The following is a 72,089-nucleotide window of genomic DNA, read 5'->3' on the forward strand; positions in this document are numbered from 1 at the left end:
TATACCATTTGAAAGAGTGCCTAATTAGACAGGTAGGCGTTTGGTTTTCTAATTTGAACACATGCTCATGTCCTGGTACCTGAGCAGTAATTTTTTCTTCCCTGTTCACATTTTGTATCCCTCATACAAGTCTAAATGACTACCTGTTTTGATACTAGGTTATTGATTCTACTCATGGCAGCTGGTTTTTGGGTTTGTGCAGAAACATTTTATAGCTTATTGGAAAACGCAAAGATTTAGGTCCGACTTAATCCGTAGCTAACACCTGCTAGTATTGCAGTGGGTGCCTGATTGAAGTTTTACTTTTCGATCAAAAATGCATAGGCATTTAATTTACAGCAGTGTCCAAAAAACCCTTCCAACCCAAGAAATTTATTCTGCGAACACATTATTTTATCAAGTAAGGGATTATCCAACCAATTTCCCGAAGGGTCAAAATCCCTATAGGAATTTGAAACACATTCAGTATCAGTTTGAACCACATTCGGATAACAATTGCGACATCTGTGGACTTAAAATGTCAAATGGAGAGATCAGTTTTTATGGGAGCTATATTAGGTTATAAATCGATTTAGACATACTAAGATGTGAGAAGTCATGAAAAAGCACTACATGCAAAATTTTAATGAAATCGGATAATAATAATAGGTGCCAACAAAGTCAAGTTGAAAGACTATATATATAAATCTGAATCGATATCGCCCATTTGTAATCTCTAACGAACGTGATTTCGACAGACGGACGGACGAACATGGCTAGATCAACTTAGAATGTCAAGACGATCAAGAATATATTCTTTATGGAGTCGCAGATCAATATTTTAAAGTGTTGCAAACGGTTGCAAAACTATTAAAGTATAAATCAGGAGATCGGTTTATATGGCAAATATATCGAAATGTGCGATAATCTGAAACATACTCAACACGCACAGTGTAAGGATTTTAATTTTTATACCCTCCACCATAAGATGGGGGGTATACTAATTTCGTCATTCTGTTTGTAACTACTCGAAATATTCGTCTGAGACCCCATAAAGTATATATATTCTTGATCGTCGTGACATTTTATGTCGATCTAGCCATGTCCGTCCGTCTGTCCGTCCGTCCGTCCGTCCGTCCGTCCGTCCGTCCGTCCGTCCGTCCGTCTGTCTGTCGAAAGCACGCTAACTTCCGAAGGAGTAAAGCTAGCCGCTTGAAATTTTGCACAAATACTTCTTACTAGTGTAGGTCGGTTGGTATTGTAAATGGGCCATATCGGTCCATGTTTTGATATAGCTGCCATATAAACCGATCTTGGGTCTTGACTTCTTGATCCTCTAGAGTGCGCAATTCTTATCCGATTGAAATGAAATTTTGCACGACGTGTTTTGTTATGATATCCAACAACTGCGTCAAGTATAGTTCAAATCGGTTCATAACCTGATATAGCTGCCATATAAACCGATCTTGGGTCTTGACTTCTTGAGCCTCTAGCGTGCGCAATTCTTATCCGATCAGAATGAAATTTCGCACGACGTGTTTTGTTATTATATCCACCAATTGTGCCAAGTATGGTTCAAATCGGTTTATAACCTGATATAGCTGCCATATAAACCGATCTTGGGTCTTGACTTCTTGAGCCTCTAGAGTGCGCAATTCTTATCCGATTGGAATGAAATTTTGCAAGACGTATTTTGTTATGATATCCAACAACTGCGCCAAGTATAGTTCAAATCGGTCCATAACCTGATATAGCTGCCATATAAACCGATCTTGGGTCTTGACTTCTTGAGCCTCTAGCGTGCGCAATTCTTATCCGATCAGAATGAAATTTTGCACGAAGTATTTTGTTATGATACCCAACAACTGTGCCAAGTATGGTTCAAATCGGTTCATAACCTGATATAGCTGCCATATAAACCGATCTTGGGTCTTGACTTCTTGAGCCTCTAGAGGGCACAATTCTTATCCGATTTGAATGAATTTTTGCACGAAGTATTTTGTTATGATATCCAACAACTGTGCCAAGTATGGTTGAAATCGGTCCATAACCTGATATAGCTGTCATATAAACAGATCTGGGGATTTGACTTCTTGAGCTTTTAGAGGGCGCAATTCCTATCCGATTTGGCTGAAATTTTGCATGACGTATTTTATTTTTACTTTCAACAACTGTGTCAAATAAAGTACAAGTCGGTTCATAACCTGATATGGCTGCCATATAAACCGATCTGGGATCTTGACTTCTTGACCCTTAGAGGTCGCAATTATTATCCGATATGCCTGAAATTTTGTACGACGGATCCTCTCATGACCATCAACAAACGTGTTTATTATGGTCTGAATCGGTCTATAGCCCGATACAGATCCCATATAAATTGTTCTCTCTATTTTACTTCGTGAGCCCCAATGGGCGCAATTCTTATACGAATTGGCCGAAATTTTACACAGGTCTCCATAATATAATTTAATTGTGGTCCGAACCGGACCATATCTTGATATCGTTTTAATAGTAGAGCAACTCTTTTCTTATATCCTTTTTTGCCTAAGAAGAGATGCCGGGAAAAGAACTCGACAAATGCGATCCACGGTGGAGGGTATATAAGATTCGGCCCGGCCGAACTTAGCACGCTTTTACTTGTTTTCACAAAAATCCATAACTTTGTTTCTAGATTGATTTTGTTAGTTCAGTAAATTTTGACTAGTAGTCAAACAAATCTTTCTTAGAGGTGCGGTGCGACAAAATCGCACAATGGGAACATTTTTAAAAAAGTACTTTAATCTTACAACTGCTGATATTTTGTAATTTCTCCGAATAATCATTTTTATACCCTCCACCATAAGATGGGGGGTATACTTATATCGTCATTCTGTTTGTAACTACTCGAAATATTCGTCTGAGACCCCATCAAGTATATATATTCTTGATCGTCGCGACGTCCGTCTGTCCGTCCGTCCGTCTGTCGAAAGCACGCTAACTTCCGAAGGAGTGAAGCTAGCCGCTTAAAATTTTGCACAAATACTTCTTATTAGTGTAGGTCGATTGGTATTGTAAATGGGCCATATCGGTCCATGTTTTGATATAGCTGCCATATAAACCGATCTTGGGTCTTGACTTCTTGAGCCTCTAGAGTGCGCAATTCTTATCCGATTCGAATGAAATTTCGCACGACGTGTTTTGTTTTGATATCCAACAACTTGGCTGAGTATGGTTCAAATCGGTCCTTAGCCTGATATAGCTGCCATATAAAACGATCTTGGGTCTTGACTTCTGGAGCCTCTAGAGGGCGCAATCCTTATCCGATTTGAATGAATTTTGACACGACGTGTTTTGTTATGATATCCAACAACTGTGCTAAGTATGGTTCAAATCGGTCCATAACCTGATATAGCTGCCATATAAACCGATCTTGGGTCTTGACTTCTTGAGCCTCCAGAGTACGAAATTCTTATCCGATTGGAATGAAATTTTGCACCACGTGTTTTGTTATGATATCCAACAACTGTGCCATCAAATCAGTCCGTAATCTGATATAGATGTCATATAAACCGATCTTGGGTCTTGACTTCTGGAGCCTCTAGAGGGCGCAATCCTTATCCGATTTGAATGAAATTTTGCACGACGTGTTTTGTTATTATATCCAACAACTGTACCAAGTATGGTTCAAATCGGCCCATAACCTGATATAGCTGCCATATAAACCGATCTTGGGTGTTGACATCTTGAGCCTCTAGAGGGCGCAATTCTTATCCGGTTTGAATGAATTTTGGCACGACGTGTTTTGTTATGATTTCCAACAACTGTGGCAAGTATGGTTCGCATCGGTTCATTACCTGATATAGCTGTCATATAAACCGATCTGGGATCTTGACTTCTTTAGCCTGTAGAGGTCGCAATTATTATCCGATTCGCCTGAAATTTTGTACGACGGACTCTCCTACGACCATCAACATACGTGTTTATTAAGGTCTGAATCGGTCTATAGCCCGATACAGCTCCCATACAAATCGATCTCTCTATTTTACTTCTTGAGCCCCCAAAGGGCCTAATTCTTATTGGAAGTCATAACAAAACACCTCATGCAAAATTTCAGTTAAATCGGATGAAAATTGCGTCTCCAGCGGCTCAAAAAATCAAGATCCAAGATCGGTTTATAGGCAGCTATACCAGATTATAAACCGATTTGAATCATACTGAACACAGTTGTTGGAAGTGATACCAGAATACTACGTGCAAAAATTCAGTCAAATCGGATGAGAATTGCGTAACTACAGGTTCAAGAAGTCAAGACCCAAAATCCGTTTATATGACAGCTATGTCAAAACAGGGACCGATTTGGCCCATCTAAAATCCCAACCGACCTACACTAATAAAAAGTATTTGTGGAAAATTTCAAGCGGCTAGCATTACTCCTTCGAAAGCTAGCGTGCTTTCGATAGATAGACTCAACAGACGGACGGACGGACCTAGATCGACTTAAAATGACATGAAGATCAACAATTTATATATACTTTATGGGGTCTCAGACGCATATTTCGAGGTGTTACAAACATAATGACGAAATTAGTATACCCCCATCCTATGATGGAGGGTAAGGGTATTTAAATCATCAAAAAGAAATTTTTGGGATTATGTCCTTTTCACAGTATTCTAACAAAAGAAATTGGGTACACAAAATTTTTTTGACAGAAGAAACATTGTAGTTTCAGGTCCCGTATTCATTTACCGCATGCTTTCTTGGCTCAATATTTGTGATTTTGTCTTAATTTATCTTTTATCTACAAGACGCAGTAAAAACGAGTAAGGAACTGCTAAAGTCGGGCGAAGCCCACCTTTTGATACCCTACACCACATTGGATATGCAGGCTAAGTCGTCGAATTAAAAATTTGATTAGATTTAATTTTTTGAGAATATCGATTGATAAAAGTGAAAATCGGGAGATGCATATATATGACAGCTATACCTTAAACTGAACAAATTTCAATAAAATTCATCAGTCATTAGAAGAGTTAAAGAGAAACCTTCGCGGCAAATATTGTGAAGATCGGTTAACAAATTTCTAAATTATTTCTATTAAATTCAAAAGAAATACCGGGAGTAATAGGGGAATCCCTTGTGACAAATTAGCAAATTATTGCAATGCTAGTCCTAATCGGACGAACATTTATATGGGAACTATATCTAAATCTAAACCGATTTCAACGAAATTCAATAATAATGTGCAACATATCGTGAGAATTGGTTTACAAATAACGATATAATTGCGATTTAAGTCAAAATCGGACGAACATATATATAGGAGCTATATCTAAATTTGAGGCTATTTCTATGAAATTCACCAATAATGTCGAGACTTACAAGAAAACCCTTTGTGGAAAATGTCGTGAGAATCGGTTTACAAATGACGATATAATTGCAATTTTAGTTTAAATCGGATGAACATATATATGGGAGCTATATCCAAATCTGAACCAATTCTTTCCAATTTCAACAGGCTTCGTCTCTAAGCTCAAAAAAATGCTTGTGCCAAATTTGAAGACGATCGGATGAAAATTGCGACCTGTACTTTGTACACAAATTAACATGGACATACGGACATAAAGGATACACAAACGCACAGACAGACAGACGAAGATGGCTAAATCGGATCAGAAAGTGATTCTGAGCCGATCGGTATATCTATAATGGGTCTATCTCTCTTCCTTTTGGATATTACAAAAAAATTCACTAAGTTATAATACCCTGTACCACAGTAGTGGTGTAAGGTATAACAAGTAAAAGCGTGCTAAGTTCAGCCGGGCCGAATCTTATATACCCTCCACCATGAATCGCATTTGTCGAGTTCTTTTCCCGGCATCTCTTCTTAGGCAAAAACGGATATAAGAAAAGATTTTCTCCGCTATTAGAGCGATATCAAGATATGGTCCGGTTTGGACCACAATTAAATTATATGTTGGAGACCTTTGTAAAATGTCAGCCAATTCGAAGAAGAATTGCACCCTTTGGGGTCTCAAGAAGTAAAATAGAGAGATCGATTTATATGGGAGCTATATCGGGCTATAGACCGATTCAGACCATAACAAACACGTTTGTTGATGGTCATGAGAGAAACCGTCGTACAAAATTTCAGGCAAATCGGATAATAATTGCGACCTCTAGAGGCTCAAGAAGTCAAGATACCAGATCGGTTTATATGGCAGCTTCGTTCTCAGTTTTAGAATGCTCTAGAGTGATTACAACAGACGGACGGATAGACAGACAGACACACGGACATCGTTAAATCATCTTAGAATTTTACGACGATCCGAAATATATCCACTTTATAGGGTCGGAAATTGATATTTCAATGTGATGCAAACGGGTTGACTAAATGAATATACCCCCTATCCTGCGGTGGTGGGTATAACAAGTGGGTTAAGGGATAAATCATTTCGTTGATGACAGTCTGTAGACAGTCTTGGAGGTTCAAGGTTTGAGGTGACAATTTGAGGAGTTTGTTCGAAATCGGTTCAGATTTAGGTATAGCTCTCATATATATGTTCGTCCGATTAAAAGAAATATTGCACAAATGTGCTCAATTCTGTCAAAATTTTGCAGGAAGAACTTGTTTACGACTCTCAATATTACTGGTGAATTTCATGGAAATCGGCCCAGATTTAGATGTATGCCTAAATTTTGCACAACGCTTTCCTCGACGACTACCACATTATCTGAGAGTTTGCACGAAAACGGTTCAGAGTTAGATATAGCTCCCATATATACAATAGATATAGTTCTATTTGTATCGTAAGTATGGAGATACAAAGACAATTTAAGTTTCATTTTTTTGCCAGTGTTTAATGTGAAAATTAAAGTGCCATGCGAGAAAATATATTTGAAAGCCCGTGAAACGCGGTTTATTGATCATTTTTACTTGTTTTCGATGGATGCACAGATCTCAAATTAATTGATATATACAAGGAGCGGATTAAAAACACGTCCGTATGCAAGTAAGACTCTTCAAATTTTGCACATACTTTTTTTAGAGTCCTGACAAAGGCTATTGAAATTGGAAAATATCGGTTCAGATTTGGATATAGCTCCTATATATATATGTTCGTCCGATTTTGAGAAATTTTGCAATAAGGTGCTCATTTGTTAACCGATTCTCTCGAAATTTGACAGGAAGGATTTTCTAATTACTCCTAATATCACTTGCGAATTTCATAGCAATCTGTCCAGGTTTAGATATAGCTGGTATGGTATTTTCTCTTATCCAGTCTATACCGACCGACTTTTGCCTTTCCTTACAACGATTTCCCCAATGACTTTCGATATAACTGCTAATTATAGTCTGAATCAGTTCACTGATATACAGTATATGATATACAGATATACAGTTCCTCATATAGCTCCCATATAAACCGATCGCCCAATTTTATTTCTTAAGTCCCTATGGGTCGCATTTCTTATCCGATTTAGCTATAATTTTGCGCAATGACATCTACTACGATCTCTCATATGCAAACTAAGTATGTCTCGAATCGGTCCATAATCAGATATAGCTCCAATAACATAACAATTCTTGTCCATTATTCTTGTTTTTGCCTATAAAGCAATACCGGGCAAGATTGATGACATTTAAGATTTTATGGAAATTGTGGCAGCAGATATACTTAGCACGTTGTTGTGATTTCGACAGACAGGCGGACAGAGCTAGATAGTCTTAAAATATCATGGCGTCCAAGAATATCATATATGTACTTTACGGGGTCTTACATCTATATATCGAGGAGTACTAGGAATTTTTCTTTAAAACTGGAATCGAAATTTACAATAGAATATAATTTGCTATGTCTGTGGTTAAGGTGGACATAAATAAATTTGTACTGATTTAAAATAAATGTATGTTTACGAAAATCTGGAAGAGGGACCCTAGCTACGGCAATTTTCATTGGTGTTCTCTATAAACGTACTAGCTGGGCAGGACACGCTCCGCTGCGCCTTCCCACTTTTATTTTATATGAGCCCCATACGGTCACGCCAGGAAATAAGTCCTTTTTGTAGGTGCTTGTACGGCATTCAAGATATTTCGCGCCAATGTGGATATTATATTGGTGATTTTCTCCAAAATAACTTTCATTGGAGCCTTACAATGCTATGATCGGTAAATATGTCCGGTATGGGGGGTGTTTTTCGGCGTAAAGCGAATCCCCATATATCAGATTCGTGCTCTGGTCTCAAATACCTTTCATTTGAGTCTCATATTGTGATTATTGTGACATTTGACTGGTGGCTTTGGAGGTGCGGCGGCCACCGAGATATCTTACCTTAAATAAGGATATAAATTTCTGTATTTAAGATATTATTATAGTTCTCCGAGATCTGGCGTTTTTGAAAATAAGGTAAGGGGAGGGTTCGCCCATTTAAGTTTGGATGTTAAATCTACTCCATTTTCTTGGATTTGGTGGTGGATTGGAGGAACCAAACTCTTTGCACGGAAAGTGTATATCAGATTCATACTCCACACCCAAAAACCACTTTGGAGTTACATATTGCTATATATGTGTGTGGTAAAAAAGGAGTTTATGAGGTGAAGCAAAACTTGGTCATGAAACAGATACAGATTTGTGCCCTTTTTTGCCATAATCCACTAATATGTCCAGTTTGACGGGTATGCAGGGTGGATATCAAATTCGTTTTCTACTATCAAATACCTATTACTTATCGCCATAATAGGCAACATGACCGGTTTGAAGGGAGTTTAGAGGCGGACCCTGAAGTAATATCAAAACATATTTTATAGCTACCCCTTTCGAAAGATCCGCAGGTCCTTCTCCAATGTAAGTGTAAAAAGTGTATTTTACCAAAGACCTTTTATTTCTGTCCTATTCTGTCCTATTCTATCCTGATCACCCTTCATATAATATTTTATATATTTTGTTGCTCAAAAAGTAATTGCGGATTTTTCATATAGTCGGCGTTGACCAATTTTTTCACAGCTTGTGACTCTGTAATTGCATTCTTTCTTCTGTCAGTTATCAGCTGTTACTCTTAGCTTGCTTTAGAAAAAAAGTGTAAAAAAAGTATATTTGATTAATGTTCATTCTAAGTTTTATTAAAAAAGGAATTAAAAATTCCTTTTTTTTTGTGGCAGTATAGGAGAAGGGGATTGCAACCTGGCATGTCCTTTCATTTGAGTACAATATATTCTCGGTCATCCTACATGTCAGTTTGGCTTTGCATTTATTGCGAGGAGACGCTAAGAACCAAACGACAATTTATTTGAGACTTATTGTCGCGATCTACTGTCCTGCGGAACGGTAGGACGTGACCCAAATACTTGAATCCTTATACCAACATTAGATTCGAAAGATACTGTCATGGACCTTTGTTTTAATTGACATATTATCCCAATCAAACTACACGTCCTATTGAAGGGTATTTAGTGGGTGGGCCGGTCCCAGACTCTGTCCCAATTGTGCATACCAGATTCGTTGTCAACTCTCAAAGACCTTTCATTCGATACACGTTTTGTGGCGTTGGACATTTATGCCCGCTTTGGGGGTTGGGGAAGCCTCGTTGACACCTTGAACCAAGTACTTATAACAGATGTATACTCAGCTTTAAAATATTTTTCGTTTGATACCCATATTATCCCAACCGGTAAATATGTCCTGTCGAGGGGTTTTGGGAAGTGGGGAGGCGCCTCAGACACCAAGGAATAAATGTTTATATCAGCATTGGACACTACCTTTAAATAGCTTCCATTTGATATTCATATTGTCCCAATCTGTACATTTGTCCTGCTGGGTGGTTTTGGGAGATGAAGAGGGCCCTCAGGCAAATTTTTGTTTCAGATTTTTATTCTATTTTTAAATACCTTTTATTTTATACACATATTGCTCAAAGCGTTTAAAGTGACTGTTGGGTGGTGTTCTTGGGGGTGAGGGGCCCCCCGACACTTAGGGTAACATTTTAATGCCAAGTTCGTACTCCTCACTTAAATATCTTTCATTTGATACCCATATTGCCCAAAGAAATGTCCTCTTGGGGCTTTTTTGGGGGTAGGGGATCCCCAAAAAATTAAGAGTAGTGCAAATTGTGCACCAAATTCGTACTCTACTCTTAAATACCTTTCATTTGATACCCATGTTGACCCAATCGGAACACATGTCCGTTCGGCTGGGTTTTGGGATGGGGCGTCCCCCCAAGTTATTTGAACCCAAATTTTTTTACCACTTTCGTGTTTTTAGAGTACCATAAAGTGACATAAAAAATTTCGCTTAAATCGGTCCAGGCATCTCCGAGATCTGGCGCTTTTGAAAATTGCGGTAAGGGGGAGGGTCCAAATATGGGAGGAGGGTCCGGTCGGATATCAAAAAATTTATTACCCTGTTCTCACCGGGGGCCTAAACTCTACCATCTGCGAAAATTTCAAGCAAATCGGTTCAGCGATTTTTGAGTCAATACGGAACAGACAAACAAAGCGCAACAATATCATTTTTATACCGTACACCATTACTGTTGTACAAGGTATTATAACTTAGTGAATTAGTTCAGTAACACACAAAAGCAAGAAAGATAATTTGTGTACAAACTATAGGTCGCAATTTTCATCCGATCGTCTTCAAATTTGGTATGGGCGGCCTAGAGACGAAGCCTATTGAAATTGGAAAAAATCGGTTCAGATTTGGATATAGCTCCCATATATATGTTCGTCCGATTTGCAGTAATAATGCAATAAAATGGTCATTTATTACCCGATTCTCTCGAAATTTGTCAGGAAGGATTTTCTAATGACTCTCGACACTACTGGTGAATTTAATGGAAATCAGTTCTGTATTAGTTATAGTTCCCATATATATGTTCGTCAGATTTTGTGTAATTTGCAAAAATTTTGTCATCTGTCAACCGTAGTTATTACAGTTTGAACATATTTTTGCTCGTCGAGGTCCATCAAAAATGGTTCAGAATTGGATATAGCTCCCACATTGTACTTATAGGCCAGGCCCTGATGATGTATCACCGGTTAAGTTACAAGTGTGTCTGATGGATTGGTTCCTTGGCTTAAGGAGATATACTCTGATTTTATCAGCACCTGAGGGACGGAAGGACACGAAGGTCATTTTCATTCCGAAAGCACCCAAACCTTACCACACGAAGGTGAAAGATTTTCGTCCTATTAGTCTGTCATCCTTTATGCTGAAAACTCTAGAGAGGTTGATAGAAACATATTTTAGGTCAAAGATCCCTGGAGATTACCTGCCGCGGCAGCAGCATGCATATAGTAAAGGCAAACCCACTGAAACATCGCTTCACGACCTAGTCGGCTGCATAATGGGTGCAAAACCGACGTCAATCATGAAGGAGTTGGATTTTCTAGCCATCAACTCTAATGTAAAAAAGTTTATTAATACCTTACTTACTAAAAGATGCACTACAGTAGGCTTGGGATCTGTGGATCTAAAAAGATGGGTCAGCAGAGAAAGACCTAAAGGAGATGTTCTGTGTCCTCTACTTTGGAACGTAGCAATTAACAATATATTATTCTCTCTGGAAGAAAGAGGTGTAAAAGGTTGTCGCGTATGCGGATGACGTGACAATTGCGGTTAGGGGAAAAATTCCCAGCTTTCTAAGAGATATACTTCAGGAAGCTCTACGTGCAACAGCAAAATAGACCACCGAAAGTGGTCTAACCATAAATCCGTGCTAGACAGAAGTAGTTCTTTTTAGCAGGAGAGACAAGTTGCCTACAGTGGCACTTGTCTCTTTGGGAGGAGAGAATGTTTCATTTACAGATAGCGCAAAATACCTGGGTGTTTTGCTGGATAGGAAATTGAACTTCAAATCCAACATTATGAAAAGGGCAAGAAAGGCAAATCTTGCCCTATACACCTGCGGGAGAGCCATTGGCAAAAGTTGGGGCTTAGACCGCGTGCCATGCATTGGGTATATATTGCAGTTGTCAGACCTATAATGCTTTAGGGTGTTGTGCTCTGGTGGACGGTGCTTCAAAAGTCAACCTATTTCTCAATACTCAACTGGATTCAAAAGATGGCATGCTTGTGCATCACAGCCACACTGATGACGACACCATTTGATATACTGAATTTAATGCTACATCGTATGCCTCTGGACATTGTGGCTAGACAAATTGCTGCGACCACTGCCGTGAGGCTAAGGGGAGCCTTCTATATGGTCATGTGGCGGCTGCGGACATTGTTTTAACCATGATACAATATCCGAAGTTCCAGGCAGTATGGATTACACCCTACCTGAGCCGCTTTTTGATAAAAAGTACTGTACCAATATTCCTGATAGAATCGATTGGACGGTGAACACCAGGTGGGCTTTGGGGTGTACTCTACAGATCTAGAACTGGTCATATCGAAAAGGTTACCCGACCACTGCAGTGTGCATCTAGCGGAGATCCTTACAATTAAAGAAGTGCTGGAATGGCTAAGACAGAATGTCATAACAACGATTGGCATAAATATCTTCTCAGTTAGCCAGGCAACCACTAAATCCTTGGAGAACGTATTTCAGAACACAAAAAACGCCTTCGACTGTCGCAGAAGTCTTAAAAAGATGACTGAACAGTTTAAAATTCACCTGTTCTGGGTGCCGGTTCACAAAGATATTCCAGGGATACTTGAATCTGTGCGTATGTCTCTAGCAACATGTAAGATAAATTTATAGGACCAGGCCCGAAGTACAACAAATGATAGATGGTCACAAAGCGGGGGCTGAGAGCATTAAAAAACTATGTGGCCTAATCCAGACTTGAATGGGTCTACGGATTTGTTGTCACTGGTTAGAACAGAAGTCTCAGTCATTGTGTCAGTCATGACAGGTCACTGTCTAATCGGAAAACATGCTAATAGACTGAAGGTTGCCAACAATGACTTATGAAGAAGCTGTGAGGACATCGAAGATGAAGAGACACACCTTATCTGTGTATTTCCCGCACTAGGAGCTCCATTTAAGATTCCCATTTCTTTGAAAACCTGTCTGATTTAGCGGATATGAACATTCGCAAGTTGTTGAGCTTTTTAATTCGATCTGAATGGTTCGACGGTAGGAACTAGAAGGCATCCTTCTTCTTCCTCTGTTCCTGTGGTACCACAATGGACTAAGACGTACATGTGCGTCTGATGGCAGACTGCCACTTAAACCTAACCTAAGCAGAACACTATTTGCAAAATTTTAGCTAAATCGGACAAAAATGTTGGCTTTAAGGGGCTCAAGAAGTCTAATTGGGAGATGGGTTTATATGGGAGCTATATCAAGTTATAGATTGATTGAACCGTTGTTGGCAGTCATAACAATACACTATCTGCAAATTTTAGCCTTATCGGACAAAAATCGCGACTTCCAGGGTCTCAAGAAGTCAAATAGGGAGATGGGTTTATATGGGAGCTATATCCAAATCTGAGCCGATATGACCCATTTGCAATACCCAACGATCTACAACAATAGTTAGTATCTGTGCAAAATTTCAAGCTGCTAATTTTACGCGTTTGACAGCTGTCATGATTTCAACAGACAAGCGGACGGACGGACAAGGCTAGATCCAATTATTGTCTCGATATTTCGAGGTGTTACAAACGGTGGTGGTATAAAAAGCTTTAAAAAAAACGAAAAATTTTATAACCAAAAAAAACATTTTTCCACTGAGTTACCTTGAAACCGATTTTAAATTAAATGAAGACTTTGATAACCCCATATCTAAGCATCTGCAAGGATTATCTTTCTCAAACATTCATAGGTTGAGCACTTAATCATCTATCCTATTCCGCTAAAATGATTCCATCATCGTATTCGGTGGCCCGGGAAAAGGCACAAAGCCATTCATTGGCGACTGTTTTTGCTGAACTCGTGAACGCTAAACCCAAATGATGTTGTATTTCAAGACTACTGAAGATAGAGTAAAAAAAACAAGTAAAAGCGTGCTAAGTTCGGCCGGGCCGAATCTTATATACCCTCCACCGTGGATCGCATTTGTCGAGTTCTTTTCCCGGCATCTCTTCTTAGGCAAAAAAGGATATAAGAAAAGAGTTGCTCTACTATTAAAACGATATCAAGATATGGTCCGGTTCGGACCACAATTAAATTATATGATGGAGACCTGTGTAAAATTTCGGCCAATTCGTATAAGAATTGCGCCCATTGGGGCTCACGAAGTAAAATAGAGAGAACAATTTATATGGGATCTGTATCGGGCTATAGACCGATTCAGACCATAATAAACACGTTTGTTGATGGTCATGAGAGGATCCGTCGTACAAAATTTCAGGCATATCGGATAATAATTGCGACCTCTAAGGGTCAAGAAGTCAAGATCCCAGATCGGTTTATATGGCAGCCATATCAGGTTATGAACCGACTTGTACTTTATTTGACACAGTTGTTGAAAGTAAAAATAAAATACTTCGTGCAAAATTTCATTCTGATCGGATAAGAATTGCGCACGCTAGAGGCTCAAGAAGTCAAGACCCAAGATCGGTTTATATGGCAGCTATATCAGGTTATGGACCGATTTGAACTATACTTGGCGCAGTTGTTGGATATCATAACAAAATACGTCTTGCAAAATTTCATTCCAATCGGATAAGAATTGCGCACTCTAGAGGCTCAAGAAGTCAAGACCCAAGATCGGTTTATATGGCAGCTATATCAGGTTATAAACCGATTTGAACCATACTTGGCACAATTGGTGGATATAATAACAAAACACGTCGTGCAAAATTTCATTCTGATCGGATAAGAATTGCGCACGCTAGAGGCTCAAGAAGTCAAGACCCAAGATCGGTTTATATGGCAGCTATATCAGGTTATGAACCGATTTGAACTATACTTGACGCAGTTGTTGGATATCATAACAAAACACGTCGTGCAAAATTTCATTTCAATCGGATAAGAATTGCGCACTCTAGAGGATCAAGAAGTCAAGACCCAAGATCGGTTTATATGGCAGCTATATCAAAACATGGACCGATATGGCCCATTTACAATACCAACCGACCTACACTAATAAGAAGTATTTGTGCAAAATTTCAAGCGGCTAGCTTTACTCCTTCGGAAGTTAGCGTGCTTTCGACAGACAGACGGACGGACGGACGGACGGACGGACGGACGGGCGGACGGACGGACGGACGGACGGACGGACGGACAGACGGACGGACATGGCTAGATCGACATAAAATGTCACGACGATCAAGAATATATATACTTTATGGGGTCTCAGACGAATATTTCGAGTAGTTACAAACAGAATGACGAAATTAGTATACCCCCCATCTTATGGTGGAGGGTATAAAAAAAATTTTTTCGAAATTTTTTGTTTTCTAATTTTTATACCCTCCACCATAGGATGGGGGTATACTAATTTCGTCATTCTGTTTGTAACACCTCGAAATATTCGACCCCATAAAGTATATATATTCTTGATCGTCGTGACATTTTATGTCGATCTAGCCATGTCCGTCCGTCTGTCTGTCGAAAGCACGCTAACTTCCGAAGGAGTAAAGCTAGCCGCTTGAAATTTTGCACAAATACTTCTTATTAGTGTAGGTCGGTTGGTATTGTAAATGGGCCATATCGGTCCATGTTTTGATATAGCTGCCATATAAACCGATCTTGGGTCTTGACTTCTTGAGTCTGTAGAGAGCGCAATTCTTATTCAATTGGAATGCAATTTTGCACGAGGTGTTTTGTTATGATATCCAACAACTGTGCCAAGTATGGTTCAAATCGGTCCATAACCTGATATAGCTGCCATATAAACCGATCTTGGGTCTTGACTTCTTGAGCTTCAAGAGTGCGCAATTCTTATCCGATTGGGATGAAATTTTGCACGGCGTGTTTTGTAATGATATCCAACAACTGTGCTAAGTATGATTCAAATCGGTCTATAACCTCATATGGCTGCCATATAAACCGATCTTGGGTCTTGACTTCTTGAGCTTCTTGGGGGTGAAATTCCTATCTGATTTGGCTGAAATTTTGCATGACGTTTTTTATTTTTTCTTTCAACAACTGTGTCAAATAAGGTTTAAATCGGTTCATAACCTGATATATTGTAGCTGCCATATAAACCGATCTGGCATCTTGACTTCTTGAGCCTCTAGAGGTCGCAATTATTAACCAATTTGCCTGAAATTTTGTACGACGGATCCTCTCATGACCATCAACATACGTGTTTATTATGGTCTGAATCGGTCTAAAGCCCGATACAGCTCCCATATAAATCGATCTCTCTATTTAACTTCATGAGCCCCCAAAAGGCGCAATTCTTATTCAAATTGGCTGACATTTTACACAAGTCTCCAAGATATAATTTAATAGTGGTCCAAACCGGACCCTATGTTGATATCGCTCTCATAGCAGAGCAAATCTTTTCTTATATCCTTGTTTGCCCAAGAAGAGATGCCGGGAAAAGAACTCGACAAATGCGATCCATGGTGGAGGGTATATAAGATTCGGCCCGGCCGAAGTTAACACGCTTTTACTTGTTTTCATTATTTTTGGTTAATTTGCTTATTTACCAACGTATTAACTTTATTTTAATGGTTTATACTATGAAAAAATCAAAACAAAAGAAGCCTTTTGTATAAAAAAAAAAAAATAAAAAGTCAACTTTGACTTTAAATTTCTCAATTTTTACTCATTGCACACATTCGTATCGATAATTGCTTAAAATATTAACATACAACTAATCTGCCCACTATTTCCGATGCTTTTGATGTATTAACAAAGATATTTCCTGCTGCATTCCCAATTTTCATAATTCTAAATCTTTGTTTTGGTTGCTCTATAATCAACTGAGCTTGCAAATTCCACCCTTTTCTTATATCAATGATGACATGATGTATTCATAGGAAGCATAAGCAATGGTGAAAAGGTCTAAAAAAATATGTTCAAAATTTTATAAATCTTGATATTTATTTGATAAAACACATAACTTACCTGTGAAAGAATATTCATATGATCAGCCAAAAATTAAAAAGTCTTCAACGTACAGGTACAAGAGTATATTTGGGATAAAAGGGCCTTTTTCCGATACCAACAATTTTTTGATCCAGACAAGTTATATTCCATTCAATTTTAATCTGATAAAAAATAGTAACTGAGTAAACAAGTAATAAAAACTTTCTGTAAACAGCACAGGATAAAGTATACAATTTCTTTAAAAATTACTCTCCGTTATTTCTTCCTGCACAAAAATTCAATAATTATAGTTATTTAAAATCACAAAAAATTTCTGTTTTCAACAGCACACTAAGCCTTAGGATAAATGTGCTTTCAGCACTGTTTTTTGCCCTCAGAAATAATGAAAAATAATCAAATAAAATATATCAAGTTTTACAAAAGATTCTCAACAATTTAATCAAGTGAATAATGTCCGCCGGACTCTCAACATTCCATGGATGACATTACAACATTATTCTGTGGTCTTTTTTTTTTGCGAATTATTTCATTATGGCTTTACATTTTGCCATAATTGTTGTGATGAAATATTTTTTTAAATGACAATATGTGTGATGTCTTGCTGTGACATATCATCTAGAAACTATTCTGATTCTTTGTGTCTTTCGTATGTCTGTCTGTGGGATTGTGTAAATTAATTTAATCATAGGGCGAAAATCCACTGCCATGGCTGAAAAAACAATGACATCTAATGACCCGAAAGTTACGCGACCACCATACATAATGCTGCTGTGCTATTAGCAAAACTATTTGTAGTTTGACTTCAAGCATACTCCTACAAGGGGTTGTATGAATGAGTCTGTGTGGATGTACGAAGGAGACGTAACTTTATTATCCTTCCATTCAAAAACTCGTATTCTCCCACATATCCCTCATACTATGACCATGTTCAATCTGGGCGCTGGCATAGTAGTTGGAAGTCCACATGAATGTGCTGCGTTGCCTCTTTGTATGTGTTGCTTGGGATAGTGTGTGATTTCTCGTCGGATGATGATGTGCTTATAAGGATAATGCTATCCTTATAGTGTCTTTAGAGATATTTTTCTAATGATGCTTACGCTCTCCAGCACATCGCTCAGTGTGTGCTTGGTCTTTTGATTCCGATGCCATTCATCTGCTCCTCCACTCTTGTGGTTTATTGCCTTTATGTGATTATTTTAGAATATCACATCATCATATTTTTCTTTTTATTATATGTGATTAAAATTAATTAATTATTTTTATGGTGATTATTGTGGCCAGATGAAGTCGTGAGAAAAGCAAGCAATGTTAGCTGAAACCAAAAAAAAAAAAATTATGTATAAATATTTGAAGTGGAATAGATATTGATGGAGGAAATCATAAAGGAGTGCATGATAATTCTTAGCGGAAACCCAGTTGGTAATTATCACGTTAATTGAATGTGGAATAAAGACATAAAACAACACAAGAGAAGCATAATTTATGAGGAATGAATGAAGAGTTTCAAAATGGTTTGCAACATGATGGTCGGAGATATGAATGAAAACTATATTCAAGTACTTTAGGTTTGGTATTGGGCTGTGAAGTCGGCCGTTAGGGTTTTAAAGTAGGAGTAGGTGATTTTACTTGGAGTCATCCAATAAAGATGCGGAAATGTTATGGAGCCGCACAAACTTTACTCAATGTTTAATTTTATGACTTCTAATAAGCCCACTGAATTTGGTCGCAATAGTTTCATCTATATCTACAATATATAAATGAATTTGTGTTTGTTTGTTTGTTTTTGGGTTTGTAAATTTGTTTGTTGTGTATAGACTCAAAGACGGCTAAACCGATTTCTTTGAAACTATCACAGATTAAGGGGAGTGGTCCGGAAGGAGCAATAGGCTATATAATTTTTTGATATCACATTGGGGGCGGACCCTCCCCTTACCCAAAAAGCACCAGCCAAAACTAAAAGTGGACCGATTGGGACAATATGGGACTTAAATGAAAGGTATTCAAGAGTAGAGTACGATTTCCATATTCAAAATTGGGTCCAAGTAATAATGGGGCCGCTCCGACCCAAAACCCCCAAAATAGGTATATTGGACGATAATGACAATAGGGGGCTCGAATGAAAGGTCTTCGGAAGTAGATTACGAATATGGTCCGAAAGGAGCAATGGGCTATGTAATTTGTTGATATTGTATGTGGGCGGACCCTGCCCCTTTACCACAAAAAAGCCATGCAAAATCAAAAGTGGACCGATAGGGACAATATGGGTATGCAATGAAAGGCATTGGAGAGTAGAAAGCGAATGTGGTATAAAAACATGGGTTCAACTATTAAAGGGCTCGCCCAATTCCAAAAACTGCCCCAAATAGACATATTGGACGTATATATCAATATAGGACTCAAATGAAAGGTATTCGGGAGTAGACTATAAATCTTATATATAACAAGTAAAAGCGTGCTAAGTTCGGCCGGGCCGAATCTTATATACCCTCCACCGTGGATCGCATTTGTCGAGTTCTTTTCCCGGCATCTCTTCTTAGGCAAAAAAGGATATAAGAAAAGAGTTGCTCTACTATTAAAACGATATCAAGATATGGTCCGGTTCGGACCACAATTAAATTATATGATGGAGACCTGTGTAAAATTTCGGCCAATTCGTATAAGAATTGCGCCCATTGGGGCTCACGAAGTAAAATAGAGAGAACAATTTATATGGGATCTGTATCGGGCTATAGACCGATTCAGACCATAATAAACACGTTTGTTGATGGTCATGAGAGGATCCGTCGTACAAAATTTCAGGCATATCGGATAATAATTGCGACCTCTAAGGGTCAAGAAGTCAAGATCCCAGATCGGTTTATATGGCAGCCATATCAGGTTATGAACCGACTTGTACTTTATTTGACACAGTTGTTGAAAGTAAAAATAAAATACGTCATGCAAAATTTCAGCCAAATCGGATAGGAATTGCGCCCTCTAAAAGCTCAAGAAGTCAAATCCCCAGATCTGTTTATATGACAGCTATATCAGGTTATGGACCGATTTCAACCATACTTGGCACAGTTGTTGGATATCATAACAAAATACTTCGTGCAAAAATTCATTCTGATCGGATAAGAATTGCGCACGCTAGAGGCTCAAGAAGTCAAGACCCAAGATCGGTTTATATGGCAGCTATATCAGGTTATTGACCGATTTGAACTATACTTGGCGCAGTTGTTGGATATCATAACAAAATACGTCTTGCAAAATTTCATTCCAATCGGATAAGAATTGCGCACTCTAGAGGCTCAAGAAGTCAAGACCCAAGATCGGTTTATATGGCAGCTATATCAGGTTATAAACCGATTTGAACCATACTTGGCACAATTGGTGGATATAATAACAAAAGACGTCGTGCAAAATTTCATTCTGATCGGATAAGAATTGCGCACGCTAGAGGCTCAAGAAGTCAAGACCCAAGATCGGTTTATATGGCAGCTATATCAGGTTATGAACCGATTTGAACTATACTTGACGCAGTTGTTGGATATCATAACAAAACACGTCGTGCAAAATTTCATTTCAATCGGATAAGAATTGCGCACTCTAGAGGCTCAAGAAGTCAAGACCCAAGATCGGTTTCTATGACAGCTATATCAGGTTATGGACCGATTTCAACCATACTTGGCACAGTTGTTGGATATCATAACAAAATACTTCGTGCAAAAATTCATTCAAATCGGATAAGAATTGTGCCCTCTAGAGGCTCAAGAAGTCAAGACCCAAGATCGGTTTATATGGCAGCTATATCAGGTTATGAACCGATTTGAACCATACTTGGCACAGTTGTTGGGTATCATAACAAAATACTTCGTGCAAAATTTCATTCTGATCGGATAAGAATTGCGCACGCTAGAGGCTCAAGAAGTCAAGACCCAAGATCGGTTTATATGGCAGCTATATCAGGTTATTGACCGATTTGAACTATACTTGGCGCAGTTGTTGGATATCATAACAAAATACGTCTTGCAAAATTTCATTCCAATCGGATAAGAATTGCGCACTCTAGAGGCTCAAGAAGTCAAGACCCAAGATCGGTTTATATGGCAGCTATATCAGGTTATAAACCGATTTGAACCATACTTGGCACAATTGGTGGATATAATAACAAAACACGTCGTGCAAAATTTCATTCTGATCGGATAAGAATTGCGCACGCTAGAGGCTCAAGAAGTCAAGACCCAAGATCGGTTTATATGGCAGCTATATCAGGTTATGAACCGATTTGAACTATACTTGACGCAGTTGTTGGATATCATAACAAAACACGTCGTGCAAAATTTCATTTCAATCGGATAAGAATTGCGCACTCTAGAGGATCAAGAAGTCAAGACCCAAGATCGGTTTATATGGCAGCTATATCAAAACATGGACCGATATGGCCCATTTACAATACCAACCGACCTACACTAGTAAGAAGTATTTGTGCAAAATTTCAAGCGGCTAGCTTTACTCCTTCGGAAGTTAGCGTGCTTTCGACAGACAGACGGACGGACGGACGGACGGACGGACGGACGGACGGACGGACGGACGGACGGACGGACGGACGGACGGACGGACGGACGGACGGGCGGACGGACGGACGGACGGACGGACGGACGGACAGACGGACGGACATGGCTAGATCGACATAAAATGTCACGACGATCAAGAATATATATACTTTATGGGGTCTCAGACGAATATTTCGAGTAGTTACAAACAGAATGACGAAATTAGTATACCCCCCATCTTATGGTGGAGGGTATAAAAATCAATTTATGTTTGTTTGTTTATTTGTTTGTTTGTTGGATTGTATGTTTGTGTGTTCCTTATAGACTCAGAAACGGCTGAACCGATTTTCTTGAAATTTTCACAGATGGTGCATAATGACCCCGTGGTGAATATTTTGATATCTGATAGGGGGGCGGACCCTCCCCCTTACCCTAATTTTCAGAAACGCCAGATCTCGGAGATGGGTATTGCGATTTAAGCACAATTTCGTGTGCTCCCACATAGTACCCTAAAAGTAAAAATTTGGTATACAAATTTCGGATGTTGTAGCAAGTGGGGCTATCCCACCCTAAAACCTACCAAACATATATTTAGGCCAATCGCGACAATATGGGACTCAAATGAAAGGTATTTAGGATAGGAAAACGTATCTGATATCCAATTATCGGACCAAGTTCTAGGGGGACCACCCCAAGCCCCAAAACACACATAAATCGGACATTTTTACCAACCATGGCAATATGGGACTCAAATGAAATGTATTTGCAAGTAGATTACAAATCTGATATCCTAATGTGGGACCACGTTTCTGGGGGTCCAGCCCTTCCCCAAAACACCCCCAAACTGGTCTAATTTACTGACCATGGGAATATGGGGCTTAAATAAAAGGTATTTGTAGAATTTGAATCTGATATCCAAATATGGGACCAAGTGTTTGAGGGGCCGCATCTCACCAAAAACATCCGACCATAGCACGACTTTGATATTAATATTCGGGAAAAGTCTATAGGGCCAAAAGCACGACTTTGATATTAATATTCGGGAAAAGTCTATAGAGCCACGCCAGCCCCACAACACCACCCAAATAGTAAGTATCTTCTGACCATTGCAATATGAGGCTCAAATAAGAGGGTTTTTAAGGTGGAACACGTATCCGATATTTATTTCCAAGGCCAACTCACTGAGTGGCCGCCCATCCCCCAAAACACCCCCAAGCCGGTCATGTTTGCCGACTATGGAAATATGGGGCTCAAATTTAAGGTATGTGGGAGTAGACTACGTATTTGATATCAACATTAGGGGCCAACTGTCTAGGGGACGTCCCACCACCATAACAAACCCAAAATAGGACGTATTTGCTCACCAAGACAATTTGGGTCCTAAAGAGAGTGGAACTAAATATTCATAGTTTTTAGGGCCAATACTCCAAACCGGACATATTTGCTGACTTTTGCAATAAGGAGTTTAAATGCGACTATAAAACGAATTTGTTATCCAATTTTGAGGGCAATGGCATTATGGGGTTCAAATAAATGATATATAGATATATGAGAATAGAGCACGTTGGTGATATATTTTACGGGCTTAGTGTTTGGCGGACCACCCCAATCCCCAAAACACCCCTTAATCGGGCATATTTACCGATCATGTCAATGTTGAGCTTGAATGAAAGGTATTGGAAGGTAGAGCAAGAATTGATACCCATTTTCGGGACCAATTTTCTGGGGGTCTACCCCTTTCCCAAAATACCCCATAAAGAGCAATTTTTTACTGGCCATCGCAATATGGGGCTCAAATAAAGGTATTTGGGAGTAGAACACGAATTTGATACCCAAATGAAGGATCAAGTATTTAGGGCATCACCCCTTTCCTAAGCACCCCCAAAGGGAAAAAAATTTTCGACAATGCCAATATGTGGCTCAAATGAAAGGTATTTGAGATTAGAAAACGAATTTGATAACTGTGCAACTCGGGAATTGCTTCCTGGGAGTGGTGGACTGTAGCTTTGGAAATGGTTAGGACTTTGGGTGATGTAACCGCTTGTCTATAAGGAGAACAACCTGGATAATTGAGGCTCGGAATTTAACCACAATTTCGTAACATGAAAAGAAATGAACGGCAGAAGAAACCAAGGGAGTTAGCCACAAATATGTAGGAATATTTTGAACTGATGGAAATAGTGCCAATCCTTGTTCTGCTTACCGTTGTTGTTTTAGAGGAATTGTGTAGTAAATAAAAACGCAAGTAATTCACTTCAGAGTTCAGATGTTTATTCGTTTGTAGTTGAAGTCGAACAGAGCAAGTCAGTGGACTTGTCGCATTACTTAGGGCTAACCATTTTGTATTTTCATTGGAAAAAGATATTCAACATAGTGTAGCAGATACAATATTTGAGATACAGAGGGCATCTTAAGTATTATTGGATATTAGGTCGGTTCGACCTTAACATTACCGGCCCGTGTTGCAGGAATGCAATATAAAGCAGGTAAAAAAAAAAAAAAAAAAAAACTTATGCTAATTTAAAACAAAAATATTCAATCCTGTCATGGTAGGATATATAAAGGGTGTTTGCATATATAAAGAAATTTCAAAGTTCAATGCGTTTTAATTCTGAAAATTGTTTAGTTCGTAATTTTTAATTAAATGGCGCACGACCCAGCAAGAACCCATCCGAAGATGGTATTCATGGCAACCGGAAGGCCATTATTGCTTGGAATTAATCCATTTAGAATAAGTTTCGAATAGAGATCTGCACCTAAAACCATGGCTATAGATCTGGATTTAAAAAATTGAGGATCGGCGAGATTTAGGTTGGAAAATCTGGTAGCAATGATGGAGTCAATCGATTTTGTCGGAGTGTTCATGGAAATTTTGTTGTTGACCTTCATTGTCGCTTGTATTGTTGGCTGGGAGGGCTGGCGAGATTGTAAAGTAACTGAGCATATCGACTCATCACCCAGTCTAGCTATTGACAGGTCCAATTCGTTTACAAGTTTGCTTGATATTTTGCTAAAGGATGAGCATGTATCTATAACTGCTCTTACATGGTGCTGCTTCATTCCATGCTGAACCAATAGAACCGCAGTGGGGAAAAGGTGAAAGTGATGTTGGGATGTGATTGATGATAAGGTAACCGATTTATTAAGAGAGGAAATGGATGAGCTCTTCTTCAGTTTCGGATGCTTGACGTTTACTTTTCCTGGTTTATGGTCATCTGGAATGTGTAAAAGGGTATGATGGTTGCCTCCACAGCGTTTGCAACCAGATTTCGTAAAGCACGATCCAGCTGAATGAAGATGGGCTAAGCAGTTAGTGCAGTAGCCATGGATCATAACCGCTCTTATCCTTTCATCAACAGCCAAACGGTGAAAATCTTTACAATCCTTTAGAGCATGCCGTCCCTTGCAAACTTTGCATATGAACTTTTTTGATGAGATTCGTAATTGGTTCTTGCTAAGACGTTGATGAATAGGTGCCATTCTGAAAAAAGTGGCGTTGTAAGAGGAATATATATATTTACTCGACTGGATTTTTAGCAAGGAGGAAGAAGCACAAGCTTAACTATAGGACGTGTGACAACGCCCCTACTTGTGTTAATATCGGCCACACGAACGAGTTTATCTTTGCCATAATGTAATTTGATGACCCTACCTAGTCTCCATTCAGTGGGTGGCAAACATTCATCCTTTATCACCACCATGGCTCCGATTTCGATGTTTTTCTGTGGCCTTTGCCACTTCACCCTCTTGTGGAGTTCCTTTAAGTATTCGTGCTTCCAACGAATACTAAACTGTTGCGAAAGTGCTTTGACCCTTCGCCAACGATTCAAAATTGAGAGATTCGACTCGATCTCTGCCGGTTCCGCAATAGAAAGGATTGGTCCACCTACTAAAAAATGGCCAGGAGTGAGAGCTATAAGATCATCTTGATTTTCCGACATGGGCGAGATTGGCCTGGAATTTAGGCAAGCCTCAATCCTGGAGAGAATAGTGGAGAACTCCTCAAACGTGAATCTATGGTTGCCAGCTATTTTTAGGAAATGAGCTTTAAAGCTTTTCACGCCAGCTTCCCATAGACCCCCCATATGAGGAGCTCCTGGCGGAATGAAATGCCATTTAATATTCTGGAACGAAAACTGAGACAGAATGTGGTCTCGCGAGGTCTTCAAAAAATCCATGGCTAGTTCCCGAGAAGCACCTACAAATGTTTTTCCATTGTCCGAATACATATTAATGGGACATCCCCTTCGCGAGATAAACCGATGAAAGGCGGCGAGGAACGCTGGAGTGGAAAGCGAACTTGTAACCTCCAAATGAATTGCCCGAGTGCAAAAACATATGAAAATACAAACGTATCCTTTTGTAAAGGCACAATTCCTGGCCGTATATGTTTTTAATTCAAATGGTCCCGCAAAATCGAGACCCGTATTCGTGAAAGCTTTTGAAAAGCTGGACCTAACTGGAGGTAGGGTGCCCATTAGTTGCTTTTGTAATTTGTGTTTGGATATAACACAGATTTTACATTGATGGATTACGTTCTTTATGAGATTTTTCGCCTTGGGTATCCAAAATTGCATTCGTAGTAGGCGTAACATTAAACTATTGCCACCATGCAGCGAAATTTGATGAATAAAACGAATAAGAAGCCGAGAGAAATGACAATCATACGGAAGAATGATCGGATACCGTTCGTCATAAGTAAGGCCATTGGAATTGGAAATACGACCGCATACCCTTAGTACTCCATTAGCATCCAAGAATGGATTTAGATTCGAAATTGAACTTGAAGATGGGATCATCACCTTAGTGGACAGATTTCGATATTCATTGGGATAAGCCGATTTCTGGGTGACTACGACAAGCTGATTACGTGTATATGTCATCTCCGCCGATGTAAGTCGTTGTGAATTAAACGCTACGTTCGGGAGGCGTCGAGTTCTGATCACAAAGCGATAAACATATGTCATTACCCTTAGAGCACTTCCTAATGAGGAAAACCGATCTAATAAATCCGAAAATTTTTCAAAGTAGGAGAAATTGCATGAAATGGTTTTAGCCTCTAACAGATTCTCCTCGACTCCGACTGGAGCCGTAATTGGCCAAATACTGGCGGGATTCTGAAGCCAGGAAGGACCTAACCACCACAAACCATTACCAACAAGATCTTTAGGATATTGGCCACGCGATGCAATATCCGCTGGATTAGATTTCGAATCTACGTGGGACCAGTTTTCAACTGGTACGATCTCGGAAATTCTTGACACTCTGTTTGCAACGAATGTCTTCCAATGGAAAGCAGGTTTTCTTAACCATGCAAGCACTATCATGGAGTCAGTCCAACAGAATATTTTAAAGTCGTCAATAGGGAGCTCACGGATCAAAGACTCGAGAGTCTCGGCAAGAAGCACAGCACCGCACAGTTCTAATCTCGGAATGGAGAGCGTCTTAATTGGAGCAACTCTTGACTTTGCAGTCAAAAGCTTCGTTCTTACAGTACCGTCTGGAGTCTCCACTCGGATATAAATAACAGCAGCGTAAGCCTGCTCAGATGCGTCACAGAATCCGTGCAAATGCACGTTGCAACCAGGAAAATAATGAAGCCATCGATGGACTTCAATATCCTTAATGAATTCATAGTTATCAACAAAATCGAGCCATGTTCGCTCGAGGTGTACAGGCAGTCGATCATCCCAACCAATTCTCGAAATCCATATATTGCGCATTAATAACTTCGCGAGCATTATGAACGGACATAACCAACCCGCTGGGTCAAATAGTCTGGATATCTCGGAAAGGACCTGCCGTTTGGAAGGATGTGGAAGAAGTGGCAGCTTGGGCAGTTCAAAATAGAACACGTCCTTCTTGGCGTTCCATCTGACCCCCAGCGTCTTCGTAGAGCTATGGTCGTCAAAGTTAAGAACTTCACCGTCAAGAAGGTGCTCTTTCGGAAGGGTCTCAATGAAATCCTTGGAATTAGAAGTCCATTTGCGTAAAATAAAACCCGCCGACTCTAGAGCCCTAATCAGTTGAGCCTTAGCCCTCACTGCTGATTCAACATCGTAACTCCCTCCCAAGACGTCGTCGACGTACATCTGGGAATTAAGAATTCGACTGGCTATGGGATAAATGGCTTTCACGTCCTCAGCCAACTGCTGAAGGGTGCGGATTGCCAGATAGGGAGCACAATTTAAGCCGAATGTCACGGTCTTAAGCTCGTACTCATGAATATCATCCTGCGGAGACTTTCGATGCAATACCCTTTGGAACGGTGTATGCTTTTCATCGACAAGGATCTGTCGATACATTTTCTCGATGTCACTATTGAATACCACACGATAAAAACGCCATTGGAGAAGGAGGAGAGTCAAATCACTCTGTAAAGGTGGGCCACAGTAAAGGACGTCGTTCAGACTAACCCCGTTGGAAGTTGGGTTCGAAGCGTTAAAGACCACACGGACCTTGGTCGTAACGCTATGAGGTCGAACCACAGCGTGGTGTGGCAAATAGTAGTGACAGGAAAATTTCTCGAAATTCGAAGAGGTAATAGGACGCATATGATTTAAGTGGAGATATTCCAAAAGAACACTATCATATTGCTCCTTAAAGCTTGGAGTCCTCATGAGACGGGATTCATTTCGTATGAACTGGGCTGTTGCAATACTCTTGGACTGACCCAGCTGAACTGTGGTAGGAAATTCAGCTTTAAAGGGAAGAGTAACTATATACCGACCGTTTGGATCTCGCCTTGTGGTCAATTTATAATTCTCTTCGCAAAATCTATCGCCGTCGGACATTGACTTCCGTCGAGGAAGATCTTCCATCTCCCAAAATTTGGTGATTCGACTCTCCAATGACATCTCGTCGGAATAGGAAACGCCAGTACGAAATGATGATAACGACTGTGGCTGGACAGGGCCCGTTAGGATCCACCCGAAAATGGTCTCCTGGGCCATGAGTGAATGACACACATTCGTCCGAATGCCCCCCAACATAACCAGTGGAAGCAAGTCCGATCCGATTAAAAGATCTACATAATTCGTTCGATAGAACTCAGGATCTGCTAAACAAATGTCAGGGAGATTTCGAAACATGTCACGGGACGCCGTAAAGGTGGGCAGGCATGAAGTCAAAGTGGGAAGAACTATCGCCGTCATTCTCAAGGAAACCTGATCATCAATGGGAGATGAAATGACAAACGAACATATCTTCTGAGATTTGGCCGATACTGCCCCGTTTAACCCAGAAATCTGTGCAGAAGTGGGACTACATGGCAACTTAAGGAGATTGAACAAATGTTCGGAAATAAATGAAGCTTCCGACCCGGAATCGAAAAGCGCCCGTGCCCTAAAATGCTCTCCGTGGTGAACAATGTCCACCATGGCAGTTCCAAGCAGAACCATCTTGGAAGTAGTTGCCGTACAAGAGTGAATTGTATCGGGAGGAACCTGTACGGATGTCGGTTGTGAAACCTCAGCACCATCCGTGCTAACCGACTGGGTGCTTGAAGATCCAGACTGAGCCCCCGAATCCCCAGTTGGAGGAGGGTTGGCCTCATTCCGATGGAGCAATGTGTTGTGCCTTTTCTGGCACTTTAAACAATTGAATGCACTCTTGCAAGCCTTCACATTATGACCCTTTCCAAAACAGTTAAGGCATAAATTGTACTTCCTGATGTGTGAAACCTTGTCCTGGTAACCTAAATTTAAAAATTTAGGACATAATCGAATTGTGTGGACCTGTTCCGGGCATAGTTTACAGTGTGGAGAAGCCAAACTATTTTGGTAGGAATTGACACGCCTAAGATTCGGTAGTTTCGGTACCGCCTTGGACTTCTCAGACGTCTGAGAATGGCCGGAATTCAAACCTGAAGGCTGGTTGAAATCGCCCACAGTTTCAAGAGTCTGGAAGCGATTAGTGAGGAAGGCATCCATTTCCTTCCATGTTGGACTCTCAGTCTTATTGGTAAGCGATTGTTCCCAAATGGACAACGTGGTCTCCGATAATCGGGTGCAGCACAAATAAACGAAAATTGGGTCCCAGCTTGAAATCTCAACTTTATAAAGACTGAGGGCCGAAATAGCGCCATTAATGGTGCTTTGAATGTCCTTTATCGAAGACCCCGATTCATCATTGCTCTTTGGAATATTAAAAAGAGATCTGAGCTGACTGTTTATCAAGAGCCTTTTATTTTCAAATCGATGTTGAAGTGCCTTCCAAGCAACTTCAAAACCCTCATTCGTAAGAGGAGCCTTCCTTACTACCTCCTTGGCCTCTCCCCGTGTCTTAGAATTTAAGTGAAAAAGTTTCTCAACTGGGGACAATCGGGGGTTATTGATATAGATGGCTGTGAATAGATCACGAAATGTTGGCCAAGATAAATAGTCTCCACCGAATGGATCCGTGTCACAAGGAGGAAGATGGACACTTGGCATGTATGATGCCCCAGGGGAAACATGACTCGAACTCGGGGCAGGAGGAGCTCTTTTAGACTCGATATATTCGCTTATCCTTGCTATGCTGTTGACGTAGGTCTGATATGTGGACTGATATCTAGACTTTAATGTCTCAACATCAAGCCTAGTGTTATCGTCCGGAGAGTCCAGTAATTCCTTAAGACTGGCTTCATAACAAGGTTTAACGCGACTCCAAATCGCTCTAAGTTCCTCCTTATGAACCTCAAGTGAGTGTACGGAGGAGTTCGCTAGGGATTCTCCGCATATCTCCGCATTGAATTCAATGAGAGCGTCGGATATTTGAATAAAGCTGGAAAGTGCGGTCATATTGAAGATCTCAAAAGGAAATCAAGAAACAAGAAAAATCCAATCTGGGTTGGGAAACGAATAGTCTGTGACAGCTAACCAAATAAGCACATAGGGTGGACAGATCAAGTGAGGAATGGCAATCTAACTAAAAGAATTGATTTTGTAGCAGATGTACTAGACCAGGGACACCATCAAATATCCCCAGGCACAAATAATAGTTCCGCGTATCTGTACTATATGCCTAGAAAATTTTGTGCCTCTTCTTCCTTAAAAAATTACACTTGGATTCAAATTTATTCTTATGGCAGTAGATGGCCTCGATTGCCTCTGAAAGTGCTGGAAGGAATTTGATCTATCGACAAACAAGTGCACTTTAATTTGAATTACTTGGAATAACTCTTCGCCTTGCCCTTCTATACAATACATTGGTCTTAACAAATATCTATATAACGAATAGGTATTCTGGTATTTGCATAAACGTAATATAAGAACAGCATAGAATAAAAAATTATAGACTAAATATCCATTTACCAAGCTTATTCAAGGTTCCTGATTGCCTATGGCCGATTCTTCCGATGGAGGTGTTGGCGTTTTTCCTTGCCCAACGCTACCCTTGTCCCCGCTGGAGCAGCCTTAATCCATCAATGTATGTCCGCCCGTTTCTTATGGCTCGGTTGTGACATCAAAAATCAATTTCTTCCTTTTCAAAACTTATATTGTTTCACCTCTGGTAATTCTTATAATGTTCTTCAAAAACTCTTCCCTTTCTATATTATTTAACTTTTGATAATTCTTATAATGGTTTTTCAAAACCACGTCTTTTCAAAAATGTTTCTTCATCAGAATTCTATTAAACTTTCTTCGATTCTCACTTCTTCTGCTTGGTGACCACCCGTCGTACTTTTTTGCTTATTTCTTTCACTGAATGCGAAAACCTCGTGTTAGAGGGATTTTTTCTAAACAGATGAGTGCGAGGAGAAACGCGGGGAAAGAATCAAAAAATTCTTCTCCTTTTAACTTGATGTCTGTACTGCGGACTGCTAAGGAAACAACAACGCTCGACTTACCCTTCTTCCCAACACAAGATTAGAACAACAAGATGAAAGAGTAGACAAAAACGCACGGAGCTTAAAAGGCATAAATAGTTGTTGTGAATTGTTTCTCTAGAGTGTAACAGTCCAACAGTGAAGTGGGGAAATGGTAATGGTGGGGATAGGGTTAAATCTGATCACACTGAGAAATTGTTTTAGCAAGAGAAGAGAATAGAGTGTTGCTGATAAAAAAGGGATATTATAAGAGAGTTTGGTTGGGAAATTAAATAAAGGTGAGCGGAATTATAACCAACAAGGGCAGAATACTCTTATAATATTTTAGAGGGGGAATATTAAACCCATGTGGATTAAGTCATGCGAATGGAAATTATCGTAATAGTTGACTAATGGGATATTTCTCCTCTTCTTTCAACTTTTTCGTTTTTCTATAACTCTTTCAATTGCCCTAAGGCTGCAAGTGAACTCGTTTTTACAAAACTGAGAAAAATAACCACGAAATGAGGAGAAGTGGGATAATTAACCAGAAAGGTAAAAATGTATTCCGTATAAAGTGTTTTATGGAAGTATAAACTCGTCGTTGGCCTTTAAAAACAACTTAACTACAATTTGAGTGAAATCAAATTTACGATTGTTGTTTTGTTGAATTTTTAAACTTTTTCTTTAGTTTTATATAATGTATTTCAAACGCATTTACTTTGAACTTTGAACACACAATTTATATATGCAACGCACCTGTTTGATTTTTCTATTGATGGGGATGTCTTCTTTGGTGGAAATAAATCTTGGATCTCCTTATGCCTGCGGTATCCGGTTCGAAGGACCAATGTGCAACTCGGGAATTGCTTCCTGGGAGTGGTGGACTGTAGCTTTGGAAATGGTTAGGACTTTGGGTGATGTAACCGCTTGTCTATAAGGAGAACAACCTGGATAATTGAGGCTCGGAATTTAACCACAATTTCGTAACATGAAAAGAAATGAACGGCAGAAGAAACCAAGGGAGTTAGCCACAAATATGTAGGAATATTTTGAACTGATGGAAATAGTGCCAATCCTTGTTCTGCTTACCGTTGTTGTTTTAGAGGAATTGTGTAGTAAATAAAAACGCAAGTAATTCACTTCAGAGTTCAGATGTTTATTCGTTTGTAGTTGAAGTCGAACAGAGCAAGTCAGTGGACTTGTCGCATTACTTAGGGCTAACCATTTTGTATTTTCATTGGAAAAAGATATTCAACATAGTGTAGCAGATACAATATTTGAGATACAGAGGGCATCTTAAGTATTATTGGATATTAGGTCGGTTCGACCTTAACAATAACCTATTTTGTGGCCATGTGATTGGGGGACGCCTCATCCTGTAAACTCCTCTTAAGTCAATGGCAATATGGGGTTTAAATAAATGGTATTTGAAAGAAGAGCACGATGCTGATATTTTATCAGGGCCAAGTGTCTGGGGGACCACCTCTCCCCCGAAAACACCACTAAATTAGAGATCATGAGAATATTGGGCTGAAATGAAGTATTTTAAGAATGAAGTACACCTTACATCCAAACTAAAATTGGTAGACCAATAAAGATCATATGGGATTCAGATAAAGGCACTTATATTGTTAAACTCTTAGTCAAGTTAGTATGGTATTTCACTAAAAGATCTCCGAAAATAAATATTGCAAGGAAAAGTTTGTTCCATATAAAGTTAAAGAAGGCGCAGTGGAGCGGGCCCGAGTCAGCTAGTATGACATTAAAACGAGGTCCAAGTAATTGATGGTTGTCCCATTCCCGTTAAGCTCCCCAAATGGGAATATTACTCGATCAGAGCTTGATGATACTCAAATGATAGGAGCAGATTACGAATATGATATTAAACTTTGTGCCCAAGAATGTAGGTGGTGCTTTACCTCCTAAAATCGCCTCCAATAGGTTATTTGATCTATGAAAACAATGGAGAAACAAGTGATAGATTTTTTTGAGTTGAGTGTGTCATTCATAAAGGGTGATTTTTTTGAGGTTAGGATTTTCATGCATTAGTATTTGACAGATCACGTGGGATTTCAGACATGGTGTCAAAGAGAAAGATGCTCTGTATGCTTTGACATTTCATCATGAATAGACTTACTAACGAGCAACGCTTGCAAATCATTGAATTTTATTACCAAAATCAGTGTTCGGTTCGAAATGTGTTCATTCACCGTAACGTTGCGTCCAACAGCATCTTTGAAAAAATACGGTCCAATGATTCCACCAGCGTACAAACCACACCAAACAGTGCATTTTTCGGGATGCATGGGCAGTTCTTGAACGGCTTCTGGTTGCTCTTCACTCCAAATGCGGCAATTTTGCTTATTTACGTAGCCATTCAACCAGAAATGAGCCTCATCGCTGAACAAAATTTGTCAAAATTTGAACACATTTCAAACCGAACACTGATTTTGGTAATAAAATTCAATGATTTGCAAGCGTTGCTCGTTAGTAAGTCTATTCATGATGAAATGTCAAAGCATACTGAGCATCTTTCTCTTTGACACCATGTCTGAAATCCCACGTGATCTGTCAAATACTAATGCATGAAAATCCTAACCTCAAAAAAATCACCCTTTATATGTGCTCAAGTGGCAGTGTGGCGCACAACCCTCATATAGACGCCCTCATCCAGATGGCTGTATACACCAATCATGACAATATGGGGTAAAATTAAAGGTATAAGGTTGTAAACTGCAAATCTGATATCATTATTCTGATTATATATCTAGCGGACCGCCTCATCCCAAAACAGTCGATCAATTATAATGACCTAACGGAGATTTGTGGAGACACAAAATGTAGGCCGCCATAGCCCCGAAACTGTGACGTTCAGCATGATAGCAGGAGTTGCAAACCTTAACATTATGGTTGCAACTGTTTTTGGCTCATCGATAGACAAGACCAAACGACGAGTTGCTGGGCAACACTTTTTTGGTAAAAAGTTATACATGGTTTAATAGTAAGAACTATCGCCACCGCATCAAATATTAGACTGGCAATTTAGATCTTTACCACAAAAAATTGTTTAAAATGGCAAATTTTTTCGATTAAACAAGAATAAATGATGACTATTTAATGGGTAATCATATGGTATGGTGGTTGTCTATGATGATGGTGATCCACTCTAAGCGAGTAGCACTAACGTTTAAAGTAGCGCCAGCTGACTGTCGTCAATTGGATTTACTTGATCCAATCGGATTTAGTTTAAAACAACCAGTAGATGGCGCTAATTTGGAGAAGCCAACCTGAACAGAGAGAGGACAGAGTGGTAAAAATTAATCATCCAGCACGTATCTTTGTTATGAAAACTTATCGGTCCTTAGAATAAACCAAAAAATGAAATAGGAATTTCGTTGCGGTTGTTTGCGGTATTATTTTTTAACTGTTCCAACTAAGACGGTGTTTAAGGTAGGTTAATTGCCAATCTTTACCGTAGAAAAAATAGATAGAAAAAATAGAATAGAAAAAAATTTTCAGAAAAATCTTATTAGTTAAAATGTTCTCAAAATTTTAGAGTAAGAATTAGAAACATATTTTCCGCGTGGTTATAGTGAAGGCACAGTGATGCGGGCCCGGGCGCTATATATATTTATATATATATATATATATATATATATATATATATATATATATATATATATATATATATATATATATATATAAAGGGTGATTTTTTTGAGGTTAGGATTTTCATGCATTAGTGTTTGACAGATCACGTGGGATTTCAGACATGGTGTCAAAGAGAAAGATGCTCAGTATGCTTTGACATTTCATCATGAATAGACTTACTAACGAGCAACGCTTGCAAATCATTGAATTTTATTACCAAAATCAGTGTTCGGTTCGAAATGTGTTCAAATTTTGACAAATTTTGTTCAGCGATGAGGCTCATTTCTGGTTGAATCTTAAATCTTATTAGTTAAAATGTTCTCAAAATTTTAGAGTAAGAATTAGAAACATATTTTCCGCGTGGTTATAGTGAAGGCACAGTGATGCGGGCCCGGGCGCTATATATATTTATATATATATATATATATATATATATATATATATATATATATATATATATATATATATATAAAGGGTGATTTTTTTGAGGTTAGGATTTTCATGCATTAGTGTTTGACAGATCACGTGGGATTTCAGACATGGTGTCAAAGAGAAAGATGCTCAGTATGCTTTGACATTTCATCATGAATAGACTTACTAACGAGCAACGCTTGCAAATCATTGAATTTTATTACCAAAATCAGTGTTCGGTTCGAAATGTGTTCATTCACCGTAACGTTGCGTCCAACAGCATCTTTGAAAAAATACGGTCCAATGATTCCACCAGCGTACAAACCACACCAAACAGTGCATTTTTCGGGATGCATGGACAGTTCTTGAACGGCTTCTGGTTGCTCTTCACTCCAAATGCGGCAATTTTGCTTATTTACGTAGCCATTCAACCAGAAATGAGCCTCATCGCTGAACAAAATTTGTCAAAATTTGAACACATTTCGAACCGAACACTGATTTTGGTAATAAAATTCAATGATTTGCAAGCGTTGCTCGTTAGTAAGTCTATTCATGATGAAATGTCAAAGCATACTGAGCATCTTTCTCTTTGACACCATGTCTGAAATCCCACGTGATCTGTCAAATACTAATGCATGAAAATCCTAACCTCAAAAAAACCACCCTTTATATATATATATATATATATATATATATATATACATATATAAATCAATTTGTGTTTGTTTGTAGGTTTGTTTGTTTGTTTGTATGTTTGTGTGTTCCTTATTATAGACTCAGAAACGGCTGAACCGATTTTCTTGAAATTTTCACAGATGGTGCATAATGATCCCGTGGTGAAAATAGGGTACTACATTTTTTGATATATGAAGGGGGGTGGACCCTCCCCCTTACCCTAATTTTCAGAAACGCCAGATCTCGGAGATGGGTGGTGCGATTTAATCGAAATTTTGTACCCCAAAAATAAAAATTTGGTGTCCAAATTACGGATGGGGTACCTAGGGAAGCCACCCCACCCTAAAACCTACCACACATAAATTTACACCAATCACGGCAACATGGGACTCAAATGAAAGGTATTTAAGATAAGAAAACGTATCTGCTATCCATTTGTCGAACCAAGTGCAATGGAGACCACTCCAACCCCCAAAAACACCCCTAAATCGGACATATTTACCGACCATGGCACTATGGGACTCAAATGAAAGGTATTTGCGAGTAGAATACGAATCTGATATCCAAATGTGGGACCACGTTTCTGGGGGTCCACCCCTTCCCCAAAACACCCCCCAATCAGGGTGTTTTGGGGACCCTGAATATGATATCCAAATGTGAGATCACGTTTTTGGGCGGGTGGACCCCTTCCCCAAAACACCCCCCAAACAGGACTTATTTACTGACCATGGGAATATGGGGCTTAAATAAAAGGTATTTGAGTGTAGAATTAGAACCTGATATCCAAATATGGGACCAAGTGTTTGGGGGGTCGCCTCTCCCCAAAAACCTCCCCCAAAGGGGACAAATTTACGACCATAGCAATATGGGGCTCAAATGAAAGGTCTTTGGGAGTAAAGCACGAATTTGATATCAATATTCGGGAAAAGTGTCTATGGGGCCACGCCACCCCCACAACACCACCCAAACAGGAAGTAGTTGCTGATTTTTGCAATATGAATCTCAAATAAGAGGTTTATTAAAGTCCAACACGAATCCGATATATATTTTCAAGGCCAACTCACTGAATGGCCGCCCATCCCACAAAACACCCGCCAAGCCAGTCATTTTTGCCGACTATGGAAATATGGGGCTCATATTAAAGGTATGTGGGAGTAGACCACGTATTTGATATCAACATTAGGAACCAACTGTCTGGCGGACGTCCCACCACAATAAAAACCCCCGTATAAGAAGTATTTGCTCACCAAGACAATTTGGGTCTTAAAGATAAAGGAACTAAATATTCATAGTTTTAAGGGCCAATACCCCAAACCGGACATATTTTCTGACTTTTGCAATAATGAGTTTAAATGAGATTTGAAAGCGAATTTGATATCCAATTTTGAGGCCAATGGCAATATGAGGTTCAAATAAATGATATATAGATATATGAGAATAGAGCACGTTGCTGATATATTTTCCGGGCTTAGTGTTTGAGGGACCACCCCACTCCCCAAAACAACCCTAATCGGGCATATTTACCGACCATGACAATGTGGGGCTTAAATGAAATGTATTTGGGGGTAGTGTAAGAATTGATACTGATACACACAGCAATTTTTTAGTGACCATTTGATTACTAATTTGAGAACCTATTTTGGGGCCATGTGCTTGGGGGACGCTTTGTCCTGTAAACTCCTCTTAAGCCAATGGAAATATGGGGTTTAAATAAATGGTATTTGAGAGAAGAGCACGATGCTGATATTTTTTCAGGGCCAAGTAGCTGGGAGTACACCTTACATCCAAACTTAAATTCGTAGACCAATAAAGATCATATGGGATTCAAATAAAGGCACTTATATTGTTAAACTGTTAGTCAATCGATATACTATAATTGCCGAAAATAAATATTGCAAGGAAAAGTTTGTTCCATATAAAGTAAAAGAAAGCGCAGCGGAGCGGGCCCGTGTCAACTAGTATATATATATATATATATATATATATATATATATATATATATATATATATATATATATATATATATATATATATATATATATATATATATATATATATATATATATATATATATATATATATATCGCTCGATTTTCACTTCTATGATCACTGCAAGCACATTTGTTGACCTATCTTGCCAAAATTTTGTACAGCGCTTTCCCCAAAGTGATTTGTTATGACTTTCATCAACTGTGCCATGTACGGTCCGAATCGGTCTATTACCTTCCTTCCGATTTGAATTCTTGAGCCCTTACAAGCCGCAATTTTTGTTCAATTTGGCTGAAATTATGTACATAGTGTTTTGTTATGACCTTCAACAGCTGTGCCATGTACGGTCCGAATCGGTCTATAACCTGATATAGCTCCTATATAAACCGATCTCCCGATTTGACTTCTTGAGCGCTAACAAACCGTAATTTTTATCCGATTTGGCTGAAATTGTTCATGTGGTGTTCCGTTATGATTTTCATCAACTGTGCCATGTGCGGTTCGAATCGGTCTATAACCTGATATAGCTCCCATATAAACCGATCTCCTGATTGGACTTCTTGAGCGCTAACAAGCCGCAATTTTTGTCCGATGTGGCTGAAATTGTTCATATGGTGTTCTGTTATGACTTCAAAAAACTGTATTCATACGGTCTATAACCTGATATAGATCCCACCGATCCGATCGGGAACCGATCTCCCGATTTGACTTCTGGAACCCTAACACTCCGCATGGGGGATGTGAAAATATCCTTATTTAGCGCCATCATTGGGTTATCTTAAGCAGCATGGTGTTGGTAAACAAGCTCTTAAGCCTATCCAAGTTTTGTCATTTTTTCTTCTTTGCAATTCTTTTTTGTTTTTGATTAATTTAAACAATGCCTTAAAGAAATGTTTTTTATTAAAATATTCAACTTTGACCCACTTTCAAAGATGCCACGATAACAACAGTGGACACCGTTACTATGCCATAAATTAGCTAAACTTGGTCATTTCTTCTATAGCGACAATGTGGTGTGAAACATCTGCTAACTATTTGATTTCACTTCGCATCAGTGCCAATTCGATTCATTACTCCTTGAACCATTTGTTTAAGTCTCTTTTCAAAGAGGTTGTGGACGATAATGATGGCGTTGGCGTTGATGATGAGAGAATGTGTTTACACATCCTGCAGACAGCGTGGAGTTATCTGCTGCTTGCGAAACCCCAACAACAATGACAGTTAAAGCTGTTGGAGCATTCCAAGTTCATCACAGTTCGAAAGAACAGAGCTAGCTTGAGTGGATTGTTCATTGATGTTCGAGCAGTGAATTGCACTTCCTTCGAATGCAAGCATTCCTATATGAGTGGCTTGGGTGGGTGTGTAAGGCGGTGGGTGTCTACCTATCCTCTTCACCTATGTTTCTGCCGTTCATTTCATTTTGTGATTCCAAATGCAGATTGCATAGCAAAAGTTGATATTCATGATTGTTTGCTTTTCAAATGCATGTTCTACGTGAGTTGCATAAATGATGATGATAAGTTAGCCTGTCGTTGCAATTCCCATTTTAAGCTCTTTTCTGGCATCGTTGGCACTTCTATTACTTTTCTAACTGAACAATACAAATAAGGAAAAAAACACTCAAAGGAAACAATATCCCAGAAGGAAGAATACAGCACAAATATGCCAAATGAAATGCCAGGCAAAATATGAATAAAGAAGAAGGAAATGCATCAAGCCTAGCTAATGCAAGTCAAAGAAAATCAAATCCTTAACAGGAATTCCTTTTAGTTTGCTGAATTTTCCCTTTTTTTATCAATTATATTTAAAAGTGAGTTTTTTCTTCATCTACATCAAATGTTCAACAGATTTTTGACTTAACATACTGAAAATAACACACAGAAAAAAATATACGTTTGATGTTATATATACCTGATAGTCCTAAATGCACAATAGGATAGGGGTATACTAACATCGTCATTTCGTTTGTAACTCATCGAAATACTGATCTGAGACCCAACTAAGTATATAAACTGTTGATTGTTTCGGCACTTAAAGTCTATTTAGTCATGTCCATCTGTATGCCGAAAGCCCACTAACTCACTTTCGAATGAGTAAATCTAGGTGCTTGAAACATTGCGGAAACACTTCTTATTTGTGCAGGTCGGATAGGGTTGTAAATGGGTCGAATCGGTCCATGATTTGAAATAGCTGCCATATAAACCGATTTCGGATCTTGATTTCTTGAGCCTAGAAATTTTGCACAATGACATCTTCAACATACGTGTTACCTTTGGCCGGAATCGGTTCCACATAAATCTATCTCCTGATTTGACTTCTTCAGCCTCTAGAGAGCGCAATTATTATCCGATTCGGCCGAAGTTTTGAACTACAACATTTTTTATGACATTCAATATATGTGCTAGTTATGAATACTTCTGTGACCTCCAATATATGTGCCAAGTATGGCCAGAATCCGTTTAAAAACTGATATATCTCCCATATAAACCAATCTCCCTATTGCACTTCTTGACCACCTAGAGGTCAACGCTGATATTTTGCGCAATGACTTTTAGTATGGTCTCCATCATCTAAACCAAGTAGGGCCCGAGTCGGTCCATAGCCTGATTTAACTCCAACAGCATATTAATTCTTATTCTTTAGCCTTTGTTTGCCTATAAAGAGAAACCGCGCAAAGACCTTAACAAATGATATCCATGGCACACTTTAATTTTTATTATACCCTCCACCATAGGATGGGGGGTATACTAATTCCGTCATTCTGTTTGTAGCTCCTCGAAATATTCGTCTAAGACCACATAAGGTGTATATATTCTTGATCGTCGTGACATTTTAAGTCGATCTAGCCATGTGCGTCCGTCTGTCTGTCGAATGCACGCTAACTTTCAAAGGAGTAAAGCTATCCGCTTAAAATTTTGCGCAAATACCTCTTATTAGTGTAGTTCGGTTGGGATTGTAAATGGGCCATATTGGTCCATGTTTTGATATAGCTGCCATATAAATCGATCTGGGATCTTGACTTCTTGACCCACTAGAGGACGCAATTCTTATCCGATTTGGCTGAAATTCAGCATGTGTTGTTTCGTTATGAGTTCCAAGAACTGTGCCAAGTATGGTTTGAACCGGTCCATAACCTGATATAGCTTTCATATAAACCGATCTGGGGTCTTGACTTCTTGGGCCTCTAAAAGGGTGCCATTCCTATCCGATTTGACTGAAATTTTCTACGACGGTTTCTCCCATGACCTACCTCCAACATACATGTCAAATATGGTCTGAATCAGTCTTTAGCCGGATACAGCTCCCCAATTTTACTTCTTGAGCCCGTTGGAGAATTTCCGGGGAAATGTGTATCAACGAGTAGTTCTAGTGTTTCCTCACTAGACATTGTCCAGGACAGAATCTTCCTTAGCCTAGAGGCCTCAGATGTATCCTCCATGGAGCTACAGAATTCCACCCAGGATTTGTTTTGAGCCTTTCTCAGCTAGTGCTTATATTTTCGTAGCTCAGCCTTATAGATGTCTAATCGTGTGGTGCTCTTGTAACTTCCGATCTGTTGAAGAGTTTTCTGCAGTCCACCCTTAGACCAACCAGCTCTATGGTCCACCATGGCGGTCGCTGTTTGTTTCTCCGCTTGGCACAAGGATATACTGACACAAACGATCCGTGATCATTATGTCTATATCCTCCGCAGTTTCGACTTCCTTTTCTGGTCTTGAAGGAATAGACGTGTAGAATTTTTTCCGAAATTTATCCTAATACGCCTTTCTTCTGTTTCGCCGAGGAACCACTTTGCAATATTTTCTCCAAGGCTGAAACTATGATAACGATGATCAGGGTAACTGTTGTCATCCAACACTTCTCAGTCGCATATTCTTGAGCTTATATCTTCCAATACAAAGGTAATATCTAGTACCTCCTGCCTGTTCCTGGCAATAAAGGTCGGTTTGTCACCTTTATTACAAATCGCCAGATTGCAACTTATAATATACTCGATAAGCAGCTCAACCCTTTCGTTGACAACCGAACTTCCCGATATCTGGTGATGTGCATGAATGAGGCTCTTCTGCCCTACAGAAGCGGCTTCAACCAGCAACTTAAGGTTTAAAGGCGGCATCTCTGAGTCGTGTGCCATATATGAGAAAGCCAGCCTGTAGTAAGACTTATTTATTTCAAGGCTGGCTACTACTAAATCTTCAGTGCTAAGCGACTGATGAAGAAAAACATTTAGACTACTCTTTGCAAGAATGCTGGCTCTGTGTCTCCCATTCCCCGTACCCCTACGTAGTTTAAATCCCGGAATTATTAGTCCACGAAGCATTCCTCAACATACCCATGGTTTAAGCACAAGAACCTTGTCAAATCCCCTTTCCATCAAGAGGTTCGTTAGTGCCGCCGAAGCGGCCTTACAATGGTGGAGATTTGTCTGTATAAGGCGGACAAAGGTCAGGATTCAGAGATTCATTAGATCTTGTCATGATGAGCTTTTGTACGCATTCATGGGCTGGTGAGAATGCTGTGGAAGCACTCTTCCTGAGGACACTGGACACTTGCTGTGTGGACGATTCCTCCTTAGATGCTTCACTAGGTGCTGCTGTCGAAGTATTTTTTGAGTTCCGTGCTTCCCCGCTGGCACAAACCTTGAGCCCAGTCCAACCGGATGGCCCACCCACACAGGGTTTGTAGGTTCCCGTTTCGATGCCTTCTCCTCCTGTCACGATCGATGCAGGGGGTGTCATCACCAGACTGTCCTTACCGACATTAGCAAAGGTTCTTGGACCCATCTTACTATTATTCGCCTTAGTTCTTTTAGGCATGGGATGTTCCCAGATGACCGCAGTCCCCTGGCTGACTGCGGTGCAATTTCAGAATCTAGAAGTGTAGTCTTTGGGGTAGCCTGTGCAACGATTCCCCGAGTCTTTCTGCCTGTTAGTGAGAGTCTAAGGATCATTCGCATCAAGCCTCTCAATAAACCTGAGAGCAATGCGTCTTCTATTATTTAAACCTCTTAAAGAGCGTGTTGGTTTGCCGGGGAAGGCCGACGGCCTAGGCAAATTATAGGTGTGCGAAAATAGAATAGGTTCGGCCTTGACCTTAAGATATGAACCAGGTGTCTTCGTCAAAAGCCCCTGCTGACCAGTCGTCTGTTGGCTTTTGAAGACTGGGGCAGCCGCTCTACCAGTCGAGGTTTCAGTAGCAGACAATATGCTACGGCCTGATACCACAATAGCAGCTGTTGGGTCTATGGAGTCCATTCTAAGCCTACTCCCGGGCTCTAGATCTGCCGGTGCACTGGAAATAGACGCAGATCATCAACCGCCGTATCCATTAGGCGGTCCACTATCATAGCTATCCTTGGGTGACTTAAAATTTTCTTTCAAAAATAATGACCTACTACGAGTTACAGAAAAATTCTTGCGGAGCGCAATAACAAAACGTCTGCTCCACTAACCAGTTTAAATAGGAACCTAGTGTTCTGTTACGACTTCCAAAACTGTGTCATGTATGATTCAAATCAGTTAATAACCTGATGAAGCTCCTATATAAATCGATTACCCGATTTGACTTCTTAAGCCCTTGGAAGCTGCAATTTTTGTCCGATGTAGATGAAATTTTGCCGATAGTGTTCTGTTATGATTTCCAACAACTATGCCATGTACGGTTCAAATCCGTCAATAACCTGATAACCATATAAACCGATCTCCCAATCGATGTTCTGTTACGACTTCCAAAACCTGTGCCAATTACTGCCCAAATGGGTCTATAACCTGATATAGCTCCCATATTAACCGATCTCCTGATTTGACTTGCTGAGCCGCAATTTTTGCCTGATTCAAATAAAATTTTGCAGGTAGTGTTGTGTTATGACTTCCATCAACCATACTTAGTGTTCTAATCGGTCTATAACCTGATACAGCTCCCATATAAACCGATCTCCCGATTTGACTTCTTGAGCCCCTGGAAGCCGCAATTTTTGTCCGACTTAGCTAAAAATTTGCACATAGTGTTCTGTGATGTCTTTCAACAACTGTACTAAGTAAAGTCCAAATCGGTCTATAACCTGATATAGCTCCCATACAAACCGATCTCCCAATTTGTTTTTTTATCCTTAGAAGCCACAATTTTTGTCCGATTTAGCTAAAATTTTGCACATAGTGTTCTATTTAGGTTAGGTTAGGTTTAAGTGGCAGTCTGCCATTAGACTCTTTTAGACGTTTTCGTCCATTGTGAATCCACAGGAACAGAAGAAGGAAGATCACCTTAAAAAGCCCGAATTTAACCAAATTCGCCACGGATATTGAGAGTTCTAATAAATACAAGTCACTGTTCAATTTTGGTCTTTTTGACAGCTTTTTTGAAATATAGACCGATCTGAACCATATAAGACACGGATGTCGAAAAGCCCAACATAAGTCACTGTGTCAAATTTCAGTGAAATCGGATAATAAATGCGCCAATGTAAATGAGGCCAAGACTTTAACTCGAGAGATCGGTCTATATGGCAGCTATATCCAAATCTAGACAGATCTGGGTCATCTTCAAGAGTGATATCGGGGGCCTAACACAACTTACTGTCCTAAATTTAAGTGAAATCGGACAAACAATGCGCTTCTTATGGGGCCAAGACCTTAAATCGAGAGATCGGTCTATATGACAGCTACATCCAAATCTGGAGCGATCTAGGCTAAACAACAGACAGACAGACGGACATGGCTATGTCGTCTTGTTAATACGATTGTTAATACGATCAGGAATATATATATATATATACTTTATAAGGTCGGAAATATAATGACATGGTGATGGGTATAAAAAAATATTTCATTTTAACTCTATGGAAGAGTTTTTAAGTGCAACCAAAATCATATTTGATCTGGTTGCCAATTATTTTATCTACATAAATTTCTAAAAATATTTTTTTTTTTGGTGAAATGCTTGGGAAAAGTGCGTAGGATAAACTCATTTTTCAGAGTGTAATAATTTGCCTGTTCATACATTGCTAATCAAGCGCCTGTTTGAAAGTTATTCCACCTCACGTTCGAAACATCGTTTATCTATAGTTTAGAGTTTTGTGGCTTACATTTAAAATCATAACCACCATATGAAAATGTGACTTTTAAACTTTTATCGCCCGTACGTTGCCTTTTTGTTTGACTGCTAGTAAAGGCAAATGTTGGAAATGGTCAAAAGTTTTACGTTTAACATTTTCCTTTCAATTTCATGGATCCGTGTAAGAAAGCATGTGTTTGCGTGAGATAGAGTGCATGCGTGTGTGTGTGGGTTGCCCTGCGCCGAGCTTAGAAACGTGCTTGCGGGTTTTATGGATGTTAGCAGTCTTAAAGGATTTGATGGTATTTGCCAAAAATCAATCAGTTCTATGTGATGATATGCATTGGGGATTTGTAGCCATGAAACTTTACTCATACTTGTATTTACTTACAGAGATATTAACACCGATTTCTTTAAGGAAGATCTGTAGAGTACATTTTACTTTTTTTGACGCTAGTCTAGCAAATTGAAATAACCTGCACAGGCATAGGCCTTAAATATAGATAGCATGTATCATTATTAAGTTAGGGGGAACATTGCGGTAGAAACGGTGTTAATATTAAAAATCAAATTTAAAATAAAAACATTTATTAAATGAATAATCAATTAATCTTTAAAATATTGCATATAATGTCCCATAATAAATGTTGACGCTGAAACATACTGAAATATCCATTTGCGACCGCCGCACTGTGGTAATAAATAAATTTGTTTTGATAATAAATATATTTGATTTTTTTTTGGTATATTTTTGTGGCATGGCAGCTAGCACAACAAGATAAAGATCTTATAAATTACAGTGTAGGACCACAAGTCTCAAAACAAGTAAAAAGGCGTAAAGTTTGGCCGGGCCGAACTTTGGATACCCACCACCTCGGGTACATATGTAAACCACCTTTTATCAAATTCCGTTGAAAATTGCGTACCCTATGTCCCATAGCAGTTAAATCAAAATATGTTCCGATTTGGACCAAATACTTATAAGTACTAGTCATTGTTCAATTGTGTATAACAAAATATTGGTCTTTTTAGTTGCTATATCTAAAAAAAAACCGATCTGAACCATATACGACACGGATGTCGAAAAGCATAACATAAGTCACTGTGCCAAATTTCAGCGACATCGGATTAAAAATGCGCCTTTTATGGGGAGAAGACTTTAAATCGAGATATCGGTCTACATGGCAGCTATATCCAAATCTGGACCGATTTGGGCCAAGTTGCAGAAAAATGTCGAAAAACCTAACACGACGCACTGTCCCAAATTTCGGCGAAATCGGACAATCAATGCGCCTTTTAAGGACCCAAAACCTTAAATCGAGAGATCGGTCTGTATGGCAGCTATATTCAAATCTGGACTGATCTGAGACACATTGAATAAGGACCTCGAAGAGCCTATTACAACTCACTGTTTAAAATTTCAGCGATAGCGGACAATAAATGCGCCTTTTATGGCGCCAAAACTTTAAACCGAGAGATCGGTCTATATGGCAGCTGTATCCAAATCTGGACCGATCTGTGCCATATTGCACAAGTGTGTCAAAGGGCTTAGCTTAACTAACTGTCCCAAATTTCGGCGACATCGGACAACAAATGCGCCTTTTACGGCTCCAAAACCTTAAATCGAGAAAACGGTCTATATGGCAGCTATACCCAAATCTGAACCGATCAGGGCCAAATTGAAACAAGTAAAAGCGTGATAAGCTCGGCCGGGCCGAATCTTATATACCGCATGGATCGCATTTGTCGAGTTCTTTTCCCGGCATCTCTTATTAGGCAAAAAAGGATATAAGAAAAGATTTGCTCTGAATCAAGATATGGTCCGGTGTAAAATGTCAGCCAATTCAAATAAGAATTGCGCCCTTTGGGGGCTCAAGAAGTAAAATAAAGAGATCGATTTATATGGGAGCTGTATCGGGCTATAGACAGATTCAGACCATTATAAACACGTATGTTGATGGTCATGAGAGGATCCGTCGTACAAAACTGCAGGCAAATCGGATAATAATTGCGACCTCTAGAGGCTCAAGAAGTCAAAATCCCACATCGGTTTATATGGCAGCTATATAAGGTTATGAACCGATTTGAACCTTATTTGACACAGTTTTTGAAAGTAAAATTTCCTCCAAATCGGATAGGAATTGCGCCCTCTAGAAGATCAAGAAGTCAAGTCCCCAGATCTGTTTATATAACAGCTATATCAGGTTATGAATGGATTTGAACCATACTTGGCACAGTTGTTGGGTATCATAACAAAATACTACCTGCAAAAATTCATTCAAATCGGATAAGAATTGCGCCCTCTAGTTGTGCAAAATTTCATTCAAATCGGATAAGAATTGCGCCTTCTAGAGGCTCAAGAAGTCAAGACCCAAGATCGGTTTATATGGCAGCTATATCAGGTTATCGACCGATTTGAACCATACTTGGCACAATTGTAGGATATCACAACGAAACACGTCGTGCAAAATTTCATTCCAATCGGATAAGAATTGCGCACTCTAGAGGCTCAAGAAGTCAAAACCCAAGATCGGTTTATATGGCAGCTATATCAAAACATGGACCGATATGGCCCATTTACAATACCAATCGATCTACACTAATAAGAAGTATTTGTGCAAGCTTTACTCCTTCGGAAGTTAGCGTGCTTTCGACATACAGACAGACGGACGGACGGACGGACATGGCTAGATCGACATAAAATGTCGCGACGTTCAACAATATATATACTTTATTAGGTCTCAGACGAATATTTCGAGTAGTTACAAACAGAATAACGAAATTAGTATACCCTCCATCCTATGGTGGAGGGTATAAAAAGATGTCGAAGGGCCTAAGATAACTCACAGTCCCAAATGTCAGCAAAATCGGATAATAAATGTGGCTTTTATGGGCCTAAGACCCTAAATCTGAGGATCGGTCTATATGGCAGCTATATCCAAATCTGGACCGAACTGGTGCAAATTGACGGAGGATGTAAAAGGGCCCTACAGAACTCACTGTCCCAAATGTTAGCAAAAGAAGATCGGTCTATATGGCAGCTATATCCAAATCTGGACCGATTTGAGCCAAATTGACGAAGGATGTCAAACGGCCTATCACAACTTACTGTCCCAAATTTCAGCAAAATCGGATAATAAATGTGGCTTTTATGTGCCTAAGACCCTAAATCGGATGATCGGTCTATATGGGGGCTATATCAAGATATTGTCAGATATAGCTCATTTTCGAGCTTAACCTGCTTATGGACAAAAAAAGAATCTGTGCAAAATCTCAGCTCAATATCTTTATTTTTAAAGACTGTAGCGTGATTTCAACAGACAGACCGACAGACGGACGGACATGCATAGATCGTCTTAGATTTTTACACTGATCAAGAATATATATACTTTATAGGGTCGGAAATGGATATTTCGATGTGTTGCAAACGGAATGACAAAATGAGTAACCCCCAACTTTCGGTGGTGGGTATACAAATAGCAAACTTTACCTAATGCAAACAAATAAAAGCGTGCTAAATTCGGCTAAAAGTTTTAACAAAATAAAACTAGTTGAAGGACATAATTTAATCCTACATACCAAATATCAATATATCCCAAATATCAAACAAAAAATTTCTCAAAATTCTTATGAGTTAGATTTCTGAAATCCGTTTTAAAGTCTTTTTGCATTTGATGGTTTCTATAAAAAAATTAATTTATGGCAATAATCTACTTCTTTTGACAGCAGGTTCTATTTTATGCCAAATTCATTAAATCCAGCTTCATTCGCTAAATGGTCATAAATTATTAAGAAAAATATTTTTATTTTTTTTTTTGAAGGGACTTAATACATTTTTTTTTTCAAAATGTATAAAATTTAAAATATTTGAAAAAATAGTATAATAAATTTGAATATAAATTTTCTAAATTATAAATTTAATTATGAAAATACTAGCATATGCCCGGTCGCTTCGCTGCACCCGATGGAACTCCCAATATCAAGGGGTAGCTGTACCGCAGTTTTAATAGCTTTAGCCTCATCCGTAAAGAAAGAACATTTTCAAAGTTTTGGTACCTAAATGTACCGAATTAAAAAAAAAAAAAAAAAAACAAGTAAAAGCGTGCTAAGTTCGGTTGGGCCGAATCTTATATACCCTCCACCATGGATCGCATTTGTCGAGTTCTTTTCCCGGCATCCCTTATTAGGCAAAAAAGGATATAAGAAACGATTTGCTCCGCTATTAGAGCGATATCAAGATATGGTCCAGTTTTGTAAATGGGCCATAACGGTCCATGTTTTGATATAGCTGCCATATAAATCGATCTTGGGTCTTGACTTCTTGAGCCTCTAGAGGGCGCAATTCTTATCCGATAGAAATGAAATTTTGCACGACGTATTTTGTTATGATATTCAACAAATGTCCCAAGTATGGTCCACATCGGTCAATAACCTGATATAGCTGCCATATAAACCGATCATGGGTCTTGACTTCTTGAGCCTCTAGAGGGCGCAATTCTAATTCGATTTGCCTGAAATTTTGAGCGCAATTAATATTCGTATTGGCTGACATTTTACGCAGGTCTCCAACATATAATTTAGTTGTGGTCCGAACCGGACATATCTTGATATCGCTCTAATAGCAGAGCAAATCTTTTCTTTTATCCTTTTTTTGCCTAAGAAGATATGCAGGGAAAAGAACTCGACAAATGCGATCCATGGTGGAGGGTATATAAGATTCGACTCGGCCGAACTTAGCACGCTTTTATTTGTTTTGGAATGGTACATATATACTCTGCTAGAAATAATAATATAAATTTACAATAGCACATCGTTAAATATAAACGCTTCAAAACTAAACATTTAATTTAACACAATCGCATTTTATACAACTGCTCTTAAATCTTCAAAGCAATCAGTTTAACTCAGCCACAATTCAGCATATCTATTTAATTTGTCCAAGTTTTACTTTTCCGGATCATACAATAAAAGGAAATGCTACGGAAATTACCATTTGTTGGCATTGTAGGGAAAAAGCGCACACAATGATTCGTACGAATGATAGATATCGTACTTCAATGATTAACAACATGAAATATGTAAAAACTCCAACAAATGCTCATACGTTCAGTGGTAGATGTAACCAGAAACGGAAGTTATTAAACAAAAGCGAAAGAGAGGAAAAATATGATGATGGACAAGCACAGGAAATGGTTTAGTAATGCTTTTGCATATTAGTAACTAAAAGATATATTAGAGTGGAGCAATAAAATGTTGTAAAGTTAACATAAATATTCGGCTGGAGTTGACTTCATTAGAACCAACACTATTCGTCTTACAGAGAAGCATAGATTGAATTTAAGGACTAAGGAAAATTAGCAGTACGACGTTGCACGTTGCATGCAAAGTATCTTTGACCCAACATTATATTATAAGTATTATATTATAACTATATGTAATGCACAGAAAAGAAGATTTTATTTAAAAGGATAGTCAGAGCTGACGATTCACAGAAGAGTTCGAGATAAGTTTGACTAAGTAAACAAGTAAAAACGTGCTTAGTTCGAACGAGTCGAATCGTAAGTTCCCACCACTATGAAATTTGTAAAACATACACACGCGCTAACTCCGTTTATATCTGGACTAGTTTGAAGAATCACATCGGATATTGATTGACTCTTTTTGAAAATTGAGAAGTCTATTCGGAGACCGATATTATGGGTATTTTCCATATCGATAGGCTAATCCGAAATACATTTTGCATGATGTTAGGAGGCCATAATTATGCTCCACGTACCATATTTTAAATAAAATAAAAATTGAGGCCTCCAGAGACTGAAGAACTCAAATGCTAGGATCGGTTTATATGGGAGAATTATTTTTATACCCACCACCGACGGATGGGGGTATATTCATTTTGTCATTCATTGCAACACATCGAAATATCCATTTCCGACCCTATAAAGTATATATATTTTTGATCAGCGTAAAAATCTAAGACGATCTAGACATGTCCGTTCGTCGGTCCGTCTGTCTGTACAAATCACGCTACAGTCTTCAAAAATAGAGATATTGAGCTGAAACTTTGCACAGAATCTTTTTTTGTCCATAAGCAGATTAAGTTCGAAGATGTGCTATATCGAACTATATCTTGATATAGCCCCCATATAGACCGATCCGGCGATTTAGGGTCATAGGCCCATAAAAGCCACATTCATTATCCGATTTTGCTGAAATTTGGGACAGTGAGTTGTGTTAGACCCTTCGACATCCTTCGTTAATTTCGTTCAGATCGGTCCAGATTTGGATATAGCTGCCATATAGGCCGATATCTCGGTTTTAGGTTTTGGGGCCATAAAAAGCGCATTTATTGTCCGATGTTGCCAAAATTTGGGACAAAGAGTTAAGTTAAGCCCCTCCACATATTTCTGCAATTTGATCTAGATCGATCAAGATTTGCATATAGCTGCCATATAGACCAATCTCTCGATTTAAAGTTTTGACCCAATAAAAGGCGCATTTTTAATCCGATTGCACTGAAATTTGACACACTGACTTATGTTATGCTTTTCGACATCCGTGTCGTATATAGTCGGTTTTTTTTAGATATAACTACTAAAAGTACCATTATTTTGTTATATACAATTGAACAATGACTTTTACTTGGTCCAAATCGGAACATATGTTGATATAGCTGCTATGGGGCATAAGGTGTCAGTTTTGCACCGGATTTTGACAAAAGGTGGTTTACATATATACCCGAGGTGGTGGGTATCCAAAGTTCGGCCCGGCCGAACTTAACGTCTTTTTACTTGTTATGAACTTATCTAACCGAGGATTGTACTTCACATACCAAATTTCGGTCGAATTGGGTAAACATTTTGGTTCAAGGGCTTTAAAAGTCAAAACAATATCTCTATTTTTAAAAAGACTGTTGCGTGATATCAACGGACAGACGGACGGACATGGCTAGATTGTCTTAGATTTTTACGCCGATCAAGAATACATATGCTTTATATGGTAGTAAATGGATATTTCGATGTGTTGCAAACGGAATGACAAAATGAATATACTCCCATCCTTCGGTGCTGGGCATAACAATTGAAAGAATGGATAATTTAAGTAGAAAACAAGTAAAAGCGTGCTAAGTTCGGCCGGGCCGAATCTTATATACCCTCCACCATGGATCGCATTTGTCGAGTTCTTTTCCCGGCATCTCTTCTTAGGCAAAAAAGCAGATAAGAAAAGATTTGCTCTGCTATTAGAGCGATATCAAGATATGGTCCGCTTCGGACCAAAATTAAATTATATGTTGGAGACCTGTGTAAAATTTCAGCCAATTCGAATAAGAATTTCGCCCATTGGGGGCTCAAGAAGTAAAATAGAGAGAACGATTTATATGGGAGCTGTATCGGGCAATAGACCGATTCAGACCATAATTAACACGTATGTTGATGATCATGAGAGGATCCGTCGTACAAAATTTCAGGCATATCGGATAATAATTGCGACCTCTAAGGATCAAGAAGTCAAGATCAAAGATCGGTTTATATGACAGCTATATCAGGATATGGACCGATTTGAACGTTATTTGACCCAGTTGTTGAAAGTAAGAATAGGAAATAGGAATTGGGCCCTCTAGAAGCTCAAGAAGTCAAATCCCCAGATCTGTTTATATGACAGCTATATCAGGTTATGAACCGATTTGAACCATAACAAAACACGTCGTGCAAAAATTCATTTCAATCGGATAAGAAATGCGCATTCTAGAGGCTCAAGAAGTCAAGACCCAAGATCGGTTTATATGGCAGCTATATCAGGTTATAGACCGATTTGAACCATACTTGGCACAGTTGTTGGATATCATAACAAAACACGTCGTGCAAAATACCATTCAAATCAGATAATAATTGCGTCCTCTAGAGGCTCAAGAATTCAAGACCCAAGATCGATTTATATGGCAGGCATATCAGGTTATATACCGATTTGAACCATACTTGGCATAGTTGTTGGATATCATAACAAAACACGTCGTGCAAAATTTCATTTCAATCGGATAAGAATTGCGCACTCTAGAGGCTCAAGAAGTCAAGACCCAAGATCGGTTTATATGGCAGCTATATCAGGTTATGAACCGATTTGAACCATACTTAGCACAGTTATTGGATATCATAACAAAACACGTCGTGCAAAATTTCATTTCAATCGGATAAGAATTGCGCACTCTAAAGGCTCAAGAAATCAAGACCCAAGATCGGTTTATATGTCAGCTATATCAAAACATGGACCGATATGGCCCATTTGCAATACCAACCTACCTACTTTAATAAGAAGTATTTGTGAAAAATTTCAAGCGGCTAGCTTTACTCCTTCGGAAGTTAGCGTGCTTTCGACAGACAGACGGACGGACAGACGAACGGACATGGCTAGATCGACATAAAATGTCGCGACGATCAAGAATGTATATACTTTATGGGGTCTCAGATGAATATTTCGAGTAGTTACAAACAGAATGACGAAATTTGTATACCCATCTTATGGTGGAGGGTATAACAAGTAAACGCGTGATAAGTTCGGCCGGGCCGAATCTTATATACCCTCCACCATAGATCGCATTTGTGGAGTTCTTTTCCCGGCATCTCTTCTTAGGCAAAAAAGGATATAAGAAAAGATATGGTCCGGTTTGGACCACAATTAAATTATATGTTGGAGACCTGTGTAAAATGTCAGCCAATTCGAATAAGAATTGCGCCCTTTGGGGGCTCAAGAAGTAAAATTGAGAGATCGATTTATATGAGATCTGTATGGGGCTGTAGACCGATTCAGACCATAATAAACAGGTATGTTGATGGTCACGAGAGAATCCGTCGTACAAAATTTCAGGCAAATCGGATAATAATTGCGACCTCTACAGGCTCAAGAAGTCAAGATCCCAGATCGGTTTATATGACAACTATATCAGGTTATGAACCGATTTGAACCATACTTGGCACAGTTATTGGATATTATAACAAAACACGTCATGCGAAATTTCATTCCAATCGGATAAGAGTTGCGCAATCTAGAGGCTCAAGAAGTCAAGACCCAAGATCGGTTTATATGGCAGCTATATCAGGTTATAGACCGATTTGAACAATACTTGGCACAGTTGTTGGATATCATAACAAAACACGTCGTGCAAAATTTTATTTCAATCGGATAAGAATTCCGTACTCTAGAGGCTCAAGAAGTCAAGACCCAAGATCGGTTTATATGGCAGCTGTTATAAAACATGGACCGATATGGCCCATGGCACTTATAAGAAGTATTTATGCAAACCTAAAACCGAGAGATCGGTCTATATGGCAGCTATATCCAAATCTGGACCGATCTGAACGAAATTAACGAAGGATGTCGAAGGGCCTTACGCAACTCACTGTCCCAAATTTCAGCGAAATCGGATAATAAATGTGGCTTTGATGGGCCTAAAACCCTAAATTGGAGGATCGGTCTATATATAGCCCATCTTCGAACTTAACCTGCTTATGGACAAAAAAAGATTCTGTGCAAAGTTTCAGCTCAATATCTCTATTTGAAGACTGTAGCGTGATTTCAACAGACAGACGGACAGACGGACGGACATGTCTATATCGTCTTAGATTTTTACGCTGATCAAGAATATATATACTTTATAGGGTCGGAAATGGATATTTCGATGTGTTGCAAACGGAATGACGAAATGAATATACCCCCATCCGTCGGTGGTGGGTATAAAAATGCACACTCCCTTCGTGCTTACAGGTCGCTTTCTTGCCACTGTATGCTGACACAAATTTCTTTCTGTACACTTTTAGTTTCTCTCACACACACATTCTCATTTTCATATGGGCAACACTGATCTAGTCTAACTCACTGCTTTAAATTTCAGCGAAATATGGAAATATGGCTTTTTTTTATGGGCTTTAGATTCTAAATCGGTAGATCTGTCTATATAACAGTTAAATCCAAATTTGTTTCCATCTAGACTATGTTCAGATCGGACAATGAGAGGCCGAGTGCAACTAATTGTTTCAAATTTCATCGAAATCGGGTAACAAATTGGGCCTTTACAGATTTTATACCCTTAATTGGCAGATTGGTCCATATGACGGCCATATTTTAATATAGTTCGATCTGAACCAAACTGTGACATCCTATCAAGTCACTGTTCTAAATTTCAATAAAATCTGGTGATAAATGTACCTTTAATTGGTAGGTCGGTTTATATGGTAGCTATATATAATCATGGCCCGATATGGACCATTTTCGGTTCGGATATCGGGGGCCTTAGTTTAACTTGTGGTTTATAATTTCAACGAAATCGGATAATAAATGCGGCTTTTATGGGCTTAAGACCCTAACCGGGAAATCGGTCTATATGGCAGCTATATCTTAATATGATCCGACTTGGCTCGTTTAAGAACTTAACCTGCGTATAGGCGAAACACGGATCTGTGCCAAACTTTAGCTCACTATCTCAATTTTGAAGGCTGTAGCGTGATTACAACAGACGGACTCACAGACATCATTAAATCATCTTAGAAAATTACAACCAACTAGAATATATATATTTTGTAGCGTCGGAAATAGGTATTTCGATGTGTTGCAAACGGACCGACTAAATGAATATACCTCCTTCCTATGGTGGTGGATATAAAAATTCATGGATTAAACGAAAGTTAACTCTAAAGTTATCGCATGTTAATGTAATAATAACTGCTCCGTTCCGCTCTGGGTTGAAAAAATTTCGCTCCCGCTCCAGCAAAAATAGGCCTACTCCGCACCACACTCCACTCTGCTCCGCTTCATATCCCTGGGTACAACAATATAATCTTGACTAATGTACAATTTATACTATTAAATAACAATTTAATTCGTACTATGCCTTCTTTACAAATCACAATTCGGATAAGAATTGCGCTTTGTAGGGGCTCAAAAAGCAAAATCGGGAGATCGGTTTATATGCGAGCTGTATCAAGCTATTGATCGATTCAGACTATATTAGACACGTATATTGAAGGTCATGAGAGAAGCGGTTGTACAAAAAAAAAGACACAAGTCGGTTTATATGGCAGTTATATCAAAACATTGACCGATTTGGTCAATGTGAATTTGTGGAAAATTTCAAGCGGCTAGTTTTACTCCTTCGAAAGTTAGCGTGCTTTCGACAGACAGACTCAACGGACGAACGGACTTGGCTAGATCGACTTAAAAGGACATGACAATCAAGAATATATATACTTTATGTGGTCTCAGACGCATATTTCGAGCCGTTACAAATAGAATGACAAAATTAATACACCCCCATCCTTTGGTGGAGGGTATATAAGATTCGGCCCTGCGAACTTAGTACGCTTTTACTTGTTTTTTGTTTGTTTGTTTGTTTGTAACCATTGTTTGTAATAATAATACAACATAAAATTAATTAGTTTGGATCTGAACGAGAAAGCAGCCCTGAATGTCTTGATTCCCATCCTCAAAATGTTTGACATTATCAAACAAAATCGTGCTCTTGCACGATGCTAACATTATTTCAGGGTCCGCCCCTAAACTCTCTTCAAACCAGCCATGTCTGCCTATTATGGCAATAAGGGGCTCAAACAATAGGTATTTGATAGTAGAAAAAGAATTTAGTATCCAATTTTGAGACCAGGTGTTTGGGGTGTCTCGTGGGGCTAAAATAAAAGGTGGGAAGAAGAGTAGAGATCCATGCAAATATTTTTTCATATCTGTTTTATAGCCAAATGTTCGAGGGACGCCTTAAAAACAAAAATTTGGTATTCTCATTTAGGGTGGTATATCTAAGGAGTAACTTCAAAGTCCGTTCCACTTCCCACTTCCCACCTCCAAAGCTCGCCCCACCTTCAAAGCCCGCCCAACCTCCAAAGCCGCCCCACCTTCAAAGCCCGCCCACCTCCAAAGCCCGCCAAATGGAAATATAAACCAATAATGGCAATATGGGGTCAAATGAAAAACATTTGAAATTAGAGCGCAAATATGATATATGGGGACATATTTATCGACCATAGCAATATAAGGCTATGGGGGCAAAATATTAGAAAGGCCATACCATCACCGCAAACAGGACTTATTTCATGACCGTGAACTCAGATAAAATAAGAGAGTGAATGAAGGCGCGCCGGAGTGGACCCTGTCCAGCTAGTTTTTCTATAAAAGAAAATCCTTTTAAGAATTGAGTAAATCAAACTTAGATGAAGGTAAATGTCGAACTGCATATCTTTTTTTCAATTTCTGAGACAACATCTAATAAAAACATTATATTTTCGCTTTAGGTAATTTAGACAAAATATTTTTAAAGTCGCGTGTAAGCATGTTGAACGATTAATTAATGAATCGCCAGGATGATCTATTTATTACGCGTTTAGTAATATTGGGTTGCCCAAAAATTAATTGTCGGTTACATAGTAGTAATATAGTCGGCGTTGACAATTTTTTTCAACGGCTTGTGACTCTGTAATTGCATTCTTTCTTCTGTCAGTTATCAGATGTTACTTTTAGCTTGCTTTAGAAAAAAAGTGCGCGAAATTTTGTTTACATTTGTTTGTTTGGCGTCAATTTTAATATGGGTACCACATGTATTGAAAGAAATTAATTTAACAAACCGAATCAACGCTTGTGATATGCACCTTAAACGCAATGAATTCGATCCGTTTTTAAAACGAATCATAACTGGAGATGAAAAATGGATTGTTTACAACAACGTTAGTCGAAAACGATCATGGTCCAAGCATGGTGAACCAGCTCAAACCACTTCAAAGGCTGATATCCACCAAAAGAAGGTAATGCTGTCTGTTTGGTGGGATTTATCCAACATTTCTGAAAATTGTTGGAAGGAGAACAAAGCCTATGGGCTTAGAAAAAGTAGAAAGTATAATATTTTGTTTTGCAACATAGCAAACAAACATTTGGTCGCTTTTGTTAGAAACCTAACCTGCTGGTTTAGATCACATTTTTGCTATATTTCATAAAAAATTTCGTCAACTGAAAATTTGCGTACCTAAAACGGACTTCACATCACAAGAATTAGTTTTGAGACCAATCTCAATTTTGCTGTTTTCGTGGTATAAGTTTAATATATTTAAGGATTAAGAATTTATGTGTTACAAGAGTGCTAGCATGTCAGTCTATGGCACCGAACGCCGCGGTTCCAATCCCAGAGTCAAATCAGAAAAATTTAAAGCGTTAGCTATCCTTTTACCAATGCTGGATACATTTATGTATCCAACAATTGGTGTTAGTTCATCTGTCAAAGTACGCTAACTTTCGATAGAATAAAGAAAGGCGCTGGAAATTTTGCACAAATACTTCCTATTAGTATAGGTCGGATGAGATTGCAAATGATCCATACCTCTAGACGGCGCAATTCTTATTCGATTTAGCTATAATTTTGTGTGAGGTGCTTTGTTATGACTTCCAAGTATGGTCGAAATCCGAACCTATCTCCCGATTATACTTCTTGAGGGCGAATTTGACATTCAAACCAAACATGGTCGGAATTGGTATATAACCAGCTATTGCTGCATGGCTATTGTTATCCATTATCCTTTGTTTGCATATAAAGAGAGCAGCGATCCATAGTGGAGATATATGATTTGGCCCGGCCGTACTTAGCACGCTTTTACTTGTTAATTACTTATTTATTTTATGCAAAGTCTTTCTGCCGTATCGGTATATGAACCTTTATTTAAGCAACACATTTGTTGCAATATATTTAATTAATGTGACGCATTTTCGGAAGCAAAGTCAGCTGCCTTTAATTCTGAAATTTTGATCTTATTAAAAGTTTTATTTCACTTTTCATTCCTACTCCATATTTATTACTTTTGAAATAACTTTCATATATTTTTGTTGTTGTTAATTTTTTCCAACATAATTAATTTATTGGTAATAACATTGTTAATTTAATATTTTTAACGCTCCTTGATTGAGTTTTTTGTTCTCGTATTCCAGAACTGTGTGTCCACGTACGTGTGTCAAGCTATTGTAATTCAGTTAATTGTATTTTTACAGCAATTATGGTGGTTTTTGGTTATTTTTTGCCCTAGCCACTGCAGCGGTTAAAAGTGCGAATGCATCAGGTAATTCCAGTAAATTAAATGAAAATGTATGGTAATCATACATCGAGTCTGCGGAAAAATGAGAAACGAAGTGATACGCAGAACTCGGTTCAGAATGGGGACCCCCGCATATGTCAAAAGACAGACATGCATCTGTATACCCGCAACTCTTGGCTAGAATGAAAAACTCAATCAATTTGATTTTGTGGCCAGAGTCCTCTTCGCAGGCAAATGACAGTAAATGTTACACATACCTTCAGCTGACACAAACCAGGAAAAAAAGAAGATAATGCGATTAAGAGTATTTTTATTGCATTCTACGTTTTATGACAACAGTTAATAAAGTCAGTCTCGATTTTAAAGGACAACAAATTTGTATATTTATGCCCTTCACCACTTAATGTGGTTCGGCTTATAGCTTTATGCTTTAGGAAAAAGAGATGAAACCAAACATATGGACAATATCGATAGCTTTGCAAGAGTTAATATATATAAATCCTTCCAAATCGGCCTTTTGATCTGCTTATATATTGACCATCTCAGAAAAAAATCGGGCCTAAAAAATTGCGCTGCATTTTACTTTCCACTACAACTATCGCAGCTTACAAGTTTATCAGTTTAGAAGATATTTTCATTCATCGATAAAAAACAGCAACTTAATCCTGAACAACCAGGGAGATTCCCAACATTGAAAAGGCAAAACGCAGCTCTTGAAACCCTCACCTGCTGTTTTTATTTTTATACCCTCCACCATAGGATGGGGGTATACTTATTTCGTCATTCTGTTTGTAACTCCGGCTAGTGGACTTCGGCTAGTGGAACAAATATTCTGTCGTAGCCAATTAAAATGTAAAGTAAAGTAAGTTTGTTACTCCTCGAAATATTCGTCTAAGACCCGATGAAGAATCTATATTCTTGATTGTCATGATATTTTAAGTCGATCTAGCCATGTCCGTCCGTATCCGTCATTTATCCGTCCGTCATTTATTAAAACCGAATGTTTTAATTGAACTTAAACATTGCCGGCAACCTGACAACATGGAAGCATCTTATAAAGAAATTTTACAATCAAACATGGAAACACAAATTTTACATACAATCAAATAAAAAGGCTTTTTTAATCTAATGGTTAAAGATGTTTGATTGGTTTTTGGACAAACGAAATGTATCAAATAAATGTGTCTAATGGGAATATAAAATCAAGAATTTACGAATTTGATATATTTTGGACTAAAGCGATAAAACAAGTTGGGTCAAATAGTTGTCTTATCCGAACGTAGCTTAATAATATTTTTATACCCTCCACCATAAGGGGGTATACTAATTTCGTCATTCTGTTTGTAACTACTCGAAATATTCGTCTGAGACCCCATAAAGTATATATATTCTTGGTCGTCGTGACATTTTATGTCGATCTAGCCATGTCCGTCCGTCCGTCCGTCTGTCTGTCGAAAGCGCGCTAACTTCCGAAGGAGTAAAGCTAGCCGCTTGAAATTTTGCACAAATACTTCTTATTAGTGTAGGTCAGTTGGTATTGTAAATGGGCCATATCGGTCCATGTTTTCATATAGCTGCATATAAACCGATCTTGGGTCTTGACTTCTTGAGCCTCTAGAGTGCGCAATTCTTATCCGATTGGGATGAAATTTTGCACGACGTGTTTTGTTATGATATCCAACAACTGCGCCAAGTATAGTTCAAATCGGTCCATAACCTGATATAGCTGCCATATAAACCGATCTTTTGTCTTGACTTCTTGAGCCTCTAGAGTGCGCAATTCTTATCCGATTGGAATGAAATTTAGCACGACGTGTTTTGTTACGATATCCAACATCTGTGCCAAGTATGGTTCAAATCGGTCCATAACCTGATATAGCTGCCATATAAACCGATCTTGGGTCTTGACTTCTTGAGCCTCTAGAGTGCGCAATTCTTATCCGATTGAAATGAAATTTTGCATGACGTGCTTTGTTATTATATCCAACAACTGTGCCAAGTATGGTTTAAATCGGTCCATAACCTGATATAGCTGCCATATAAACCGATCTTGGGTCTTGACTTCTTGAGCCTCTAGAGGGCACAATTCTTATCCGATTTGAATGAATTTTTGCACGAAGTATTTCGTAATGATATCCAACAATTGTGCCAAGTATGATTCAAATCGGTCCATAACCTGATATAGCTGCCATATAAACAGATCTGGGGATTTGACTTCTTGAGCTTCTAGAGGCCGCAATTCCTATCCGATTTGGCTGAAATTTTGCATGACGTATTTTATTTTTACTTTCAACAACTGCGTCAAATAAAATCCAAATCGGTTCATAACCTGATATAGCTGTCATATAATTCGATCTGGGATCTTGACTTCCTGACCCCTAGAGGTCGCAATTATTATCCGATATGCCTGAAATTTAGTACGATGGATCCTCTCATGACCATCAACAAACGTGTTTATTATGGTCTGAATCGGTCTATAGCCCGTTACAGATCCCATATAAATCGTTCTCTCTATTTTACTTCGTGAGCCCCAATGGGCGCAATTCTTATACGAATTGGCTGAAATTTTACACAGGTCTCCAACATATAATTTAATTGTGTCCGATCCGGACCATATCTTGATATCGTTTTAATAGCAGAGCAACTCTTTTCTTATATCCTTTTTTGCCTAAGAAGAGATGCCGGGAAAAGAACTCGACAAATGCGGTCCATGGTGGAGGGTATATAAGATTCGGCCCGGCCGAACTTAGTACGCTTTTACTTGTTCACAATAAATTTGTTATACCCCACACCACTACTGTGGTACAGGGTATTATAACTTAGTGAACTAGTTTGTAACACCCAAAAGGATGAGAGATAGACCCATTGAAAAGTATACCGATCGACTCAGAATCACTCACTGATTTGTTTTAGCTATGTCCGTCTGTCTGTCTGTCCGTCCGTATGTCTGCCCGTCTGTCCATGTTAATTTGTGTACAAAGTACAGGTCGCAGTTTTCATCAGATCATCTTAAAATTTGGTACGGGCATGTCTTTTGGCCTAGAGACGAATCCTATTGAAATTAAAAAAAATCGGTTCAGATCTGGATATAGCTCCCATATATATGTTCGTCCGATTTTTAGTAATAATGCAATAAAATTGTCACTTGTTAACCGATTCTCTCGAAATTTGGCAGGAAGGATTTTTTTACGAGTGTCGACATTACTGATGAATTTCATGGACAACAGTCCAGATTTAGATATTGCTCTCATATGTATATATCGCCCGATTGTAACTTCTAGAGTCACAGCAAACCCATTTATTGACCCATTTTGCCAAAATTTTGCAAAACGCTTTCTTCGACGACTGCCACAGTATCTGAAGGGTTTGCTCGAAATCGGTTCAGATTTAGGTATAGCTCCCATATATATGTTCGTCCGATTTTGAGAAATTTTGCAAAAAAGTGCTCATTTGTTAACCGATTCTGTCGAAATTTTGCAAGAAGGATTTTCTTATGACTCTCAATATAACTGGTGAATTTTATAGAAATCGGCCCAGATTTAGATATAGCTGTCATATATGTATATGGCCAGATTTTCACCCCAAGAGCCACTGCAAGCGCATTGTTTGACCAATCTTGCCAACATTTTGCACAACGCTTTCCTCGACGACTACTACATTATCTGAGAAGTTTTTCTCGAAATCGGTTCAGATGTAGATATAGAATTCATATATATGTTCGTCAGATTTTGGGTAATTTGCCACAATGTTGTCATATATCAACCTTAGTTTTTATAATTTGAACATATTTGCTCGCCTAGGTCCATCAAAAGGGTAGGTGTAGGCTACTATATAGCGGTACCGCCCATCTTTTGCCCTTCCTTAATTGTTTTTTTCATTTTTTGCACAAAAAGTAACATTATTGTTAGGTCTCCGAAAAGGAAATTTAACTTTAACCTTCAATTTGATTTATTGCATTATAAAAGGGTTTTATATTCTTCTTTAATATCCTCACAGCTTCTACAAAAGTCGTAACTAGCAACTTTCAGTCTGTCAGCATATTTTTCGATTAGATAGTGACCTGTCATGACGGACACAATACCCGAGACATCTGTTCTAGCCAGTGACTTCAAAGCGGTAGACCTCTTCAAGTCTAGATTAAGCCACATAGTTTTGGAATGCTCACAGCCCCCCCTTTGTTACCATTTTTATACCCTCCACCATAAGATGGGGGGTATACTAATTTCGTCATTCTGTTTGTAACTAGTCGAAATATTGGACTGAGACCCCATAAAGTATATATATTCTTGATCGTCGTGGAATTTTATATCGATCTAGCCATGTCCGTCCGTCTGTCCGTCCGTCCGTCCGTCCGTCCGTCCGTCTGTCTGTCAAAAGCACGCTAACTTCCGAAGGAGTAAAGCTAGCCGCTTGAAATTTTGCACAAATACTTCTTATTAGTGTAGGTCGGTTGGTATTGTAAATGGGCCATATCGGTCCATGTTTTGATATAGCTGCCATATAAACCGATCTTGGGTCTTGACTTCTTGAGCCTCTAGAGTGCGTAATTCTTATCTGTTTGGGATGAAATTTTGCACGACGTGTTTTGTTATGATATCCAACAACTGTGTCAAGTATGGTTCAAATCGGTTCATAACCTGATATAGCTGCCATATAAACCGATCTTGGGTCTTGACTTCTTGAGCCTCTAGAGTACGCAATTCTTATCCGATTGGAATGAAATTTTGCACGACGTGTTTTGTTATGATATCCAACAACTGTGCCAAGTATGGTTTAAATCGGTCCATAACCTGATATAGCTGCCATATAAACCGATCTGGGGTCTTGACTTCTTGAGCCTCTAGAGTACGCAATTCTTATCCGATTGGAATGAAATTTTGCACGACGTGTTTTGTTATGATATCCAACAACTGTGCCAAGCATGGTTTAAATCGGTCCATAACCTGATATAGCTGCCATATAATCCGATCTTGGGTCTTGACTTCTTGAGCCTCTAGAGTGCGCAATTCTTATCCGATTGGAATGAAATTTTGCACGACGTGTTTTGTTATGATATCCAACAACTGTGCCAAGTATGGTTTAAATCGGTTCATAACCTGATATAGCTGCCATATAAACCGATCTGGGGTCTTGACTTCTTGAGCCTCTAGAGTACGCAATTCTTATCCGATTGGAATGAAATTTTGCACGACGTGTTTTGTTATGATATCCAACAACTGTGCCAAGTATGGTTCAAATCGGTTCATAACCTGATATAGCTGCCATATAAACCGATCTGGGATCTTGACTTTTTGAGCCTCTAGGGGTCGCAATTATTATCCGATTTGTCTGAAATTTTGTACGACGGATTCTCTCATGACCATCAACATACATGTTTATTATGGTCTGAATCGGTCTATAGCCCGATACAGCTCCCATATAAATCGATCTCTCTATTTTACTTCATGAGCCCCCAAAGGGCCCAATTCTTATTCGAATTGGCTGACATTTTACACAGGTCTCCAACATATAATTTAATTGTGGTCCAAACCGGACCATATCTTTTCTTATATCCTTTTTTGCCTAAGAAGAGATGCCGGGAAAAGAACTCCACAAATGCGATCTATGGTGGAGGGTATATAAGATTCGGCCCGGCCGAACTTAGCACGCTTTTACTTGTTCATTCTTTGAACTTCGGGCTAGGTCCTTAGAACTTAGCTTACATGTCGCTAGAGTCATATCCGGATTCCAGTTTCCCTGGAATGTGTAAGGTAGTTCCTAGCCTCGCAAGCTCGTCCGCTTTTCCCTGGGATATCTCTCTGCTCTGGCACTCAGAGCAGAGAGAGAGAGATCCGCGACAGTCAAGGGCGGTTATTGTGTTCAGAAATACGTTCTCCATGGATTTAATGGCTGCCTGGATATCTGAGAAGATATGTATGCCAATCGTCGTTACGACATTATGTCTTAGCTATTCCACCACTTCCTTTATTGCAAGGATCTCCGCTAGGTACACACTGCAGTGGTTGCGTATCCTTTTCGCTATCACCAGTTCTAGATCTTTAGGATACACCCCAAAGCCCACCTGATTGTCAAGTTTGGAACCATCCGTGAAACTTCTATTACCAGAGATACCATAGTTCTAATCGGTTCCATCAGTGGTTGGTTGCAGCATTTTGTCTTTTGTCTAGCCGCAATATCCAGGGGCATTAGATGCAGCATTAAATTCATCTGATGCAGATGGTGTCGTTCTCAGTGCGGCTATGTCCAATTTCCTGTCCAGCAAAACACCCATGTATTTTGCGCTTTTTGTAAATGGAACATTCTCTCCTCCCAAGGGGACATGTACCACTGCAGGTAACTTGTATCTCCTGCTGAAAAGAACTGCTTTCTGTAACCCACTTCGCTGTTGAACGCGACCACTTTTACACCTTTTTCTTCCAGAGACAAAAATATTTTGTTAATGGCTATATTCCAAAGCAGAGGAGACAGTTCACCTCCTTGAGGTGTTCCTCTGATGACCCGTTTTTTTGGATCAACATATCCCAAGCCTGCCGAAATGCAACTCTCAGTAAGTAAGTTATCAATATATTTTCTTACGGTAGAGTAGATGCCTAAAAATTTCAACTCCTTCATGGATTGATGTCGGTTTTACATTCCTTCAATGTCAACAAATGCTACCATTCGATATTCCTTTACATCGAGAGAACCCTCTATTTAGTCGATTAAGTCGTAAAAGGCTGTGTCTTTACTATATGCAAGCTGCAGCCAGTGATCTTTGCCCTATGGTATGTTTCTATCAACCTATCAAGAGTCTTCGGCATAATGGATGAAAATCATTCGCCTTCGTGTGGTAAGGTTTTCCTGCTTTCGGAATGAAAATTGCATTCGTGTCCCTCCATCGCACAGGTATGTACGACAAGCTGATACAAGCAGAGTATATCTCTCTTAGCCAAGGAACCAGTCTATAAGACATAGTTTGTAACTCAACCTGTGATACATCATCAGGGCCCGGCGACTTAAAGGAGTCGAAACTTCTTATCGCCCAAATGATTTTTTGCTCAGATATAATTTCCCAAATAACCTCTGACGAATGCATACCAGTGACAACCTCTTCTTGTTTGCTTGAGGTGTACAATTTCTCCACTGGTTTCGGGGATATACGAGTTTAAATTGTTATTTGTTGAAATTTTGGGTGAGATTGGTTTCGTATTTTGCAATTTGGTAAGGTATTTGTGGTAGTGTATTTTGTGCGGAAGGTATTTTTAAGCATGACTAGCTGAACCGGGTCCAATCCGCGGCGCAATCTTTTACTTTATATGGAACAAAATTATCCCTGAAATTATTATTTTCGACATTTAAAGAGCTTTTAGTGAAATATTATGCTATGAAAATAGTATATGTATATCTTTTGACTAACAGTATAACAATATAAATGCCTTTATCTGAATGCCATATGATCTTTATCCATATGATCCAAATACCATTTTTTGAGCACCATATTGCGATGGTCTGTAATTATCTGACCCCCAGATAATTGGCCCCGAAAGTGGATATCAACTTCGTGCTCTACTCCATAATACCTTTCATTTGAGCCCCGCATTAACATGGTCGGTAAATATACCCGATTAATGGTGTTTTGGCAAGTGGGGTGGTCCCTCAAACTCTTAGCCCTGAAAATTTATCAGCATCGTGCTCTATTCTCCCATATCTATATATTATTTATTTGAATGCCATATTGCCATTGGCCTCGAAATTGGATATAAAATTCGCTTTCTAATCTCAAATAACAAACAAGTAAGAGCGTGCTAAATTCGGCCGGGCCGAATCTTATATACCCTCCACCATTGATCGCATTTGTCGAGTTCCAAGCGTGGTATCTCTTTTTAGACAAACATAGAATATTGAATAAAAACTGTTATGCTATTGGAGCTTTATCAAGTTATTGTCCGATTCGGACCATAAATGAATGCTGAACATTGTAGAAGTCATTGTGTAATATTTCAATTCATTCGGATAAGAATTGCGCCTTGTAGGGGCTCAATTTTCATCAGTCAAATCGGATGAAAACATGAACCGATTAAAACCATACTTAGCGCAGTTGTTGGAAGTGCTACCGAAACACTACGTGCAAAATTTCAGTTAAATCCGACGAGAATTGCGCCCTCTAGAGGCTCAAGAAGTCAAGACCCAAGATCGGTTTATATGGCAGCTTTTTCAAAACATGAACCGATTTAAACCATACTTAGCGCTGTTGTTGGAAGTGATACCATAACACCACGTAAAAAAGAAGTCAAGATCCCAGATCAGTTTATATGGCAGCTATATCGGGTTATGTAACGATTTGCTCCATACAAAACAAAACAACTCATGCATGTGTCTTGACTTCTTGAGCCTCTAGAAGGCGCAATTCTTATCCGATTTTATTGAATTTTGCATGTAGTTTTTGGTAGCACTCCCAACAACTACGCTAAGTATGGTTTACATTGGTCTACGATTTAATATAGCTGCCATATAAACCCATATAAATTCTCATCCGATTTGGCTGAAATTTTGCATGAGTTGTTTTGTTATGACTTCCAATAACTGTGCTAAGTTTGGCGCAAATCGGTACATAACCCGATATAGCTGCCATATAAACCGATCTGAGATCTTGACTTCTTTTGTACGTGGTGTTATGTTATGGTATCACTTCCAACAACTGTGCTAAGTATGGTTTAAATCGGTTCATGTTTTAAAAAAGCTGTCATATAAACAGATCTTGGGTCTGGACTTCTCATAGCCACTAGAGGGCACAATTCTCATCCGATTTGACTGAAATTTTGCACGTAGTGTTTTGGTATCACTTACAACAACTGTGTTAAGTATGATTTAAATCGGTACATAATCTGGTATTGCTGCCATATAAACCGATCTTGGATTATGTTTTCTTGAGCCGATAGAGCGCGCCATTCTCATCCGATTTGGCTGAAATTTTGCATGAGTTGTTTTGTTATGACATCCAATTACTGTGCTAAGTATGGAGCAAATCCGTACATAACCTGATATAGCTGCCATATAAACCGGTCTGGGATTCTTGAAATTTTGTACAGCTGCTTCTTCCACATACATGTTTAATATGGTCTGAATCGATCAATAGCTTGATACAGCTCCCATATAAACCTATCTCCTCAATTCATATGCGAAAGAACTTAAATATTACACAATGACTTCTACAATGTTCAGCATTTATTCGTGGTTCGAATCGTACTATATCTTAATATAGCTCCAATAGGATGACATTTCTTATTCAATATTCTTCGTTGGGCTAAAAAGGGATACCGCACATATAACTCGACAAATGCGATCCATGGTGGAGGGTATATAAGATTCGGCCCGGCCGAACTTAACACGCTCTTACTTGTTATATTGTATATAAGACTAGCTGGACAGGGTCCTCTCCGATGAGTCTGCCTTCACTCTCTTACTTTTCGGCCTTTCTGAATTTTCACCCCAATATGGATATCATATCGGTGCTCTACCCCCAATTACATTTTATTTGAGCCTTATTTTGCTATGGTCAGTAAATATGTACGCTATGGGGGAAAGGCGGACCCCCATACATCAGATTCGTTTCGTTCGATTTCAAATACCTTTAATTTTTGCCCCATATTGCCTTAATTGGACTATATTTCCATTTGGCGGTCTTTGGAGGTTGGGAGGGACTTGGAGGTGGGCGGGATTTGGAGGTGGGGCGGCCCCCATATATATGCCACCCTAAAAAAGGCTACCAAATTTCTGTGTTTGAGGCGTCCCTCAAACATTTGGCTATAAAACAGATATCGGATTTGAGCCGTTATTGCCATAGTCCACAAGTTTGTCCAGTTTGAGGGGTATGTAGGGTGGGGCGCGCTTAGCCCTAAAAAATATCACCACGCGCTTAGCCCTAAAATATATCATCAATCGTGCTCTACTCTCCTTCCTTCCTTCCTTTTATTTTAGCCCCAATTGCCATTGGTTTAGGGGGAGTTATGAAGTGAGACACCCCCAAACATTTGGTCTGAAAATAGGATATCAAATTCGTCTTTTATACCCTCCACCATAGGATGGGGGTATAATAATTTCGTCATTCTGTTTGTAACTATTCGAAATGTTCGTCTGATACCCCATAAGGTATATATATTCTTGATCGTCGCTGCATTTTATGTCGATCTAGCCATGTCCGTCCGTCCGTCCGTCTGTCTGTCGAAAGCACGCTAACTTCCGAAGGAATAAAGCTAGCCGCTTGAAATATTGCACAAATACTTCTTATTAGTGTAGGTCGGTTGGTATTGTAAATGGGCCATATCGGTCCACATTTTGATATAGCTGCCATATAAACCGATCTTGGGTCTTGACTTCTTGAGCATCTAGAGTGCGCAATTCTTATCCAATTGAAATGAAATTTTGCACGACGTGTTTTGTTATGATATCCAACAACTGCGCCAAGTATGGTTCGAATCGGTTCATAACCTGATATAGCTGCCATTTAAAAAGATCTTGGGTCTTGACTTCTTGAGCCTCTAGAGTGCGCAATTCCTATCCAATTGGAATGAAATTTTGCACGAGGTGTTTTGTTATGATATCCAACAACTGTGCCAATTATGGTTCAAATCGGTTCATAACTTATATAGCTGCCATATAAACCGATCTTGGGTCTTGAATTCTTGAGCCTCTAGAGTGCGCAATTCCTATCCAATTGGAATAAAATTTTGCACGACGTGTTTTGTTATGATATCCAACAACTGTGCCAAGTATGGTTCAAATCGGTCCATAACCTGATATAGCTGCCATATAAACCGATCTTGGGTTTTGACTTATTGAGCCTCTAGAGGGCACAATCCTTATCCGATTTGAATGAGTTCTTGTGCGAAGTTGAAATAGGTCCAGAACCGGATATAGCTGTCATATAAACAGATCTGGGGATTTGACTTCTTGAGCTTCTAGAGGCCGCAATTCCTATCCGATTTGGCTGAAATTTTGAATGACGTATTTTATTTTTACTTTCAAAAACTGTGTCAAATAAGGTTCAAATCGGTTCATAACCTGATATAGCTGCCATATAAACCGATCTGGGATTTTGACTTCTTGACCCCTAGAGGTCGCAAATATTATCCGATATGCCTGAAATTTTGTACGACGGATCCTCTCATGACGATCAACAAACGTGTTTATTATGTTCTGAATCGGTCTATAGCCCGATACAGATCCCATATAAATCGTTCTCTCTATTTTACTTCGTGAGCCCCAATGGGCGCAATTCTTATACGAATTGGCTGAAATTTTACACAGGTCTCCAACATATAATTTAATTGTGGTCCGAACCGGACCATATCTTGATATCGTTTTAATATCAGAGCAACTCTTTTCTTATATCCTTTTTAGCCTAAGAAGAGATGCCGGGAAAACAACTCGACAAATGCGATCCATGGTGGAGGGTATATAAGATTCGTCCCGGCCGAACTTAGCACGCTTTTACTTGTTTATCTATCGTCTCAATCATTATGTCCGTGTGACAGGTCACTGTCTAATCGGAAAACATGCTGACAAACTGAAGGTTACCAGCAACGACTTTTGCTGTAGGGACATCGAGGAGGAAGAGACTATAGAACACCTTCTGTGTGTGTCCCGCACTAGCAGTTAGAAGGAGTTCCACTTTAGGTTTTCATTTCTTTGAGATTTAGCGGATGTGAGCGTTCGCAAGTTAGTGGGCTTTTTAAAGCGATTGGGATGGTTCAACGGTAGGAACTGGAAGGCATACATTATTATGCAAAAGCACTGCCTTCAGACCTGGAAATAGAAGATATACATATACATCCGTTATATCCTTTATGTATTAAACCCATAAACGTTTACCTGTTCAACGTAACAACCAAGGCCATTAAAAATGAAAACTTTTTGACTTCATTTATAAGGATCATTAAAAACAAACGGGTAAAAGGCTTTAAATGACAGTCTCTAGACTGAATGCTAGGTACCTTTGTAGCCTCTTTATATTTAACCTATTAACATTTACCTATTTGACCCACAAAAAACCCAAGCCATAAAAAATTGTTTAATTCTTTTATAAGGATCATCTTGTTTTTTTCTACTAAATGAAGCACTTTTTTAAACCATTCCCTATACTGTACTCAAGCAGGGACAAAGGTCATTTATGGGTAAGTTCGATTTTTTAAGGTCAAAGCATTCTTGTTGTTTGTGGGTGTTAAAAAAATGTTTCCCATGCATATTTTCATTCATGAGTAAGTCATTTATTTTAAGAAATTTCTAAATGAAGAAAATAAGTTAAAATACAAAAAGTTGCATCTATTTTTAACAGATTTTCTTCTTTTTTTACAATTGTAAATATATATATTGTTTGGTACCTTTAAAGCAGAATATAGACCGAGGAAAATGTTTTGTGTTTTTAGTGCGATTTTTTAATATTTCAGCCACTGCAACTTAGCGATTTGTTGGCCGATTTAAATGAAATATAATATTTGAGAGATACTGTTGTGACCTTCAAAAGAAGATTCATAGAAATCCGAAGTTATGCCCGTTTTAAACTGAAAATCTACGAAAACTCGTTTTTCTGTACATTTAACGTCATAAAATCACTTCAAGAAGTGACTTAGAAAAATTAAAAGTATTTTCGTTTTCTATGGACTCAAACAAAACCGAATTGGTACACATATGCATATTTTGCATATTTGCATTTTTTTTTCAAGTTTTGTATCAGTGTAATTAATGATTGAAACACCCAAAAGAAAGAGAGATAAATCCATTGATAAATATTGTGAACAACTCAGAATGACTCTCTGATTCGATTTAGCTATGTCCGTCCGTCTGTCTGCCTGTCCGTCTGTGTGTCTGTCCGTCTGCCTGTCTGTCTGTCTGCCCATGTTAATTTGTGTACGAAGTTCAGATTGCCATTTTCAATGCAAAATTTTTGAACTTCTAAACAATAATTGGGACATTTGCTATATATTTATAAAAATATTGCCAATTTTTTAAGCAAATTTTTTAAGGGA

At 38.9% G+C, this 72,089-nt stretch overlaps 2 protein-coding genes and 1 long non-coding RNA gene across 3 annotated transcripts; all 3 read right to left on the reverse strand.

Moving 5' to 3' along the window:
- Positions 1–16,601: 16,601 nt before the first annotated feature.
- On the reverse strand, positions 16,602–17,020 carry LOC131995545 (uncharacterized). The gene is made up of 2 exons (XR_009397499.1): positions 16,931–17,020; positions 16,602–16,867 (listed from the first exon to the last, which is right to left on the reverse strand). It is a non-coding gene; the product is annotated as an uncharacterized LOC131995545 (long non-coding RNA).
- A 6,984-nt stretch (positions 17,021–24,004) lies between these two features.
- LOC131996252 (uncharacterized) lies at positions 24,005–32,069 on the reverse strand. Its single transcript, XM_059365765.1, has 2 exons — positions 31,994–32,069; positions 24,005–24,928 (listed from the first exon to the last, which is right to left on the reverse strand). Exon 2 carries the CDS (start codon positions 24,925–24,927, stop codon positions 24,088–24,090), a length of 840 nt encoding a protein of 279 aa, XP_059221748.1. The 5' UTR covers position 24,928; positions 31,994–32,069; the 3' UTR covers positions 24,005–24,087.
- On the reverse strand, positions 25,966–30,227 carry LOC131996176 (uncharacterized). Its single transcript, XM_059365630.1, has 2 exons — positions 27,327–30,227; positions 25,966–26,046 (listed from the first exon to the last, which is right to left on the reverse strand). Exons 1-2 carry the CDS (start codon positions 30,225–30,227, stop codon positions 25,966–25,968), a joined length of 2,982 nt encoding a protein of 993 aa, XP_059221613.1.
- Positions 32,070–72,089: the final 40,020 nt, after the last annotated feature.

The sequence above is a fragment of the Stomoxys calcitrans genome, chromosome 3 (assembly GCF_963082655.1).
Source record: "Stomoxys calcitrans chromosome 3, idStoCalc2.1, whole genome shotgun sequence".
In the NCBI taxonomy this organism is placed as follows: Eukaryota; Metazoa; Arthropoda; class Insecta; order Diptera; family Muscidae; genus Stomoxys; species Stomoxys calcitrans.

Excerpts from the sequence above, each read along its gene's own strand:
- LOC131996252 (XM_059365765.1), bottom strand. The coding sequence starts at position 24,927 with ATGGCACCTATTCATCAACGTCTTAGCAAGAACCAATTACGAATCTCA.
- LOC131996176 (XM_059365630.1), bottom strand. The coding sequence starts at position 30,227 with ATGACCGCACTTTCCAGCTTTATTCAAATATCCGACGCTCTCATTGAA. Across the intron at positions 26,047-27,326 it reads GCTCTACGAAGACGCTGGGG|TTTAATGTTACGCCTACTAC; the intron begins GTCAGATGGAAC and ends TGGTGGCAATAG.